The sequence below is a fragment of the Eschscholzia californica genome, unplaced genomic scaffold (assembly GCF_041429995.1).
Source record: "Eschscholzia californica isolate CP2 unplaced genomic scaffold, dmEscCali1.0.p SCAF_1, whole genome shotgun sequence".
Classification (NCBI taxonomy): domain Eukaryota; kingdom Viridiplantae; phylum Streptophyta; class Magnoliopsida; order Ranunculales; family Papaveraceae; genus Eschscholzia; species Eschscholzia californica.
Window position 1 is genome coordinate 29,101,352 of NW_028238198.1, and position 70,674 is coordinate 29,172,025.

General features: G+C 35.0%; 8 protein-coding genes, 1 long non-coding RNA gene and 1 pseudogene across 12 annotated transcripts in view; 5 read left to right on the top strand and 5 right to left on the bottom strand.

The window, feature by feature from the left end:
* LOC147565835 (uncharacterized) overlaps window positions 1–8,950 on the bottom strand; it is a 15,124-nt gene extending 6,174 nt beyond the window's left edge. For all 3 annotated transcript variants that reach the window (XR_015230292.1, XR_015230294.1, XR_015230293.1), the window contains exons 1-3: window positions 8,642–8,950; window positions 8,419–8,508; window positions 1–1,192 (exon numbers count right to left, since the gene is read on the bottom strand). The exon at window positions 1–1,192 is cut by the window's left edge and continues 123 nt beyond it. This is a non-coding gene — a long non-coding RNA (uncharacterized LOC147565835). The remainder of the gene's footprint in view (window positions 1,193–8,418; window positions 8,509–8,641) is intronic.
* Window positions 8,951–17,979: 9,029 nt separating this feature from the next.
* On the bottom strand, window positions 17,980–18,783 carry LOC147565836 (protein FAR1-RELATED SEQUENCE 6-like). The gene has a single exon (XM_086652717.1). It carries the CDS (start codon window positions 18,781–18,783, stop codon window positions 17,980–17,982), a length of 804 nt encoding a protein of 267 aa, XP_086508843.1.
* Window positions 18,784–19,575: 792 nt separating this feature from the next.
* On the top strand, window positions 19,576–22,577 carry LOC147565837 (early-responsive to dehydration stress protein (ERD4)). The gene has a single exon (XM_086652320.1). It carries the CDS (start codon window positions 20,023–20,025, stop codon window positions 22,486–22,488), a length of 2,466 nt encoding a protein of 821 aa, XP_086508446.1. The 5' UTR covers window positions 19,576–20,022; the 3' UTR covers window positions 22,489–22,577.
* Window positions 22,578–28,104: 5,527 nt separating this feature from the next.
* Window positions 28,105–36,167, top strand: LOC147565838 (protein DETOXIFICATION 33-like). The gene is made up of 9 exons (XM_086668073.1): window positions 28,105–28,371; window positions 30,132–30,673; window positions 30,781–30,867; window positions 30,957–31,013; window positions 31,109–31,347; window positions 31,578–31,696; window positions 31,789–31,875; window positions 31,971–32,036; window positions 35,981–36,167. Exons 1-9 carry the CDS (start codon window positions 28,105–28,107, stop codon window positions 36,017–36,019), a joined length of 1,503 nt encoding a protein of 500 aa, XP_086524199.1. The 3' UTR covers window positions 36,020–36,167.
* Window positions 36,168–37,185: 1,018 nt separating this feature from the next.
* LOC147565839 (putative cyclin-A3-1) lies at window positions 37,186–40,226 on the top strand. Its single transcript, XM_086652321.1, has 8 exons — window positions 37,186–37,888; window positions 38,466–38,698; window positions 38,793–38,868; window positions 38,962–39,038; window positions 39,139–39,172; window positions 39,280–39,429; window positions 39,509–39,643; window positions 39,739–40,226. The coding sequence occupies exons 1-8, from the start codon at window positions 37,577–37,579 to the stop codon at window positions 39,808–39,810; spliced, it is 1,089 nt and encodes a 362-aa protein (XP_086508447.1). The 5' UTR covers window positions 37,186–37,576; the 3' UTR covers window positions 39,811–40,226.
* A 465-nt stretch (window positions 40,227–40,691) lies between these two features.
* LOC147565840 (TIP41-like family protein) lies at window positions 40,692–43,851 on the top strand. Its single transcript, XM_086652322.1, has 8 exons — window positions 40,692–41,191; window positions 41,291–41,476; window positions 42,352–42,439; window positions 42,551–42,658; window positions 42,750–42,809; window positions 42,896–42,937; window positions 43,159–43,287; window positions 43,420–43,851. Exons 1-8 carry the CDS (start codon window positions 41,052–41,054, stop codon window positions 43,522–43,524), a joined length of 858 nt encoding a protein of 285 aa, XP_086508448.1. The 5' UTR covers window positions 40,692–41,051; the 3' UTR covers window positions 43,525–43,851.
* A 1,526-nt stretch (window positions 43,852–45,377) lies between these two features.
* LOC147565841 (zinc finger protein 4-like) lies at window positions 45,378–46,106 on the bottom strand. Its single transcript, XM_086652323.1, has one exon. It carries the CDS (start codon window positions 46,104–46,106, stop codon window positions 45,531–45,533), a length of 576 nt encoding a protein of 191 aa, XP_086508449.1. The 3' UTR covers window positions 45,378–45,530.
* Window positions 46,107–49,791: 3,685 nt separating this feature from the next.
* On the bottom strand, window positions 49,792–56,315 carry LOC147565842 (WD40 repeat-containing protein HOS15-like). The gene is made up of 14 exons (XM_086652324.1): window positions 56,099–56,315; window positions 55,129–55,274; window positions 54,664–55,024; window positions 53,876–53,970; window positions 53,727–53,773; window positions 52,955–53,105; window positions 52,720–52,783; window positions 52,364–52,522; window positions 52,130–52,251; window positions 51,310–51,384; window positions 50,948–51,001; window positions 50,782–50,855; window positions 50,348–50,422; window positions 49,792–50,261 (listed from the first exon to the last, which is right to left on the bottom strand). Exons 1-14 carry the CDS (start codon window positions 56,157–56,159, stop codon window positions 50,042–50,044), a joined length of 1,704 nt encoding a protein of 567 aa, XP_086508450.1. The 5' UTR covers window positions 56,160–56,315; the 3' UTR covers window positions 49,792–50,041.
* Window positions 56,316–63,454: 7,139 nt separating this feature from the next.
* LOC147565843 (F-box protein GID2 pseudogene) lies at window positions 63,455–64,347 on the top strand (annotated as a pseudogene). Its single transcript, XR_015230295.1, has one exon. The product of XR_015230295.1 is annotated as an F-box protein GID2 pseudogene (transcript).
* A 2,245-nt stretch (window positions 64,348–66,592) lies between these two features.
* LOC147565844 (gallate 1-beta-glucosyltransferase-like) lies at window positions 66,593–68,489 on the bottom strand. The gene has a single exon (XM_086652325.1). The coding sequence runs from the start codon at window positions 68,393–68,395 to the stop codon at window positions 66,881–66,883; it is 1,515 nt and encodes a 504-aa protein (XP_086508451.1). The 5' UTR covers window positions 68,396–68,489; the 3' UTR covers window positions 66,593–66,880.
* Between the last annotated feature and the right edge of the window lie 2,185 nt (window positions 68,490–70,674).

Sequence of the window (70,674 nt, forward strand, 5' to 3'; positions counted from 1 at the left end):
CCAGTGATGGAAGCATTAGCAGGAGTATCCTGTAAGCAACTATAACTTACCATTACCTTCTGCGAAAAATATTGTTGTTTAAAGCAACCTAGGAAGTAGGATCCATGAGAACAGTAGCTGCGAAAGAACCTACAACGCATCTTTCCCACGAATGGTGCATGACCAAGATGGGAACTACATTATACAAGCAAGCATGGATTATTTGCAATAACAGAGCAAATGGATCCACTTTCCTTATTCTAAATTTGTAAGTATAAGGTGATTCTTGTGTAAACGCCAGTGAACAATTAACCTGAAATAAGATTTTCTCACAAGGGTCACGTAAATATTTGCGTTCACTTACCAACATGAAACTGTATGCCTTAAGTTGGGACATCCTAGACTTTTGGTCGACGTGTCCTTAATGTCAGGTGTACAACTAAAAGCATTATATGGAGAGTGAGAAAAAAATGAAGCTCCCTCGAAATGAGATTGAAGAAAGATAGATTAAGTAAGGAATCAAACTTGGACACATTACAGCTGAGAGCTCTTACCTTTGACAAGGATCACGCATTTAGGTCCTCAAAATTCTAGTAGACAAGTCGAAGGACAATCCAGTTCAATTGTAGTAATCTGGACTAACAATCTAACATAATAACATTTTGCCTTCTCTGGAAAAACGAAAGGCAATCCAGGTAACAGTTCAACAATTGGTTTCTTCCAACTAAAGTACTTGCGAAATGACAGAGAAGTTCACAGCTGTTGCACGACACTTCGCCTTCGAGACTAAATCACTACAATAATTTTTTTGACCTTGTTACAAATATATATAGCTCAAGGACTTGCAGACCCAGCTCTCCGTAGACACCCAATATGCTTTGACAGTTTAACAGCTTCCCACTAAAATACTTCTCCACCAAGTAGAAAGTAACATAACCCAACACTACTACGGCACATAGATGAGTCTCATTTATTGCATTCGGAACATGCATAATATAATTTTACCTTCTTGAGAAAAAAAGAGGACAACTCAAGGACTTGCAGACTCAGCTCTCTTTGCCCTTGTGGACAACCAGTATGCACTTCGACAGTTCAACAATGGGTTACTTACTCCCAGTCTCCCACTGAAGTACTTCTCAAGAGTCGAGATTAGTATAAGGTGACAAAAGAGTTCCAACAGTTCCACGCCACATGATTGAGTCTAGTTTGATGTCTATAAACAAAATTCAACAGAACCGATCAAGTCAATTGTTCCAAAAAATGAAATACAAAAACAATCATGTCTCTTCTTTGAACAAGATAATAGGCAGGAATACAAGAATATGCCAGAGAATATATGAATTATGGGACAGTTATAATGAATATATCGGTCACTGTCACTATATTATATATCTAGACCAAATCATTACCCAAGGACAGAACTAAAAGGGCTAAAGACAAGAAATAAGAAAAGGATAAGCTTAACTTTTGCTTCGTTTAATTTGTGATTGTGGCCATCAACTCGCAAACAATGAAACATACATATAAAGTGGTTTGATTAGAACATGAAAAGCATCACGACCAGAAACGACATATCAAAGGAGATAGTTTGACCTAATCTGGCAGCCACTTGGAATCCATCATCCATGTACAAGCCACATAAGCTATGGCTGAATGACAAAAGAGTTATTTCAGAGTAGATGCAACATTATTCATATCTAGGTTATTGAAACTGGATGCAAGTGACTCCTTACCCATCATATCTAGGTTCTTGAAACTGGATGCAAGTGACTCCTTACCCATCATAAAAATATAATGAAACCCCCATCGTTGACAACTATCTGAACTAAAGCATATGCAAAGAGAGAAGTACCGTTAAATCGTTAATCACAAAAGCATTTGTGATTCAGAAGCAATACACATAAGATACATAGAAACTAATGCTTAGCCTATTGAGATTTTCTCAGGTGTACTTGCATATAATAATACCAAAACGTACCAAAAGGTAAGATCATGCTCCAACAACCACCGGATGGGGTGCTTCTAGTTATCTCCCTTAACACACACACTTAATGAGCTTTCACCAACCTGGAAAAGCTTGATGAACCGAAACAATCAAACGCATCATCAAATAGTGTCTCCAAACTAGAACCTGCGGAACATATAATCAAATCCCCGAGAATAATATGGACAGATCAGACAAGATCAGTTTGATTCAAACGTGAACTGTAGCCCTCTAAGGGTGCCCATCATAAGAGCAGAGTAAATGTTGATCCTCACATCTCACACAGAGATGGCAACATGGGAGCTAACGACAACGATGTTAGTACAGTCTCAACTGCATCCACATGAGGCATACATCCTGAATGTCAGAAGATATGAAAACGGGCATCTAACCAACACAAATTTTTAAATGATTGAGATTACAAAAGCAGGTGGCGCTAGAGGCGAGCCAAATTTGCAATAAGCTACTCAGGGAGAAAGCTAACGCAAGTAGCAAATATCCAATAACAACAGAACCCATCCTTCACAAGCTTAAGTTCCTTGCAGAATTTGAAAGTATCGACCCTCTTTTATAAGATGCTTCTCGTGAATAAAGCAGCACACAGTAACATGCGAAACTTGCAGAGTTCGAGACAAGGAAATAAAGGGAAGCATTTTACCATCTCCTAATTGCCAGGGCAATGCACAAGGCTAGAGAGAGATATCCATGAGAGGCTCCGCAACCGTACCGAATGCATTAATAAATTATTTCACCATTGTCAAGGAGCCGTACTCAATGGCAGAAACTCACTATAGTAGGCAGTGCCAAACTGCCAACAGATTACATTCTTTCTTTTTGACATGAACAATTAGAGTTTCAGTTTCCAAAGCTGTTCAAGTCAAAAGTGATATCTCTCTAGAGTTTAAACCCATATCTCTCTAGACAGCCAATATGCACTTTTATAGTCCACAATGGGTCCCAAATATAGAAAACTTAAAATCCAACACTTGTGTTGGGGCACACATACAAAAACAAAACAAAGAAGAAACACTTCGACAAGCATTGTTAAAGAACCATGACGAAAACTAGTTTCCAAGATATGAATCATTTAAGCCGCCAAGTTATTTATTTTGATTCAGTAAAGCGTTGAAAGACTAATACATTTCCTAGTAGTCGCCCTCATCGTCACGGTTCTAAACATGATGTCATGCAGTCCAAAATCAACGTTAAAAAAAAAGAGCAGAAATGACGTTTACAAATGGATCATGGGAATATGGTTAATACAAGGTTAAGCAAATAGTTTTGAAAGCATAAAGAGTAAGAAAAATATATTCATTTAAGGGTTTTGGTTTACAAAGTTCGAAAATGAATCGTGATGATAAACCAGCTTTCAAGAAGCAAATCGTTTAAGCCGACCAATTGGAAAAGAACCATGACGAAAACTAGTCTCCAAGACATGAATCATTTAAGCCACCAAGTTATTTATTTTGATTCATTAAATCGTTGAAAGACAAGTACACTTTCTAGCATTCACCATCATCGTCAAAGTTCTAAACATGATGTCATGCAGTCCAAAATCAACGTTTAACAACAAAAAAGAGAGAACTGACGTTTGCAGATAAAGTGGGCCACTTCAATATGGTCAATACAAGGTTTAACAAACCATTTTTAAAACATAAAGAGTACGAAAAACAGATGCAGTTAAGGTTATGGGTTAAAACGTTTGAAAATAAATCGTGATGACAAACCAGCTTTCAAGAAACAAATCACTTGAGCCGACAAGTTATTTATATTGATCCATTGTGTTCTTGAAAAACTGGTACATTTCCAAGCAGTCACCATTATCATCACAATTCACAGTTATAATGAAACTTGATAATAGTTTGAAATCGTAGAACTGAAAACATTTGTAAAAAGAATGTAAATGAACATTCTGACAAGCATTGGCAAAGAACCATGACGAAAACTAGTTTCCAAGAAACGAATCATCAAAGCCGCCAAGTTATTTATTTTGATTCATTACATCGTTGAATGACTAGTACATTTCCTAGTAGTCGCCTTCATCGTCACGGTTCTAAACATGATGTCATGCAGTCCAAAATCAACGTTTAACAACAAAAAAGAGCAGAAATGACGTTTGCAAACAAGTGGATCACTCGAATATGGTCAATACAAGGTTTAACAAATCGTTTTAAGAACTTAAAGAGTGCAAAAAACAGATGTATTTAGGGTTTTGGGTTAAAACATCGGAAAATGAATAGTGATGACAAACCAGCTTCCAAGAAACTAATCGTTTAAGCCGCCAAGTTATTTATATTGATAGGATAAGTTCTTAAAACCTGGTACATTTCCTAGCAGTCATCATCATCATCACAATTCATATTTATAAATGAAGAATAGAATTGAAAACAGTTGGAAAAAAGAATGTAAACGATTAAGGACTCCGGCACACACATACACAAGCAAAAAAAGAAAAACATTCCGACAAGCATCAGAAAAGAACCGTGACGAAAACTAGTTTCCAAGACATGAATCATTTAAGCCGCCAAGTTATTTATTTTGATTCATTGGATCGTTGAAAGACTAGTACGTTTCCTAGTATTCACCATTATCGTCAAAGTTCTAAACACGATGTCATGCAGTCCAAAATCATCGTTTAACAACCAAAAAGAGAGAACTGGCTTTTGCAGAAATGACGTTTGCAACCAAAGTGGGCCAGTCGAGTATGGACGATACAAGGTTTACCAAATCGTTTTGAGAACTTAAAGAGTGCGATAAACAGATGCATTTACGGTTTTGGGTTAAAAAGTTTGAAAATGAACCGTGATGACAAACCAGCTTTCAAGAAACGAATCGTTTAAGCCGCCAAGTTATTTATATTGATACGATAAGTTCTTGAAACCCGATACATTTCCGAGCAGTCACCATTATCATCAAAATTCAAAGTTACAAATGGAACTTGATAGTAGTTGGAAATAATAGAACTAAAAACAATTGGAAAAAAGAATGTAAACGATTAAGGACTCTCGCAAACACATACACAAAAGCAAAAAAAATGAAAAACATTTCGACAAGCATCAGAAAAGAACCATGACGAAAACTAGTTTCCAAGTAATGAATCATTTAAGCCGCCAAGTTATTTATTTTGATTCATTAGGTCAATGAAAGACTAGTACATTTCCTAGTATTCATCATCATCGTCAAAGTTCTAAACATGATGTCATGCCGTCCAAACTCAACGTTTAACAACAAAAAAGAGAACTGACGTTTGCAGATAAAGTGGGCCACTTCAATATGGTCAATACAAGGTTTATCAAACCATTTTTAAAATATAGAGAGTACAAAAAACAGAAGCATTTAGAGTTTTGGGTTAAAACGTTTGAAAATAAATCGTGATGACAAACCAGCTTTCAAGAAACAGATCACTTAAGCCGACAAGTTATTTATATTGATCCATTGTGTTCTTGAAAAACTGGTACATTTCCGAGCAGTCACCATTATCATCACAATTCACAGTTATAATGAAACTTAATAGTAGTTTGAAATCGTAGAACTGAAAACATTTGTAAAAAGAATGTAAATGATGAAGTACTCCCGAATACACAAAAAAACGAAAAAGAACATTCTGACAAGCATTGGCAAAGAACCATGACGAAAACTAGTTTCCAAGAAATGAATCATCAAAGCCACCAAGTTATTTATTTTGATTCATTACATCGTTGAATAACTAGTACATTTTCTAGTAGTCGCCTTCATCGTCACGGTTCTAAACATGATGTCAAAGAGTCCAAAATCAACGTTTAACAACAAAAAAGAGCAGAAATGACGTTTGCAAAAATAATGGGTCACTCAAGGTTTAACAAATCGTTTTAAGAACTTAAAGATTGCGAAAAACATATGCATTTATGGTTTTGGGTTAAAACAGTTGAAAATGAATCGTGATGACAAACCAGCTTTCAAGAAACGAATCGTTAAAGCCGCCAAGTTATTTATATTGATACGATAAGTTCTTGAAACCCGGTACATTTCCGAGCAGTCACCATTATCATCACAATTCACAGTTATAAATGAAACTTGATAATAGCTAGAAATCATAGAATTGAAAACAGTTGGCAAAAAGGAATTAAATGATTAAGGACTCCCACACACACATACACAAAAGCAAAACAAAATGAAAAACATTTCGAAAAGCATCAGAAAAGAACCATGACGAAAACTAGTTTCCAAGTAATGAATCATTTAGCCGCCAAGTTATTTATTTTGATTCATTAGGTCATTGAAAGACTAGTACATTTCCTAGTATTCATCATCATCGTCAAAGTTCTAAACATGATGTCATGCAGTCCAAAATCTACGTTTAACAACAAAAAAGAGAAAACTGACGTTTGTAGATAAAGTGGGCCACTTCAATATGGTCAATACAAGGTTTAACAAACCATTTTAAAAACATAGGAAGTACGGAAAACAGATGCATTTAGGGTTTTCGGTTAAAAACGTTTGAAAATGAATCGTGATGACAAACCAGCTTTCAAGAAACAAATCACTTAATCCGCCAAGTTATTTATATTGATCCATCGTGTTCTTGAAAAACTGGCACATTTCCGAACAGTCACCACTATCATCACAATTCACAGTTATAATTAAACTTGATAGTAGTTTGAAATCGGAGAACTAAAAACATTTTGTAAAAAGAATGTAAATGATTATTAAGGACTCCCGAACACAAACATAATTAAACAAAACAAAATAGAAACGTTTTGGCAAGCATTGCAAAGAACCACGAACTAGTTTCCAAGACATGAATCATTTAAGCCGCCAAGTTATTTATTTTGATTTCATTACATCGCTGAAACACTAGTACATTTCCTAGTAGTCGCTCTCATCCTCACGGTTCTAAACATGATGCCATGCAGTCCAAAATCCGGGTTTAACAATAAATAATAGCAAAATTGACGTTTACCTATTGTTCATGCGAATATGATCAATACAAGGTTTAGCAAAGAGTTCTGAAAAAATAAAGAGTAAGAAAAACATATGCATTTAAGGGTTTTGGTTTACAAAGTTTAAAAATGAATCGTTATGATAAACAAGCTTTCAAGAAGCAAATCGTTTAAGTCAACAAATTATTAATATTGAGGCCTTATTTTCTTGAAAAATCGAGACACTTCCGAGTAGTTAGCATTATCATCACAATTCATAGTTATAAATGAAACTTCATAGTAGTTGGGAATCATAGAATTGAAAACATTTGGAAAAAAGAATGTAAATGATTAAGGACTCTCGCACACATACACAAAAACAAAACAAAAAAAAAACTAAAAAGAACATTCTGACAAGCATTAGCAAAAAACCATGACGAAAACTAGTTTCCAAGAAATGAATCATTTAAGTTGCCAAGTTATTTATTTTGATTACGTCGTTGAAAGATTAGTACATTTCCTAGTAGTCGCCCTCATCGTCACGGTTCTAAACTTGATTTCATGCAGTCCAAAATCTGGGTTTAACAATAAACAAGAGCAAAATTGACGTTCACAAATGGATCATGCGAATATGGTCAATAAAAGTTTTAGCAAATAGTTTTGAAAACATAAAGAGTAAGAAAAACATATGCTTTAAGGGTTTTGGTTTAAAAAGTTTGGCAATGGATCGTGATGAAAAACTAGCTTTGAAGAAGCGAATCGTTTAAGCCACCAAGTTATTAATATTAATTCGTTGTGTTCTTGAAAAACGATACATTGCCGAGTAGCTACACTAAAATAAAAAAAGTATACCTTGCAAAATAAAAACAAGAAAATACACTAAAATAAGATAGACATTTTCTTTTGAAGTGTGAAAGGGTTAGTAGAAAGAACCCGAATTGCACATGTTTTTGTGGTGAATGGGAAGTTGAAGAATGCATCAGACACCATTAATACTAACAAATCCAATGTGACAATAGAACCCAAAATTAACCAATCCCAAAGAGAACAAATACATGAAGAATAAGATATACCATTATAAGAAATTTTGGGTTTATAGTCTTCCAATTTGAACCAAAGAAACAATCAATACTTCATCTATCCATTAAATATGAAGCAAACCAGAAAATTAGGTCTATGTTTTCCATCTTAGGGACCAAACTGGAAAGGTGTTTGGAAACTTGAAATTCATATATTCAAATCCTAGATGATAGTCACTTAACAACTATACATCGTCAAAGTTCTTAACATGAAAATCTAGTTTCCAAGACAAAAGGCATCTAAGCCGCCAAAATCCATATTCAAATTATGTCAGTCAAATGCTACGAAGAGAACAATTTACATTCATAGGGGATCAAGGGTATACACAAAATCAAAAAGATTGGGGTTCAGAACATGCATATATATCAGTCTAATTTGAAAGTCTTGAGATTCAAAAATATATCAATCCAGAGATAAAATCTAAAAGAAAAAGATAAGGAAAGGAGATAAACTAGAATAAGAGTATGTAACCCCAACCTGCGATAGGGTGAGCAAACCCTAATTCCGGATTCAAGATCGATTGCATTTATGATCCTTGCGTTGTTACTCAACGTGTTCTCCTGTTGGCTGCATAAACACAAAGAATGATAGTTAGGGTTTACTAAAAGAAGAATAGTTAGTTTTTTCTTTTTGAAAGAAACAGAATACGTAGATAATAATAACAAAAGACGATTTAGGGTTAAAGAACGATGTTACGCACTTCTTGCAAGAATCAATCGGCGATCGGTTAACAAAATCGAGCGTTAAACTGAAAAGATTTAGGGTTTAGTGAAAAATCAAATAAGTGTTTTAGGGTTTAATCGAAGAGTAAACACCGATGAATTAGGGTTCGGTAAAATAATCAAGAACTGGTAAAGAAAGATGGTTTAGAAAGATTGTCCAACATTTGTTCGCGAGCAGAAGCAAGAATTAGGGTTTCATGGAAGAGAGGAAATATCAATGAAGAACCCTTCCCGAAAAATCCCACCCGCCAGAGAATAACGCAGAAACTGAGTTTTCTCATTGTCTGATCACGGTTTATACGCCGGTTATTTAATTAGAATGACTAAAAATACCCCTACTACATAGGGATGTCAACGGGGCGGGTTTGGAACGGGTTACCTCTTTTCCAAGTCCGCCCCGTTAATAAACGGGTTTTACCATTCCCGTCCCAATCGTTAATCGGGGTGGGTATTTAATTACCATACCCGTTCCGATTAGAAATTACTTAACCATAACCGACCCGCCCCGCCCCGTTTAACATGAAACGGTGCGGGGCGGGTCGGATTTAAACATAAATTTCATATTTTTATTTCAAATAAGTTAGATTAATCAAAATAATATAAATATTATAAACAAAATTTTATAACATTTTGGTTTTACCAACTATAAACACTACAACTTATTACATAATATAAAATATAAAATAGTTAAATTGATGATATAAGATAAAAAGTTTTAGAAACCTATTGTATATATAATACATAATATATTTAATCGGGGCGGGGCGGGTTTTAATACCTAATCCCAAACCCGCCCCGAACCCGGTAAATGGTTTTATCTTCATACCATTACCGTCCCATTTAATAAACGGGGCGGTAAAACCCGTTCCATTAGGGGCGGGTTCGGGAAAAAATCCACCGGTTCGGACCAAATTGCCACCCCTACTACTACAAATAACAAAGAAGGGTTAAAATCGGTACATAAATTGCGAAGAAATTCGCTTTTTTTCTTTGGCGAAATTTTACTTTTTTTTTTTTTTTTTTTGTTGAAGGTTGGCGAAATTCACTTTAATTCCATAAATTTATGATTTCCACTCTATAGCCCATATTGGTTGAATCATGAGTTAACCATGTTGTATGAATTTTTGGGCGGCCTACCACCAAATTAGTAAAAAAAAAAAAAAACATAATTATACCACATTTAGCACCAACTTTTAACAAGAAACACCTAAGGGATCTATGGTACTATATTATTATTTTCTTTCACATGTTATTTCGATCACACATACATTACTTTGTCGTAACCTTTAAAAAGTAGAGAGGAATAATAAATTTTAGTATGGACTTGGATATATGTAACAAATTTGTCGTTTCACTCCATATAATGAGTTGCATTACCACTAATAGTTGAGAGAACTCCACTGTTTGAGGCAACGTTATGGGAGTCATAAGTCTAGCAAAATAAAACTGACCAAAAACGGTGTGAATTACTCATATTTAATATTTGTGTCATACACCCCACCCCAATTTGGTCATATGCTCATGCATGTTATCTCGTCTCTAGAGTGATTATTGCATACTCTTACCATGCACATAAATAATACAATTCTTAATAAATATGCCATATTGACAAATAACATAGCGTAACGTACATCTTAATTATTTGTTATTTTTAATTTCTATAGAAGCCATCAATTAGACAAAGACAATATGCCATTAAAAAATGATGAGTTATCTAAGTTAAGAAAAACTCATTGTATATATGCATATGAGTTCCAACAAGGAGAATATGCCATTAACCAACGATAAATTCCAAAACTTACATAAATAACAATATTGATGAGATATGAAAATGTCCCATCTGAATCTCTTAACTCGGGTTAGTTAGTCCAGTTCGAGCAGTTACTTTAATGAATTGTGTGTTTCTCTTGTCCAGGTGTCTTCTATGGAATTAAGCTCGAAAAATAAATAAAAGAGGAGCATTTTGGTCATTTTGGTGGTAAGGGTATTCGGCGAGTTGTGGCCAATATTGGTGCTCGGATGAAAGTAGAGTCCAAGATGAACCCAACGGCGAAAACGAAAGTCAAATCGGAGTCCAGATGAACAAACTAGAGCGAGTCAAAGTTGAGATCAACATCGATTGGCTACATCAACTCGATGACACGTGGCGCGAATCCGGAAGGATGGAATGAAAACTTCGGTACACTAGTGGGATATATGGTTAAATTCGGGATTGAGGAAGAGGACTGATCCGGTACGTTTATGAAACCAAACCTCGGTGTTCCTCACAAGATCCAGCGATTTTTACTGCGACACACCTGCAACAACTGCATCCGACAGCCACTAGACTCCCGTTCGCTGACCCGTGATACACCCTAGCTACTCTTCTTGCAAGGAAGTTGCTCGTGATTGGTCATTTTCCTTTCATTTCTCTCCCTTTCTCTCTCTCACGTTGATTACAGATTTTGGAAGTTTTTTTTATTTGATACAGACCACGTAGAGAGAGAGAGAGAGGAAAACAACAAAAATGATGCTATGCCCGGTTGAATCCCGCACGGATGACTTGGCAGTCCAACCGGGCATGCATCATAAGTTGGCAGGAGCAAAAAGCTAAGAGAATTTGTAGTTTCGTCTTTGATCCCTCCAATCCATGCCTATTCAAAAGACATCATTTTAGTCAACCAAGCTTGCTTTACTCGACCAGGTTAGTTTTCTAGGGCAAAAATCGATTTTGCTGAGAAGGAAGGAATTTGGGAGCAAAAAACTAGGGATCTTCATTCTTCCCTCTTTCGTCAAACTAGGGTAAGTTTCAAATCTCTTCTTCTATCAAATACATCTTCTTACCTACCTATTTCTCTTTGCTAAATCTCTGTACAAATTTGTAATTTTGTCTCTCTCTCTCTACAAATTTGGAGCAAAAAGCTAGGGTTCTTCATTCTTACCTCTTTCATCAGACTAGGTAAGTTTCAAATCTCTTTTTCTATCAAATACATCTCTCTTACCTATTTCTCTTTGCTAAATCTCTATGTCTCTCTCTACTAAACAAGGCAGATTCACAAATGTCAACTGAGGTTTAGTGTTACTGTTAGACTCAAATTCGGCTATTATGCCCATTCGACGGATCTATTATAGGATGTTTTAAACTAATTTTGATACTTATTGGTTAACATTTATCATGATAACCCTTATGGAGAAATCATTCTATTATTGAATGTTGTCATGTCTGCTAACATGAACTATATAGTTTAATCATCTCACCGAGCATTTCGTCAAGGGGAATGTATGGCCCTGGTAGAGAAGAAAGAACCTCTAAGATTCAAATAGAAGAACTCATCTGCTCAAATAGAGACCGAATCACAATTTACTCTACTGTTAAAACGTTAGATGAAACTTGAATTTTGCCATATTTATATGTTATACATGTGCTGAAATTTGATGAAGGTACTCTGTAAGATTTTTCCATATTTGATGAATTTGAGAGAAATTTCCCATATTTATATGTTATATATGTGCTGAAATTTGTACGACTTTGCCATAAATTGATTTATATATGTCTGATTTGATGATTCTGGAAGAAATTTTCCTAATTATATGCTATAAATGTTCTGAAATTTGTGAACTTTGTAAGATTTTGTCATAAATTGATTTATATATGCCTGGTTTGATGAATTTGGGTTTTGTTGCCCTAATTATATGTTATAAAAGTTATGAACTTTTGAAGTTTGTATGATTTTGCAATAAATTGATATCTACATGACTGGTGTGATAAATTTGAGAGAATTTGCCCTCAAATAGGGTCTAATGTCATGCTATATATTGTTTTGTAGGTGATGGCTCGACTAACCGAAACGGAAAGGTAATATTGTGGTTGTGTGTGTTTGTGTTTATTTAGATACTATCTGATGTTATAATAAAGGTCTTTATGTTTTTGGCAATAGAAAATTAATGATATCGGATTCCGTAGAAGAAAAAGAAAAAAAATAATATGTGCTTGCTCGAAGGGTTTTCTTAAGGTGTTGCTTTCCAGAACTGAGCGCAATCCTAATCGGTGGTTTACAAAGTGTCCACAAGCGGTATCATTTTTCTTTTTACTATGTGTTATATACATTATTTGAAATATTTGGAACTATTCAAATGTGTTTACGATCATTCACTATGTGTGTAGAGAGGATTTAATGCCAAGGGATGTGGATTTTGGTGTTGGTTGGATGAACTTCGATTCTGTCCATGTGGCGATGGTCCTGCTAAGCTCGTCATAGCAAAATCTGAAGGTCGAAGGTTCTATTGTTGCCCAAAGTCATCTTATGATGGAAAACGCGGATGTGGTTTTCACATTTTCGAAAAAGATATTTATGATTGTGATGACATACCGGAAGCGTCTACGAGAGAAGACGACGAAATAAGTCGTATTGCTGAAAAATTGATGTCTTTGGAGTTAGAATCTCGTAAAGCTATGGAGAGTTACCAACAATGCGAAGAATTAAAGAAAGATCTTATAAAAAGCGTCGAGTTGAAGTTGAAAAACATTGGAAATGCATTTGGGTTTTGTTGCCCTAATTATATGTTATAAATGTTATGAACTTTTTGAAGTTTGTATGATTTTGCAATAAATTGATATCTACATGACTGGTGTGATAAATTTGAGAGAATTTTCCCTCAAATAGGGTCTAATGTCATGCTATATATTATTTTGTAGGTGATGGCTCGACTAACCGAAACGGAAAGGTAATATTGTGGTTGTGTTTGTTTGTGTTTATTTAGATAGTATCTGATGTTATAATAAAGGTTTCTATGTTTTTGGCAATAGAAAATTAATGATATCGGATTCCGTAGAAGAAAAAGAAAAAAAACATGTGTGCTTGCTCGAAGGGTTTTCTTAAGGTGTTGCTTTCAAGAACTGAGCGCAATCTAATCGGTGGTTTACAAAGTGTCCACAAGCGGTATCATTTTTTTTTTTTACTATGTGTTATATACATTATTTGAAATATTTGGAACTATTCAAATGTGTTTACGATCATTCACTATGTGTGTAGAGAGGATTTAATGCCAAGGGATGTGGATTTTGGTGTTGGTTGGATGAACTTCGATTCTGTCCATGTGGCGATGGTCCTGCTAAGCTCGTCACAGCAAAATCTGAAGGTCGAAGGTTCTATTGTTGCCCAAAGTCATCTTATGATGGAAAACGCGGATGTGGTTTTCACATTTTCGAAAAAGATATTTATGATTGTGATGACATACCGGAAGCGTCTACGAGAGAAGACGACGAAATAAGTCGTATTGCTGAAAAATTGATGTCTTTGGAGTTAGAATCTCGTAAAGCTATGGAGAGTTACCAACAATGCGAAGAATTAAAGAAAGATCTTATAAAAAGCGTCGAGTTGAAGTTGAAAAACATTGGAAATGCATTTGGGTTTTGTTGCCCTAATTATATGTTATAAATGTTATGAACTTTTTGAAGTTTGTATGATTTTGCAATAAATTGATATCTACATGACTGGTGTGATAAATTTGAGAGAATTTTCCCTCAAATAGGGTCTAATGTCATGCTATATATTGTTTTGTAGGTGATGGCTCGACTAACCGAAACGGAAAGGTAATATTGTGGTTGTGTTTGTTTGTGTTTATTTAGATAGTATCTGATGTTATAATAAAGGTTTCTATGTTTTTGGCAATAGAAAATTAATGATATCGGATTCCGTAGAAGAAAAAGAAAAAAAAACATGTGTGCTTGCTCGAAGGGTTTTCTTAAGGTGTTGCTTTCAAGAACTGAGCGCAATCTAATCGGTGGTTTACAAAGTGTCCACAAGCGGTATCATTTTTTTTTTTACTATGTGTTATATACATTATTTGAAATATTTGGAACTATTCAAATGTGTTTACGATCATTCACTATGTGTGTAGAGAGGATTTAATGCCAAGGGATGTGGATTTTGGTGTTGGTTGGATGAACTTCGATTCTGTCCATGTGGTGATGGTCCTGCTAAGCTCGTCACAGCAAAATCTAAAGATCAAAGGTTCTATTGTTGCCCAAAGTCATCTTATGATGGAAAATGCGGATGTGGTTTTCACATTTTCGAATAAGATATTTATGATTGTGATGACATACCGGAAGCGTCTACGAGAGAAGACGACGAAATAAGTCGTATTGCTGAAAAATTGATGTCTTTGGAGTTAGAATCTCGTAAAGCTATGGAGCGTTACCAACAATGCGAAGAATTAAAGAAAGATCTTATAAAAAGCGTCGAGTTGAAGTAGAAAAACACTGGAAAGATTTAGTTAACTATATTGTTATGTATGAAATTTGGTGTTGTTATGTATGAAATTTGGTGTTGTTAAGTATGAAATTTGATTTTGTTATGTATGAAATTTGGTGTTATTATGTATGAAATTTGGTTTTGTTATGTATGAAATTTGGTGTTATTATGTATGAAATTTGGTGTTATTATGTATGAAAGTTGGGTATTCCTCATAATTAAATGCAGCGACAGGTTCAGCTATCTTTACTAGGAGTACAATGTTGGTTGGGTATGTACAAATGGGTCGTGGTTTAGATGCAATAGAACTATTCAAGAAGATGATGAATTCAGAAGTTAAACCTAAATCTGCTACTTTTGCCGGAATTTTCCCTCTGTTTTCAGGTTTGGGAAGTTTAGACCAGGCGAAACAGATTCATGGATTGGTTATAGTAAATGGGTCTGATTATGATAAATTTGTTGGAACAACTCTTGTAGACCAGACTTAATGCACCAAGTATGTCTTCAAAATGCAGACCGAACTTAATGCAACGACACGTTCAACAAGTCCGACCAGAAACAACACCACCTGCACCAAGTATGTCATCATGGCATGAATAAAAAGACAGCAACAACCGTGTCTTCTTAGTTTCATGAACAAAAAAACACAAACAACCTCTTAGTTTCATGAACAAAAAAAAAGCAACACGAACACAAAGGCACGAACAATAAAACAACAACATCAATAAAAAGACGTGAACAAAAAAACATCAACATGAACACAAAGGCATGAAACAACAATCCATAGACTTCCATGTACTGTAATATCAACCATTACAACAACCTTATCCAAAGAAGTTCTGAAACAACAATTCATGAAACCCGAACATAGAATCCAAACATAAAATCAAAACAACATGGTATCTGAAACCAAACATTGAAGTCGACCATAATTAACCATTCATTACGCATCTTGCTTAGTCGTCGGTTGAAAAATCAAAATCATTATATGGCTCGTCGATCAATTGAAAACGTGTCCTTGCTTGATAAAATTGTCGATCCCCCCGCATTAGCTGAGAACGGAACAGTTGAAGCGCTTTCAAATTGAGGCCGATATACTCCCATCAGTAACTCCATGTTAGACTGCATTTGTAATCAGATATGATAATATTAGTAAATTAAAGTACACAAAAATATATTAAGATTTATTAACTTAATAAGAAGAAAGGTAAACAAATTACCATCCTAGATTTCGGTGTATAATATTTGTGTTGGTGACCAGCACCAAGCGAGTTCTCTTGTGTATCCAACACGGGCTGACATGAAGGCATTTTAGATGGTGAAAACTAAAAAATAAACACAAACATAGTATTATTTTTGAAACACTAAATAAGAGTTACCATCTTAGGTTCTGGTGTAAAGTTTGTGTTTTGTTGACTACCACCAAGCGAACTCTCTTGTGTATTCAACACGGGCTGACATGAAGGCATTTTAGACTGTGAAAACTAAAAAATAAATACATAGTATTATTTTTGAAACACTAAATAAGAGTTACCATCTTAGGTTCCGGTGTAGAGTTTGTGTTTTGTTGACTACAACCAAGCGAACTCTTTTGTGTATTTAACCCTCGCTCACATGACGGCATTTAGATGTTGAAACCTAAAACACAAACATAGTATTCAATACTAATTAAGAGTTACACAAAATAAGAAAAGTATAGAATATATTTGAATAAATATAGAAAATATAAACAAATACTACTAACTCTTTTTCTTTTGTATGCTTTCTTTTTAATTCTAACCTCTCTTGGACGACCCTTCGACTTAACTAACACTGGATCACATATATCTTCCCTTGCATTATCATCACAGTCGACCGTATAACCTGTTTGTTGGCTTGGCCCTGAGCTAGTTCTCTTGTCCTCTTTTGAGTTTACCTTCAACTTATACTTCGACATCCATTCTTTTAAATTATTGGTGCTTCTCTCATCCAAGGATGCTTCATCTGCTATTTCGCTGAATAATACAGACAATTCATCATAACGTTTTTGCTCCGGTGTAGTATCTCACCCGCCATAGTTGACACTAACCCGGGTGTGGGATCTTTTCACATCCTTCCTCCATCTCTTTAAAATGTATTTCTCCGGCATTACCTTCACATTGTTTCTACACAACACCATCACTGCATGTCGTCATACATGCCCTTAAACTCAAACAAAAGACAATTGCATTTAATATCACACTCAATAGGATGAAAAAACACCAAATATCTAGCACTATCAAATTCCTTTTTCTCTGAAATTAAATACTCATACATTGTGTCATACTCTTTAACATCTACATAGTCACTAGCAAGCTTCCCAGTAAGTTCTGACCGAAAATCTTGAAACTTAGCTAGTGTGTAAATGTCTCTCATCTGCTTTTCAATCTCGAAAGGAGTCAAACAAGGCAGGTCAAAATTATAAGTCTTGAAGTCTTCTCTTGCCTCTTTTTCAACTTTGTCTCGTAAAGCCACATTGTATTGTTCAACAAAAACCTTCAATGAGGTTTTCGCATTGACATATCCATCAAAGAACGCATTCATACTTTCACTTCGTTGGGTACTAGACATTCCCGCCCAAAAGTAAGGTTTTACAAATATTGGAACTCATCGTTTCCTCTCCCTATACATATCATCCAACCACCGATTATTCCATAAACTGTAATGATCTATCATGTTTTTCTACTTTGACTCGAACTTTTCAATGTTAAATGTGTCGTAAATAATATTATGCAACGCAGTATTTATCTTCTTATAGTCTTTGTAGCTACTTAGTTTCTGCGGTATCTTCTTCATTATATGCCAAAGACACCATCGGTGTCTTGTACTAGGAAAAACTTCTTCAATAGCACACCGCATAGCTTGATCTTGATCTGTGATAATACCATCAGCAGCCTTACCATCCATACATTCAAGCCAAGTCCTAAACAACCAACTAAACGTCTATGTATTTTCATTAGACAATAAACCATAACCCAAAAGGATGGATTGTCCATGATGATTAATGCCAACAAAAAGAGCAAAAGGAAGACCGTACATATTTGTTAAGTAGGTTGTATCAAACGTCACAACGTCGCCAAATTCTTTATATGCCTCCTTACTCCTCCTATCTGCCCAAACACATTACATAAGCATCCATCTTCGTCTAAATCCATATTAAAAACAAAACCATTGGTCTTCTTTTGCATTGTCAAAAAATACTGGTGGATAGCTAAAGCATCCCCTTCTCCAAGACGTATAGATATCTTCTTTTGAATATAATTTCTGCAATCTCTTTCATTGAATGGGACATTCTCATGTCCACCAGCTGCTACAACATGTTGCTTATAATTTCGACTCACTTTAATTCCTGCCATATCACTAATTTCCAGTCGTCTTCCCACATGTGCATTAATCTTTCGATTACATCTAAAGTGGCGAACTTTTCCGGGACTAAGAATATTATTGTGCTCTAAAAGAACACTAATAATTTCGTATTTCCTACTTTCATTCAACTTCGAACAAATTTTGGCTTTACACCCATTTCGACTACTAGGTTGTTGTTCAATAGGATTGCTTCCTACTGATTTAGTTGTCCCACTTTTCGCACATGTCAATGTGATATATCGAACTACTCCTTCTTCTTTTTTAGTTGATCGTTTTCTGATTGAAAAACCTTCTTTTCGAGCATAGGCAAGACAAAGCTCATACATTTCATCTGTATTGCGGAACTCCAAACCAACAGTTGGTACTGTAACTTCGCACAAGTCTTCTTTCTGTTTGCCAATGTCATTCTCGGATGTTTTGTCAAAATGACCCACCTCCTCACTCTCTAAAGAGTTGAACACTTCTGCAACCAAAGATATGTATAAGATATCAAATACATACATCTTAGCAACAAAACCCACAACCTCCGGCAACAAAACCCAAATTCATCAAACCAGACATATATAAATCAATTTATGACAAAATCTTACAAAGTTTACAAATTTCAGAACATTTATAGCATATAATTAGGAATTTGATGAAGTTTGACGGTTTTCATCATATTATTTAGTTTTGCAGTTTTGGGTGCAAATCGTGATCCCATTAATTCGAATTTTAAGGTTTCACGCGACTACCATGAACATATCTTGAGGATCTCTGTCTTAATTTTGGGTTTTTTTCTTTTCTCTTCTATTATTTTAGGCTCAATATAAATAAAAATTCAACCTTTTGTATCATTTCAAACTCACTACGAAACTTAAAGATTATAGTGAGGAAAAGCCCCAAATTTCACTCCAATATCACCTCTTACCTTCTTTTTAGAGAGAGAAAATAGATGAAGAACAAATGAATATTTTTTTGGGGATAAGAGATGGATGTAGAGAGAAAGAGAAAATGACACATTAGGTTAACTTGATTTTGAAAATGAGTGATTGGTTTAGTTAGAGAGAGATTGGTCTAGTAAGAGAGAGCAAGAAAATTCTTCAACAAAAAAAAAAAAAAAAAAAGAGAGAGAGCAAGAAAATGAACAATGTAACAGCTGATTTTCATGGAGATAGAGAGAGAGTTGGAGAAGTGTTTGGTTGTTCCCCATAAAAATGGTTAATTATTTTTCCACCTTAGGTTCTTTTGTTCATATAAGGAATCTAATTGTCCATATATTGGCTACAAAAAAAAAATATTACTATAATAATTAAAAATCTTTTTCAACAAAAAAAAAACTTCGTTTCAACAACAAAAAAAAAAAAAAAACAAAAAAAAAAAAAAATCTTTGGGAGCTCTCCAGACTACAAAAAGAACTCCACTCTCTCTCTCTAACGTTTTCTTTATTGTTTTCTCCTGAAATCTAAACCCCCGATCCAATCTTCACTTCAAATTTCAAGAGAGATTCATCCATCTATCAATCTATCATCACATACATATTTACCTACCTGAAATTAAATCAACAACGAACATAATCCAAAAACGCAATTATGCTTTCTCTAGAATCAAAACCCTAAATTCCTCCACAAATTGTTTGATTTTTTCTTCTTCTGATGAAGAAAATTTCATCTCTTTATCATTATATCTTCCTTAGTAGACGACGAAAACAAACTTCAAAAGAGGGTTTCGTCATTTTATCGGTTTTATAAAAACCTAATTTGATGAATCCCTCTCCATCTTCTTCTTCTCTTTCGTCGATGGATTTCATTCTCTCTCCTCCACCATCTGCGTCGGAGGATGGTGGCGAAACTGCTTGGTATGGAAATATACAGTATCTTCTCAACATCTCAGCTGTTGGTGCTTTATGCTGTGTCTTCATCTTCCTCTTTGTTAAGCTCCGGAGCGATCATCGTCGTATGCCTGGTCCTGCCGGACTCATCGCTAAACTTCTCGCCGTTTGGCACGCTACTGGCCGTGAGATTGGTCGGCACTGCGGTGCCGATGCTGCTCAATTCCTACTTATTGAAGGTGGAAGTTGTACGGTTCTTCTCTCAATCGCTTTTTTTGCTGTGTGTTTTGTTCTTCCTCTTAATCTCTATGCCGGAACTGCTGATATAGCTGATCAATTCTCTAAAACAACTATCAATCATATCCAAAAAGGTTCGCCTTTTCTATGGATTCATTTTCTATTCGTGATAATTGTTGTTTGTTTGGTTCATTTTGGTATTTCCATTATAGAAGAACGTTTGAAAATCACTAGGTTTAGAGATGGTAATGGAAACCCTAGTGATCCTAGTGCAAACTCTTTAGCAATTTTTACAATTATGGTTCAAGGAATTCCAAAGACATTAGCTACTGATAAAACTTTGTTAGAAGGGTATTTCCAACATAAATATCCTGGTAAGATTTATAGGGTTATTGTTCCTATGGATTTGTGTGCTTTGGATGATTTGGTTGAGGATTTGGTGAAAGTTCGGAACGATATTTCTTGGCTAATAGCTCGAATCGACTCTCAAATTGAATCAGATGAGAGTGACATTGGAGAGTTATCTTCAGTTGGGTTCTGGAGTCATATTGTTTCTTTATGGAGAAGAGTAAAAGATTTGTGGTTGGTGGTTATTGCCAAATTAGGGTTAACGGATGAAGATAGATTAAGAAGATTGCAAGAGTTGAGAGCAGATTTGGAAACCGAAATGGCAACTTATAAGGACAATCGAGCACAAGGTGCAGGTATTGCATTTGTGATATTTAAGGACATTTACACAGCTAATAAAGCCGTCCAAGACTTTCGATCTGAGAAGAAGAGACGAACCGGGAGATTCTTCTCTATCATGGAGTTGCAGTTAGGTAGGAGTAAGTGGAAAGTGGAACGAGCTCCACCGGCATCAGACATTTACTGGAATCATTTAGGATCGACAAAACTATCCATGAAACTACGTAGATTTTTCGTGAACACTTGCTTACTGTTGATGCTGTTATTTTGTAGCTCTCCACTTGCAGTGATCAGTGCTCTGAAGAGTGCGGCAAGGATTATTAATGCAGAAGCACTGAATAATGCTCAATCGTGGTTGACTTGGATTGAAAGCTCAAGCTGGGTAGCAACAGTAATCCTCCAATTTCTGCCCAATGTTCTTATATTTGTTAGCATGTATATAGTTATCCCATCTGTTCTTAGCTCTCTCTCCAAGTTTGAACGTCATATAACAGTGTCCGGGGAGCATCGAGCTGCTTTATTGAAGATGGTTTGCTTCTTCTTGGTAAATCTCATCCTCTTACGTGCTTTGGTTGAATCTTCCTTAGAAAGTGCAATTCTGAGTATGGGTAGGTGTTATTTGGATGGAGAAGATTGTAAAAGGATCGAGCAATATATGAGTGCATCATTCTTGTCAAGATCGTGTCTCTCTTCTCTCGCCTTTCTGATTAGTAGCACTTTCTTGGGTATATCATATGATCTGTTAGCTCCCATCCCATGGATCAAGAAGAAGCTACAGAAATTTCGGAAGAATGACATGCTTCAGCTAGTTCCTGAACAGAGTGAAGAATATGCTTTAGAAAGCCAAGACATAGATAACCTCCAAAGCCCTCTCTTATCTGAAAGAGCATTTGATGAGGCTATAAGAGAGAATGGTCTATCTCATGTTCGAGGACTAAACGAAATAGATGTACCAGGTGAAGATCTTTGTGTATATCCAATCAATAGAAGCTCTCCTGTCCCAAAACAAACCTTCGATTTCGCACAATATTATGCATTCAATCTTACTATATTTGCATTGACTCTGATATATTCTTCATTCGCTCCACTTGTGGTTCCTGTCGGTACAATTTATTTCGGGTACAGGTATGTAGTCGACAAGTACAACTTCTTGTTCGTTTACAGAGTCCGTGGGTTTCCTGCTGGAAACGATGGGAAGTTAATGGATACAGTATTATGTATAATGAGGTTCTGTTTAGACTTGTATCTTGTCTCAATGCTCTTGTTCTTCTCAGTTCAAGGAGATTCTACTAAGTTGCAGGCTATATTTACTTTCGGGGTCTTATTATTGTACAAGTTGCTCCCTTCGAAGAATGATGGTTTCCAACCATCTCTATTGGGTAGTATACAGACTGTTGATGCTGTTGTTAATGGACCTCTTGATTATGAGGTATTTTCTCAGCCGAATTTTGATTGGGATACTTATCAATTGTGATTAAAACCCTAATACTGAATTCAAACAGTTGATAGTTTGTTTCCCACTGGTTGTGTTAGGAATGAAAAGTTCTTGGTATTGTATAGTTATTTCTAGATTTTCTTGATCTTGCTTCTTTTGATTTTTTAGTTCATTGATTTTCCACAACTTGTATTATGATCTGCTAGCTCTACCTATAGTAAAAAAAAAAAAATATTAGTCTCCTCTGGAACTTGTCGAACATTTTAGTTTTAAAGCCCTAAACCCTAATACAATATATGGGTCAGGATCATCAATGGAGCTAACCACTTCCATTTTTTAACCAGTTACATTCCAAATGCCACCTAAATTACTAGTCTATGGAGGTACCTATCTGTAATATACGTGCACATTTCTCATATAAAGGGTGTACATGAGGCGAGTACCCTACTTGCCGATAGACCCGTCTGACAGTTGAACGCGTGAGTCGTCCGTCTCTATACCACGTGAGAGTTTGTATATACAATTTTTTTTGGATTTTGACTCGTGTAACCTCTGATATGTCCAAAAAAATTCAACAAATGAGAGGTCTCTTTTTCACATGCCATTATTAGTTTTTCCTCTTAATTATAATTGACCAATAGCTACTCAATTAACATTCCAACTAATAGTCTAGATCTTTAAAAGGCATCATTTGAGAAAAAAATTAATAGAAGTGGTTGTTGCATACAAAGATGCCATTCTTTTTTCCACCATGGAGAAAGATAGATTACAACATGGTCGAATGAGTCTTCATGAGGACTTTTAGTTGCCAACCAATACTTGGGGGCGGTAATTATAAGGCCCAAAATGGGGAAGTTAAAGAGAATCAGACCCAATATTAAATAATAATGAAGAAAAAACCCAGTAGGTAAAAATACAATTTTACCCTTTAAAATGAAATTTTCCGACTAAATCAACGTCAAAAACAATTTTGAACATTTCTAAACAATTTTTGGTTTGCTCTCAACAATTTTGTAAATTTCTGAACAATTCTTAGTTTTTCTCAACAATTTGTAAATTTCTGAACAAATTCATTTTTGCTTAGACATTGTTTTGCCAAAATATTTCACATAAACAAACTGACACAAACATTTTGGCTACAACATTTTTCGATTTGTCTTGTGAAAAAATAAATGGTTTCTGCATTTTTTGTTTTGCTTTCGACATAAATATTAAGACTAAAGCATTTTTTTATTTGTCCTTTACAAAAATTAAAATGTTATGCATATTATCCTTTGTATTTAACAAATCCGTTAACGAACAAATAATATTTTGACTAATACATTATATATGTTGTTAAGAACATAATTATATGTCGCCAACATTTTATAATATGTCGGGACATTATTATAGATATTGTCAACATTTTATAACAACACAATGATATATGTTGTCACCATATAAGGGTAAAAATGTAATTATGAAAAAAAAATATGTTGTCTTGTTAACAACATAATTACATATGTTGTCAACATTTTGAAAAATGTTCCAAAAATGGGTTTTTTTGACATTATTATTTTTGAGTGGGGTTTTTTCCTATTAGGGTCTAGATTTTTGGGTTTTTCACTCATTCTTTGTTTTAGTTTTTTAGTTGGTGTCTTGGTGAACACTGAAACTATGATTTCTGTAGGGTAGATATTCTTAGGGAGGGGCTAAATACACCCATGGAAATTGTTATTAGTTCCGGATACGACTTGGGTTAGGCACTCAGGTGTTTGGCGCCCCTTTGACTACCCTCTTCTTTTCCTTCTTTTTCGTGTCTTTTTCTTTTCTTTCTTCTTCTTGGTTTCTTCTTCGTATCACCATCATCATCATCATCGTCAGCACGCCAAAGAACCACCGTGGAACACTGATGAAGATCTAAAATAGAAAGTCCCAATACAAACAACTTCAAGACATCAAACACTAAAAGACAAATTATATTTAGATATAATGTAGACCAATCAAATTAAATCTAACATTGAACAATCAAATTAGGTTAGAATTTATCTTGAAGCAACGTTTAAGCGAGATAACAACTAGAAGTTCTCCCTTCAAAACACCATCGAATTAGTCCAAGTCCGAGCCTTTGTTTTGGCTTTCGAACGGGTCGATCTGTGTGCTCTATATCGGGTGCCAATAGATGTTTGGGGGTCAAAAGAGATTGACATTAGTCAATCTACTCCCTCTGGTGATAACAACTTTTAGAGTGTTGTTGGCCGCCCCCGTTTTTATTGCGAAATATGAAAATTTTGTTATTCAGATATGCCTTTTGTTTGTTTTGAACTGTACGATTTAATTTTTTTGAGTTATTTCTTATTTGGCCCCCTACTTTGTGACCAGCTTCTTTTATAGCCCCTTGTTTTCCGTAAATTCAAATGTCGCCCCCTTATTTAATGTAAATGTCATAAGTACCCTTCCTATAAATATTTTTTCAAAAATAAAATTAAATAGATAACATAAAGTAGGGGGTCACCTCACCTCTCTCTCTTTTTCCACCTCACATTTCTCTCTTTTTCCACCTCACCTTTCTCTCTCTCTCTCTCCACCTCTCATCTCTATCTCTTTCGCCGTCTTCTCCGACAAGGTTGTCGTTCGAAAAAATTTCCGGCCGGCGATCTTGAAAGAAAAAAAAAAATTTTCTCTCCTCTCTCTCTAAAACTCCGGCGAAGGGGTTTCCCTTCACCGGAGGTATTCAAACCAGATCGGTCTGTTCATGAACAAACCTAAGGGAAACCCCTCCGGCGGAGTGTTTAGAGAGAGAGATGAGAGATTTTTTTTAATGGTGGAAGGTCGTCAGTCGGAAAATTTTTCGTTCGGCAACTTTCGTCGGAGAAGAGAGAGGTGACACTACAAAAATTGGTACTTTGGACGACGGTGGTAACCGACGGTTTTTTAAAAACCGTTGGGAATAAAGACTATTACCGACGGGATTTTCATAACTGTCGGTAATTTCTACCATCACCGACGCTTTAAAAGAAAAGCTGTCGGTACAGGAAAAATTGATAGGGTTACTTTCGGGAAAAAAAATTTAGACCGAGAAAAATTTCGACCTAATACCCCACTTTCGTTTCTATTTAGTTTTCCAGTTTCTTTAGTTTTCTATCGAATCTTATTCTCTCAAACTGCAAATCACTGAGAAAGAGAGAGAGGTGAGGTGGAGAGATGGAGGTGAAGAGATGTTTCTTAATATTTTTATTTTAAACATATAAATTTATAGGAAGGGTAGTTAAGAAATTTATCTTAAAAAAAGGGTCAAATTTGAATTTACAAGAAATAGGAGGTCAAGAAGGAAGTTAGTCACAAAGTAGGGGGCCAAATTGGACTTAACTCTTTTTCCTATTAAATTTAAGGGTTCGATAGAGTTATTTCAGATATCCCCATTTTAGGAACAAAAAAATTCAGTGCATCTCTAATGGTACACTCAAACTCAAATGGACACTATTACAAATCATGTTTAATGGACACTCTATTAGACCTCAATAATGATGTTGAGGTAGTTATTTTAGAGATGTACAAAAAAAATACTCTATATTTGGAGTGTTTTCTCAAGTGTCCTTTAAATGTGTTTAAATCAATAAAAAGCTTTATTTTATGAATATTTTCTTCTATTAAATTTAGGAGCGACATGTGTTACGAATAAAATTATTTTAAAGGTGTCATTTAAATCCACAAAGCCTAGAGTGTATCTAATTTGCCACTATTTTTTTTGTTAAAAGTTATAATTTGTCACTTAAGAAATAATCTGAGTAATTGACACTTCGCAGTTAGAAATATGTGTAAAAGTGTTTTTTAAAAATCTATTTGAGTTGTTTACTCTGTTTAGTAAGCTACTAGGTTTCTTCCCCGTCCTACGGACGGGGAAGATCCCCATTGGCTAACGCCTTTGAAGAAGAGAAAAATAAATTTAAATTACAACATAAATTACATTAACTTTCCTTAATTTGTAAATCATATTCCAAAATAGAGATAACCGTGTGTTTAAAGGGGAGAGAGGAAAAATTGTATTATGGAAGAAATATCACTAACAGAAAAGATTTAATAAAAAACAATTGGGAAATTTAATTTCAATTTTAAGTGAAGTAGTTAGGAGAGAATTTAGGAAGATATGGAAGAGTGCGTTAGTTATTTAGATATAAGATGTAATCCGTGGGATAAAAAAAATAGGGAGAGAAATATGTGGGTAGTTATTCTAACCAACTTTGACTGATTTACATAGATACCCTTCTTTTTTTAGTGTATTTACATAAAAAGATTTTATATTATCCGTCGGATGTGTTCCCAACTAAATCTCTAAAATAAAATGGACGGCCAGACTTATCTCCTGGATAACCGACTGATCTGTTTTAATATAATAGATATAAAAAGCTCTTCTGTTTAGTAAGCTATATAAAAATCAGTTTCAAAAAAAAAAGCTATATAAAAATCTATTTGAGCTGTTTATTCTGTTTATCCTTAAATACTTGGGTGCGACGTTTGGTAACAAAAAAGAAATGAAATTTTCATGTTGTGTTTATTAAGATAATATACTTACTTCAATATATTATAGGTCCACGGGTTTTAGGCTCAAAATAAAATTCGAAAAGGGATTAAGGCTCAATCTTCCCAGAAAATAGGATTTCAATCTTTTTCCCTTTTGGAAGAAACATTGTTGATACATAATGTGTTATGCATGACACATATAAAAAAATGAAATAAAGTATGAAACTTTAACAATAAATAACACCTTATTTATGAAATAAAACAAGAATCAATAAACAGAAAAACGTTGTAACTTTGACATCTAGACATACTTTAACTATACTAAATGTGTTTTGTTGTAGAAATATAAGTAATTGATACTAAATAACGTGTATATTGCGAAATAAATAGTAAATTTGAAATCAATCGAAAAAATCTGAGAAAAAAAAGAAAGAGAATTTTAGGGATTGATTTTCAAAAGTGGGGTTTTTCTTAAATAAAAGGTTATAATGAGTATTATGATTAAAAAGAAATGATAGAGATCTGTTTTTTCTATAAAGATGGGTCAATTTGGACTTAACATCCACTATAATTATTATTTTGACTTAAAATCCTATATTAATATAAGAGTGGACTAAATGTATGTTTAGGTGTAGAGTTTTTTACTAGAAATCCAAAAATTAATATATTATTAGCAATATATAAATAATAAATGTTAAAATAATATGACAAGACTAATTTTTCATACACATAGAGATCAAAATTTGGAAAATTAGAACTTTATATGTAGTGGTGTGGTGATGATGATTTTAGTATTGATGATGATAGTAATATGTTAAGAATTATGACGTTGTGTTAGTAGTGAGAATGAACTTTTCTTAAAGATGTAGTTTGAAGGAATTGCTAACAACTAACAAGTGGATCCGAGTTTTGATTAGTAGTTTTGGTAATTGAACACCAAGTCACTAACTGACCCAATATAAAGAATTTTCCTATTTTGTACTTCAAGAAAAATACATACTACATAATAAATTCTTTCCATTTTAAGTCTTAACCAATCATTATGTGGTCAAAATGAGTCCAAATGCATGTATAAGGTCGATGAAAACCATATATAATAGTCTCCTCTATAAGAGAGTCTCTGTGAGAGAGTTAGAGAGAGCAAGTGAAAAAAAGATGGGGAGAAGTGAACTGCAAGATCAACTACTCATAGCAAGAGAACCAGATATCGACGAGATAAGAAACTGTCGTCAATTTTATAAAGAATCAGTAACAGAGAGCAAAAAAATGTGGTATTTGGCAGGTCCAGCCATTTTCACCACTGTTGCTCAATACTCTCTAGGAGCAACCACTCTAATGTTCGTAGGCCGCCTAAACACACTTGAGTTGGATGCTGCCTCGATAGTAAATATAGTTATTGGGGGCTTAGCTTTTGGAATCATGGTACGTAGTGTGTGACCCCTGTCAATATTGTTAACTTGATTAATTTTACGTAGTGTTGAAATAATATTAAGTCAATATGAATATTACTAACTCTGAAGAAATTTGAACGGGTGATACCGAAGAAATATATACGAACCTAACCTATTTCTATTATTTAATTACTAGTATTATTTTATAACAAAAGTGTATGTGCTCTGTCAATATTTTGTATATCATTCAAGTTTTGACAAAAAGAATGTAATATAGTGATATTCTCTCTAAGGATTTGGAACTACAAAATGTTTGTTTAGTCTCCTACTTGGTTAAGCTTAAGCAACCTAATATCTTGTACCACTTAGCCATCTGTTTCAGCAATAAGCAGCAAATGTACACAAATAAACCATGGAGTGTGAAGACATCAAGTGAGAGAATTTTGCTTGGGAGAGCGTCGCAAGCCTGAGCTACCCAAACTTAATAAGTGTCCAGACCTTTTGGATGGGTTTGTAGCGCCTTCGTCAAGAACAAACCTTCGTACTTTATTGGGTTTCGGCATGGGTGTCAAAAGCAAGAAAAATATCGATAACTATTAAGGTTCGGGACGTCACAATTGGTATCAGAACCGATAACCACTCGTCTCCAAGGGTGGGGATTGTAATAGTTCCACATCGGGAGAGTTTCGAGCCAGGGCGGCCCTGAGGGGCAAGCAGGCGAAGCCTCGCTTCGGGCCCAGGGTCTCACATGATGATAATAAAGAAAGAATTAAGGGGACCCCGATTTATTTCATCTTTATAAACCACTATAACAAAATAGAATAAGTAGTCTCTTGTAGCTCAATTTTTTTTTTTTGTTGAACTTCTTGTAGCTCAATTGGTAGAAAGTATGATAGAGAGTCTAAACAACCCAGGTTTTATCTCAAGCATAAACATTTTTTCCTTATTAAATTGTAATTTATTTTAAATTACTTTACTTGATACTTTTACCACCACCACGATTACTCTTCTAGCATTGTACCTCTGCTACAACCACAATTATTAAACCTCTATCATTAATTGTACCTTCACCGCCACCATCACCACCACTTTAAACCTCAACACCACAACCACCACCACCGATAAACCTCTACACTACAATCACCATCAAACAACAACCAACACTATCACCAAAAACATAAAAAAAGAGAAGGTTGAATTTTTTTTGAACTATTTTCTCTATGAATCATTTTCTAATATTTTTTCGGTAAAAAAAGAAGAAGAAACAGAACAAGCTACTGACTCGCGGAGTTCCGAATTCGCTGAACCACTTGATTGAGAAGTCGATTAAGGACCGGTGAGGGTTCTCCCCGAACCTAAGACGATACCTCACATCACGTGCAAAAAAATGTCTAAAATTTCAATATACAATTTTTTTTCCATGTGAAACGTGTGTGGGCCACATTTTTAAAACTCGCTTCGAGCCTCCAAAATCTCAGGACCGGCCCTATTTCGAGCCCAATATAGGTGTATGCTCAAGCTTAGTAAGTATCGAGCCGTTTTGGTGGGCTTGTGAAGCCTTCACCAAAAACAAAACTTAATTCGTAGGGCCTTGGTGTCAAATGCTACAATAATGTCGATAACTGCTAAAGTCTGGGGCGTTACAATGTAGGTTGCCTTTCTCTCTAACACGAGAAGCAAATCGAAAAGTCTAAGCATATAATATGAAATATTGGCCAAGTATTATGTGGTTTATTTCCTATATATGTGTGTATGTGCTGAGAATCCTAACATTTGATACGAAAACTTCAGCTTGGAATGGGTAGTGCATTGGAAACATTATGTGGACAAGCATTTGGAGCAAAACGATTACATATGTTAGGCTTATACATGCAACGCTCGTGGATAATCCTAAACTTGACGTGTGTAATCCTCCTTCCCGTCTACATTTTCGCTACACCGATCTTGAAATTCTTCGGACATGAAGAAGAAATAGCAGAGCTAGCAGGGAAGTTTGCTTTATACATGATTCCTCAATCATTCGCTTATGCAATGAATTTCCCATTAATGAAATTTTTACAAGCACAGAGTAAAGTCATGGCAATGGCTTTGATATCTGGAGTAGTTCTTTGTTTCCATATATTCTTAAGTTGGCTTCTTATTGTTCAATTCAAGCTTGGATTGCCTGGTGCAGCTATCTCACTCAATTTATCCTGGTGGATTTTAGTTTCGAGTCAATTTGCTTATGTTGTAATGGGCAACTGTCCTGGTGCTTGGACTGGTTTTAGTCCGAAAGCACTCCATGATTTGGGTGCGTTCGCTCGCCTCTCCATTGGTTCAGCCATGATGTTATGGTACAACTTCTCTCTCTCTCTCTCTCACACACAATCTTCATGAATGAGGATGTTGAACTGGAAAATGCAAACAACTAGGTCTAAGGTATGTAATTTGAACAATACAGCCTTGAAGTCTGGAACCTCATGTTCCTGATTCTGTTGGCGGGTCGACTGAGGAACGCTGAAGTAGCCGTTGCTGCAATTTCCATCTGGTAAGATTAATTAAAACTTTCACATATTCAATCACTTGGTTAAGTGAAAGTTTTTTTTCCTGAAAAATGTCAATTTTTGTCCATGGCAGCCATAACATAAATGGTTGGGAGTTGATGATATTCATAGGATTCAATGCTGCAATCAGGTACCACACACCCATATACGTATATATACTTCCTTGCTAGTTTCTTGACTAAACTTTGATCTTTACTCAAGACTTTTGATGTGAAATATGTATAGTGTGAGGATTTCAAATGAACTTGGAGCAGGAAGGCCAAGAGCAGCCAAGTTCTCTATAATAGTGGTGCTTATATCTGCAACATTGGTTGGTGTAGCATTCATGGTTCTTGTCTTCGCCCTGAGAAACGTTTACGCTCTTCCATTTACCAACAATCTTGCGGTGGCAAATATCGTGTCGGATCTTGCTGTCATCTTCTCTATCACGTTATTACTCAACAGTGTCTATCCAGTTCTAACAGGTTAGAATCTTAACTACATTTTGATCAAAAGCTAGTTTCTGTCAGAATAGTTCCACATGGACGAAAAGAAGCTTTTTGACTAAGTAACATCTCGGGCTTCTCTACCCTAGTAGCCATTTGGGTTCTTGAGTTAGAAGTTCACAATTATGATAGTTTCGGCTCCTTGAAAAATTAATTTTGATTTTATCGGTTTAGGGTTCAAGATTTAGGGTTTGGTTTTGGATTTGCAGGTGTAGCTGTAGGAGCTGGATGGCAGTGGTTAGTGGCGTACATTAATGTCGGATGTTATTACATCGTCGGTCTACCACTAGGAATCTTGCTTGGTATCAAAATGGATATGGGTGTCAAGGTTAATAATCGATTTAGTCCCCTGTTCTCTATCTTATCGAGATCCATATAGCAATTCAAGTATTTATATAATGGGTACATTTCGAATGATAGGGAGTATGGACTGGTATGCTTTCTGGAATAGCTTTGCAAACTTTGGTTCTTGCTGGTATTACACTTGGAACAAACTGGGACAAAGAGGTAGAACTACTTTCTCTTCCTTTGAAGAACCTCTTCATTCTTTTGCTCAAATTTATCGATTGATTGAGAAGACAAAAGCCTTTCATTTTGAACAGGTTAAGATGGCGAAATCTCGTTTAGATGTATGGGGAGGATCAATAGACCTTAAAGTAGAAACAGAGGTTGTTAATTTCAACACAAGTGATGTTTATCCGTGTATTTAATTTTTTCAACTCGTAATATATGATATATTGTATATATCCTGAGTGATTTTGGGCATCTCTCGCCCCAATAGCTAACTTGGTAACTGAGGTTTCCCTCGCACTTCAAATATGACTATCTGCCTTTTTTTACAATCAATGTGGTATTATTTAATAGGATACGTTACATAAGGAGGATCGAAAATAGGAGATCCAGCGGTCAAGATAAGTTGCAGAAATAATATACGTGTATGTACGTGACGGATCGAGAAGACGAGATCCGACGATCAAGAAGAATTCAGAATATTGAAGATATATTGAAGATATGTGAAGATTTAGTTTCTTATATTCAGAATATAATATCTCTTGTAACTATCTAATGGTAATATTAGATAGATTTTGTATTATTTCCTAGTTTAGTAATTAGAAACTAGGAAACCCTAAACCCTAAGTTATCTATAAATAGGAGAGGGTTCTAGGATTCAAAATCATCGGGTTATGTCTGACCAATGTAACCGATCAAACCCACATACAATTGTATGTGGTGAATTATAATAAAGAAGTTGTTCTCCGTGGATGTAGGTCTTGAGTATTCGACCGAACCACGTTAAATTATCGTGTCTTTTACTTCATGTCCATACCTCCGATTATAATATAATCGTGAATTTAACATGGTATCATGAGCAGGTTATGTGTTCATGCTTTACGCTTCCGCAAATTTCCAACTTTTTTTTAGTTGTGATTACATTATTATTCGATCGCTTTGTCGATCTGTTTAACTTTTCCAAGATTATTCTTGTGATTATGCTTCACCGTCATGACGGGAAAATCAAGTGATTAAAAAATATATATATATATATATATATATATATATATATATTTTGTAGGAGAATAGGAAAGAAGATACTTATTTGATTTATTGGAGTTTGCTAAAGTTCATCAAAGTAGCATCAACGGTTTCTTCTTCAACAAAGGTATGTTTCACTTTTATTCTCGAATTTTTTCGAATTTTTCTTAGTATTTTTTTAACTAAAATAGGTATGAAATTGAAAAAGATATCCTGGAACCAAAACAGACCAGATCTGGGTCTATTCCCGTTCCAGCCGACCACTGGAACCTACTTTATTCCGTTTTTTTCGATCCGGAACCAAAAAAAAAAAAAAAGAACTCATTTCTTTCCACCCCGTGCCAAACAGACCTTTACACGCTGACCTTAGTCAGCGATGGTTGACCCGCACTTTGACCCGAGATTTTTAACACGCTGACCTTAGTCAGCGAGCTTTGACTCGTGAAATCTTCATTGCTGCCTTCTTCTTCTTCCCCGCGTGATAAACCCTAGGGTTTTCTTCCCTCCCGCCGAGAACAACCACCGCCTCTTGTCGCCGACAGAAAACTAGGGTTTGATTCACTCGATTTTTCCGGCGTATTTTCGTACCAATCGTTGCTTCCATCGATTTGGACCAACCACCAATGATTACTTTTACATTTGGTGAAGAATAAGAGTGTTTTCTCATCGGTTTTATATCACCACCGATCACTCTCTCTCTCTAGATTTCTTTGTCGGCTGCGATGAATAAGCCTTAACCGACCATTTCACCTCTTATCAACCGATTATCTATGATTGATTTCCAAATCCGAAACTTATTACTTCTAGAGCTTTCTCTCTCTAGACATATACCACCATTGATGAACCTTGACATTGGCTCAAATTGGTTGGATTTAAATCTATTCTAGCAACCTACTATCGATTAGATATGGTTTTTTTTCAATTACCTTCTGATTTGGGAAACCCGATTTTGAGAAATTTCTCAATTTGGGTAAACCCTAATAGAGAAGTTCCTAAATTTCCCCAAATTAAGTATTTGTGACAGTTTCTCATCCCACTATTTTGTGACAGATTGCTTTGCCACAGTTTATCTGTCGGAAATTTATATTGTGACAGACTTCTAATGTCACTTATATCCAACTATTCATAGTTGTGACACAATTTTCTACTGTCACTAATGTTACAGTTTTGCGACGAATTAGTTATTTCCACAATTTGTCGCAACCACACACAGTTTTGTGTGACAAACTTTTATCACAATTTCATTGTTGGAAAATTATTTTGTGACCGACTTCTAGTGTCACCTATATCCAACTATTTCTAGTTGTGACACAACCTTTTTGTCACCTTTCACTTCAATTTGTGACACTAAAATAGATTATTTTATCTATTTTTTTCCGGATATACCCGTGATATTTCTAAAGTCATACTGTGTTTATGACGATTTTATTTCTCTACCAAAATTTTGGACTTTCCCTTCAATGGAGAAAGAATTCCTATTTTGGAATTTAATTCCGGAACTCAACCCGCGAAATTTTCATAATCATATATTTCTAATGATTATTTTCTTTCTTCCAATTCTATTTTGGAATTTTCCTACCAAATTATATTTTGGAATATTTTTTCACTTAATAGAATATCTCTTCCACGAATAGAATATCTCTATTTTCCATTCCGGAATTATATTCGCAATCTTGCCTTTTTTGGCAATGAATTTCATGTCGACAATCGTTTTGGTTGTTCCTTCTCCAATATTTTTTGGTATTCCGACAATGATTTCTTGTCGATTTTAAACAAAACAACATTATTTTGTTGTCACTCCTAAAGTTCATACTTGACTTTTTTATACGACAAGATATTGATCATCACAACCTTTTAGTTGTTGACATTTTCTTCATACAATGACCAACTTTACATACATGAGAAAAATACATGTAGTTTCGTTGTCATTGATTTTCGCTCAATTTTTTGACCGCAACTACCAACTTTTTGGTTGTGACTTAATCATCGTTCAATCATCTTCTAACGCATCCACAATCCAAGAGTTGCAAGAAAACGAATACGACGAATCAAGAAGTATTTCATTTTTCTCTCTCCAAGTCGGACACTTCAAAATTTACGTGCTCCAACTTGCGGGGGGGTAATAGGATACGTTACATAAGGAGGATCGAAAATAGGAGATCCGGCGGTCAAGATAAGTTGCAGAAATAATATACGTGTATGTACGTGACGGATCGAGAAGACGAGATCCGACGATCAAGAAGAATTCAGAATATTGAAGATATATTGAAGATATATTGAAGATATATTGAAGATATGTGAAGATTTAGTTTCTTATATTCAGAATATCTCTTGTAACTATCTAATGGTAATATTAGATAGATTTTGTATTATTTCCTAGTTTAGTAATTAGAAACTAGGAAACCCTAAACCCTAAGTTATCTATAAATAGGAGAGGGTTCTAGGATTCAAAATCATTGAGTTATGTCTGACCAATGTAACCGATCAAACCCACATACAATTGTATGTGGTGAATTATACTCCCTCCGTCCCATATTGAATGACCTAATTTCTATTTTGGGTTGTCCCATTTTAGTGTCCTGTTTCTAAAAATAAAGAAAATAACTTTTTGCTCTTTCCAACAATACCCATTACTATAAATTCAATGACAACTTTATTTAAAAGTAAATTCAACTTTTTCATTGTAAATTACAAAAGTTAATGAGGTTAAAATTGGAAAAACCATGTTATTTTTTAAAGTCAAACTCCAATTAATGACGTTCCCTTAAAAAGTTTGGTTTTCAAAATAGGTCATTCTTTTTTGGACTGAGGGAGTAATAAAGAAGTTGTTCTCCGTGGATGTAGGTCTTGAGTATTCGACCGAACCACTTTAAATTATCGTGTCTTTTACTTCATGTCCATACCTCCGATTATAATATAATCGTGAATTTAACATTATCGTAACAGTAAATATTGACACACGTTTTAGTGTCCAAGTTTGCATGGCCTTTCATCTTTACCTTAGCAGAACAGATAATTAACTTCAAATTCCGATACATCTAAGTATCTAACTAAGCTTCATTTGTGGTTGTGATGACAGAATGTAGATTCTCCCAGGCTAGGAGAGATTGTGGTTTAAGGAGGAAAGAATGTGCCTTGTTCTACAGACAGCTTAAGAAAATCAAACAGTAAGAAGAAGGCATGAAAACAAAGTAGATGTTGTTAGTCATGGATGTGTTTAATTTACATGATCTTTTAGAATAAATGAACTAGTTATTTTCTTTCTTCAAATCAACTTTTATTGATAAATTAATCCATCACCCTTTGGTGTAATAGTTAGATACCCTTCTTAAACCCACGAGGTCTTAGGATCGAATTTTGGTAGAAACAGTTTATCACTAAGATTTATCATATAATTAAGATAATAAATAAGTGTAAGAATAGACGGGCTTTCAGGGCCTTTAGGATGACCTTTATGTGCCTTCAAATGGTTTTTAGGGCTCAAAATATATAAATGATTGCGGTTATAGTACTAATTCAATTAATGATGCGTTCCATATTATATTCATAATGTATCAATGCAATATAATTGTAATGACTGTTTGAAGTCTAATGTCACAAGATTATATATTAAAAGGGCCAAACACAAAGCACGTCAGACAACCATAACAACGATTTTGTGTGGAACATCAATAGCGACTTTTTGGTTTCTTTTTCGCCATTCTACATATTATTCACGTTCTTTTTTCAATTTGTCTTTAATGTACAATAAAAATAAAATGTGTTTATCGATGTCATAAATTTTTGAAAAAACACTACAAACATTCTCTTTCAACAAAAAGACACTACAGAGAGTCTCGAAGTAGATAGTACTACCCTTGGGGCAAGACTCCAAATGTCAATGTATTTTTCTCTTAGACCTTAAGTTACATAATTGGTTTCATTTGTTTTTTGAAATAACATGATTACATTTATGACATATATATCAAATGATAAAATATGCTCGTAACTCTATAGACTATTATTTGTACACTTAATAATTCAGGTTCAGTAAATCATGGATGCCGCTTCTGATATGAATCGAACTTAAAACATCTCCAATTTTGGAGTAAATGCACTATCAATTAGGGTAACCTATCAAAGATTGATTCTCCATTCAACCAACTAGATAGTAGTAATATATTAAATCTTCTCATAAGCATCTCACATTCTCACTAACAATTGTTGGTCATATCCCCAATCAAAACCATCCTCACCGTTAAAAACTTGACCTTTTTCCCTTTTAGATCATTGACTACAAAGACTAAAGGCGCGTTACTTTGCCTCCAAGAACACGAAAACCAGGCCCGGGAAAACCCTTTTTGTGTTTGGGGTTTTTATCTTGATTCTAGAGAGAGAAAGAGAGGTTACCCACAACAACAAAAAACCCCCAAAATGAAACACAATTGTAGAATCTGAAACACCAAAAATCGATTGAAATCCCGCCCAAAGTTGAAAAGATTTTGAAACGTATAAAAATAGCGGCATTTGCTGCTTTGACTGAGCTTTTTTTCTTACTCATCATATACTCTGTTTTCTCTCTCTCTCTCTCTCTCTATCAAAGGGTTTTGTAGTTACTCGGCGGGTATTTCTTTGCCTTTCTCTCTCTAGTTCTGAAACAAAGAGAAAGAGAGAGAGAAAGAAGACGAGGGTAATAATGGGCGGTGAGCAAGAGAATGTTGTGCGCATCACCCGTGCTACGAAGAAAAGGGCTGCTACTTCCATGGAGTCTGATCAATCTTGTCAACCTCCTGCAAATAAAAAAAGGGTTGTTTTAGGGGAGTTAACGAATTTGACAAATGTTGTGTCAAATACAAATTTAGGGTTTGTTGGATCTCAGAAAAGTAAGGGTAGTAGTAGGTTTAAGAAGAAAGAAAAGAAAGTAGTGGAAGTTGATGTTACTTCAGATGATCCCCAAATGTGTTCTTCTTATTGTTTTGATATCTATGAATATCTTCACAACATGGAGGTATGTTTTATTTCGAACTTCATTTATTGTTCTTTGATTTATCATTTGCTAGGTTTTGATCATTTTCTAATTTATTAAGACACTGGGTTTTGCTTAATTTCTGATTTGGGGTTTGGATTTTCTAGGGTTAGTTGCTTGATGATAGGTTTAGGGTTTAAGATGAAATGTGGGTTAATTAAGTTTTGTTACTATCTTCTGTTTTATAATGTGGGTATCTCTTTATTCTCCATGATTCAACTTGGAAGAAAGAAATCATCTTCTTCTTCATCTGCTTGTACTTGTTCATTTTTTATCCTAGGGTTAGCTATCCAATTAGGGTTATCGACTTAGATAAAATGAGGGTAAATGAGGTTCATTACTAGGGTTTCTGATTTATAATCTGGGTATCTGTTTAATCTCCATGACTCATTTTGGAAGGAAAAGAAATCATCATCTTCTTCCTTTGCTTGTACTTATGATTTTTTTTAATCTAGGGTTAGTTGTTCAACTAGGGAGAGTTATGAGTTTAGAATGAAACGAGGGTATATGAGGTTCATTACTATATTCTAATTTATAATGTGGGCATCTCAACTTTTAGATGGAGAAGAAGAGAAGACCAATGTCTGATTATATAGAGAAGATTCAAAAGGACATTACTTCAAACATGAGAGGAATTTTGGTGGATTGGTTAGTCGAGGTAGCAGATGAATACAAGCTAGTTGCTGATACCCTATTTCTTACAATATCATACATTGATAGATTTCTTTCTTCGAATAATCTTAACCGACAGAAACTTCAATTACTTGGTGTTTCTTGTATGCTGATTGCTTCGTAAGTACCTAAATTATCTTCGATCATACTTCGTATATCTTCTGCTTTGAATAAGGACTAAAGTTGACTATTCCTTAATTGATTTGTGATGCAGAAAGTATGAAGAAATTAGTCCTCCCCGTGTTGATGATTTTTGTTATATAACAGATAACACATATACCAAAGAAGAGGTAATCTTTGTTTCCTGCGTTTTGGAAGGGATCTTCTTTTCCATATCAATTCCTTGATGGTCTTATAAAAATGTTTTTATCATGACAAAACAGGTGTTGAAAATGGAGACAGATATTCTAAATGCTCTGAATTTCGAATTGGGCAATCCTACAGCAAAGACTTTTCTTCGGTAAGAATCATCGTTGGTTTGAACCTTCCACGGGACTAATTTGTTGTTTTAACGTTTAGTAGGACTAATTTGTTGTTTGTGTATACTTGTGTCATTTCAGGAGATTTACCAGAATTTCTCATGAGAATCCTCGGGTAAGCAGACTGAATCACTAAGATAGTATTTAACTATATTCATTGACTCAATGGAATTTTTTCATTTTGATCTGTTTACTGATTAATAGCTTCTCTTTTTTGTACAGCATCCCAATTTGCAATTGGAGTTTTTGGGTTCTTACCTCTCAGAGCTAAGTCTATTGGAATATTCTTGCATTCGTTTCGTTCCGTCATTAGTTGCGGCTTCAGCAGCATTTCTTACCAAGTTCACAATAAATCCAAATTCGCGACCTTGGGTATGATCAAATTTCCTTCGTTTCTTAGAGATTTGATCTTAAAATGTCACTGAAAACTAAAATTTATGTGGAATTACAGAACTCAATTCTTCAACAGTGTTCGGGTTATAAACCATCCGACCTAAAAGACTGTGTCTTGGCTATTCACGAGATACAAATGAGTAAAAAATGGGGATCTCTAGTAGCAATTAGAGATAAGTACAAACAACATAAGGTGAGTTTCCTGTTTTTCCCTTTGACAATCTATGTTGTTTTCAAATACGATAGGCAAAACATTTCGATTCTGATTCTATCACCATTATGAAACAGTTCAAGTGTGTCTCGACATTGACACCTCTTTCAGAAATTCCGACAGAGTACTTCGAAGACTTCAAAGTTTAAGAATAATCAGTGGGTTCTTGAAGAAATGTATAAAGCAGATAACTGAGTTAGGTTCTGACTACAATTTTTTTCTTCCATGAAACCTCTGGTTTTGCTGGAAGGTTAGCTTAAGCGAAAGATGGTGAAATCAATATACTGGTTTTGGTGAGAGATTGAGATATCGGCATCGTGAAGGAAGAGATGGTTCATGATTCTCATTTCAGATGAACTCGTATGTTCATCTCTGACTAAAATTTTGTTCTGACTGCATATATTAAATAATATGGTCTTGTTTTTCTATTAGGAAATAGGAAAACGATTGTAGTTATGAAGTTCGCTATTTTGTTTCAGATCACAATGTAACTAAATCTCCTAGTTGTGTAAGTTGCTGTTAGTTTTGGTTCATTCAAATTTAATGAATTCTCTCTTTAACTTTAGTTTCTCTGCTCCAAAAGCCTTCATGTAGAGCTGTTCAAGAACATTATATAAATGAACTTGTTTACTTGGAGAAAATTAATCATCCAAATTTGAAAGTAGTTCAGGCGAAGAACTTCCTTTGATTGGAAGAGGGAGAAACAACTTGAGCAGAAAGAGCAAGAGAGAGACAATAGTGGTGATGGTAAGAGGTGGGGAGGAAGAGGAAGATGTGATTTTTTTTCTAAGGGTTTCCGACCATGGTAGTTTGTCGTTGATCTTTGCTTGTGTGAAGAGAAGTGGTAGTGCGGGCGTGAGGGAAAAAAGATTTTTCCACCCAAATTTTGTATTCCGAAAACTATTTTGTTTTCCTAAATCATCTGCCAAATGTGTATAAAATTTCTCAAATAAACATTCTCCGTCTCAGACATGAGTTAAGCGCCCTGTTAAAATACCTAAATTTCCTTGGGAGCATCTATAGGCCCATCTTTTTTTTTTTTTCTCATGGTGCATCCTCACCCTTAGCGCCCCTACGGACTGAGGCTGTCCGAGTGAAATGGTCTGGTCCTAATCTGTGTTGGGTTTGAACAACAGGCTAGGCCCAATCTGAGTGCCCCTTGACTGCTTCGTCTGTGTTTGTCGGACTGATCAATCTGAGACCAACGGGAAGTGGCTAGAGAAGGGTGGACCAAGAGCAACAAGGAAGTTAGGCGCCTATACGCACCCAATTTCCTTTACATGATAGTATTTGAAGTTATATCGGAACTCCGGCTAACTCCATCTTCATATTAATCAAACGGTCTCGGTAAGTTGAGAGCTACGACTTTTTTGCAATCGGAAAAAAAAAAATGGAGAAAGAGAGCGAAGAACTTGTACTGAAATCGGCAGGGGCGGAGCTTCTTCCCGTCGGTAGGACCGGACTTCGGATCCATGGTTGGGAAATCGAGTCCAAAAATCTTCACATTCTCAACTCTCTCACATACGAACAGTTCTCTCTCTCTCTCTCTCTCTCTCTCTCTCTATTTATCTATTTTAATGTTTCTTGATCGAATATGTTAATCTAGGGTTTTTTTAATGGATGTTACAGATGGGGAGAAAAACTTCAAACATCGCATTTACCAGAGATGGTATTTGGAGAAAGTAGTTTAGTTCTTTGGCACTTGAAAAGTGGTATTAAAATTCATTTTAATACATTTGATGCTTTAGTTGGATGGAAGAAAGAAGCTTTACCACCTGTTGAAGTTCCTGCTGCTGCTCAATGGAAATTCAGAAGGTAATCAAATGATCCATCTTTACTTTATCTTCTTCCTCTTTTTGCTTTAGTTATCTCACCCTAGTGTATTTATTTTGAGAATCTAGGTTATGGGTTTTTTTCTCTCTTTGCTAATTGATGAAGGGATTGAGTTTTTGTGGTAATTTATATAGTAGCTGCCCATGAGAAATGAAGTTTGATCAGTAAAGTTATGAACTTTATAATAGGAAGTTACTTATCACAGAGTGGTTGTATTCAATGGGATGAGGAGTTTATTCCCGTTGCCGAAGATTAATAGACAATTTCAGCCAAGAAATATATTGTTGTGTGAATAAAATGTTGATCTATGCGACTATGCCCTTTAAGATATCTTAGTATATAACAGATGTAGACATATAGTCACTTGAGAGTGATGACTACATAGTCTTTAATTATGATCTTTTTGGAAGACTAGCTATTTGTTTACTAGTGTATTCTTCTAATCTTCTTCCCTATCTCTGCCGACGATATTTATACACTCAGTCATGATGTTACTAACTTACAACTTAACTAAAATTTTGAGATGTAGCTACGTCAGGTGATAAATTGAGGAAATGCGACATAAATGGTTTAGCTTGTTAGTTGCAAATCCCAGAATAGTAGTATTAAGAATAATTGTATAGATTCCTGGGGGTTATTAAGGTGTGGCGTAAAGGTTGAGTTGAATGGTAATCTAGCCTATCTAGAAGATTCCCAATATTAGAGTCGTGGATGACGATATATGTATTAGAATTCAACCTTCTGGAAATGTTTGAACTGTTGTTAAGTCATTTTCTTCGATCAATTTGGTCTAATGGATGTGCGATTTCCGTTGGCTTGTGGGTATCACAATCTCATATTCATTTGTGGAATTGTAGCAAACCCTTCCAGCAGGTTATACTTGATTATGACTACACATTTACTACTCCATACGGTGGAAGTGAAACAGTTGAGAGAAGTATAGAGGTATGTCTCTTTAATTCATTATTTCGATTACCCTTTTGAAGTTGCAACATTACTGATTTTACATAAGTCTGGATGAATATACATTGTGATTTTGTTTGTTCTTTTGGTTAGCATGGAAAAGGAAACATCTCCGATCGCAGTACAAAATGGGAGGATAGTGAGGAGAAAATTGACGTTGCAGCACTTACATCAAAGGAACCTATTCTCTTCTATGATGAGGTAGACCCTTCACTAAAGAGAAATTCATTTTTGTTTGCATTGGATCCTAATCCATCTTTTGATTTTCTGTTGCATGAATTCAAATCAAAAGGTTGTTTTGTATGAAGATGAGTTGGCTGACAATGGAGTTTCCCTCTTAACTGTGAAAGTGGTAAGTCTTAAACTTCAGAATTCTATCCTTTCGGCACTTTATCTAGATTCCCAGACAGTGGATTAACCTATTATGTTATATTGCAGAGAGTAATGCCAAGTTGTTGGTTTCTTCTACTGCGTTTCTGGGTGAGTTAGTTTCCTTGCTTCAGTATTCACATTTTCAATATTTATTTCTTGCATTCAGAGGATGTGTAGGCAACAAGTTTTTAGCAACCCAATGCGCTATAAACTTATATCCATCTAACCTAAAGCTAGGTTGTAGAGATGGAAAGAAACTCTCTTCAAAGGACAAACGTGAGAATCTTGGTAATTGATGTCCTTGTTACTGATCAGTTTTCTGTTCACAGCTTAGAGTTGACGGAGTACTCATGAGATTAAGGGACACTAGAATGTATTGCTCATTTCAAAACAACGGTAACCCCTTCATTCTTCGAGAGACCTGCTGGAGAGAAGCCACATTTCAATACCTATCTTCCGTAAGTTCACAAACTTATTAATTTTTATGCAAGTTTTACGCTCTCATGATTTTCTTTTATTTTTCCCGACCACCCTTTGATCAGTTTTTTCTCACCATAATTGATGCACTACTGCTTTTTTAATTGGGGCAGAGAGGATTTCCTTCCGATTCTGCATCATACAATGATCCAAATCTCATCAGTGAGCGGCTCCCTATTGTCATGCATAAGACACAGAAGCTGAAACTCCCCCACTAATCAGCAAAGACATCCTTAGATCTACTCGTCATGTAAGAAGTACTTTATTTTTATGCAGGAGATCAGTTTGTGGGATGTTTGTCGTGAATTCGTTATTAGAGATTAAAACTTCCCATAAGGTATATCCGTGTTTCAGTGTTTGTAAAATTTTTGAAATGAGAAGTTCGGGTTTTAGGGCTATATTTCATTTCTGATGCAAAGTCGACTTCGTCACTGAATAACTTTACAGAAAGGAACCAGAACCAGGGGTTGTAATAGTTTATGTAAAAACATTTCTATAGAAATTTGAACGTCAATGCTTTGTTTAAGGTATTAACAGCTTTTTCATGGATCTTCTTAATGTGAATAGTTCCACATGGTCAAATGCGGTCTCATTGACAAGTAAATCTTACATAGGATCTCTGTGCTCATTGCCAATTGGTGTTGAGTGAGATGTCCAAAAACTTAAATGATACTAGAGCTAGCATGGGATAGGCCCAATGGTCACAAGTGTGCCACGTCACCCGACATAATGATTTCTCTTAGGCTCAAATACTTGGGTAGAATAACTCACCGGTCCATGATTTGGACATGTAGATGAAGAGCTAACATCTGCTTAGATATCCTGGATGGTTTCAAGGTTTCTAGAGGTGAATGACAGCCACCATAATTTGCAGAGTAATATCACTCTTCCGTTATTCCCTTTTATTCTAATGAGAAACACTTTCACGTTTACAGCATGAATATATAACTGATACGTCTAACCAGCGAGAGTAGCTAAGAACTGTTTCTAATATTGGAAGTGAACGTACGGAACCTATACCATGTTTCAATCTTTTAAGCTTGTATAAGTAGTAAATTAATCAGTCAAGATACTCTCATTGTTTTACGACCCATCAATGCTTTCGAAAGATGATGAATTTCGGCAATGCGCTTTTCATGGACAATGACCATAGCGGCATAGCCTACCACCATTGGCACCACCTTAAGAGTCTAACCTTCTGTGTCTGAATTAAGACGTTTGAATCTTAGCGTCTAATGGCCCAAGTAAATCCTAACAGAGTTCTGTAGGTGCCCTACTCTAGGCCGCATCCTGAAGCATTGGTTTCGAGAGTGTAGGGAATTGAGGTCTTTGAGATTTGAGGTGAGTTTTCTTGTTTGAGGAAATACTGCTCTGCCCAAACTATACAATCTTCGTCGTAATGGATCACCGTTTAGTTCAGCCTTATACCTCGAGGTCATACTTCACTACTGGCCTTGAGTAGTCTTGGTCTATGTTATATTGTTGTTTAATTCTTTCTCTTCCCTATTGTTTGCTTCCTATTTTTGTGTAAGCGTCCTTCATCGTTTGACGTTATTAAGCTATTGCAGCGACAATGTTTAAGGACTTTAGCCTTAGAAACCACCTTAATTTGTGTAAATGTCGTAACTTCTGAGGGATGAAGTTCCTTGGACAGTTGAGGCAGTAAAATTTCTTTAGGTATAATTATTTGTATGGTGTCTTTTTTATCGCCCTGCCATAGTTTAAGTTCCAGTAAAGAACTTTTTTTCAGTGCTTACCATCTCTACTGCTAGGTGTATATTGACCTGCAACGAAATGTTATCATGTTTTGGGTTGATGGCAGTGCTTGCACGAAGAGAACTACAGTTAAATTTGAATCGTAAAAACCTTACGGTAATAGGTTCCAAGGTCATCGTTTTAGAAATATAGGTCTCTCTATTAGGTTTTTGATGCTGTAAACTTGGTGGCATACCATTTCCCGAAATCATCAAGGAACTTGAACATTGAATTCTGTAGAGAAACGAAATAAGTCTGTCAGTTTTTTTACTACAGGATGCATAGATAGTTGGAATTCTTATCATCTCCTAAGTAGTATTGTGAAATAAAGATAATTTTCCTTAATTTTGTGAACCTTGGATTTAGGTCCCTATTGCTTTTGCTCATAGTTGAATAAATGGAAACATACAGTAGTCATTGCCATTAAATGAGAAGAAATTTACACGATAATAACTATTAGATAAGTTGATCAGAGTCGAAGATTCAAGTCAAGCTTAAGTAGATCAGATGATCGATCATCTAGTTGTGGCGCTACATGAAAACTTCCAGGCCACATCATATCAATTGCTTCACCTAGTGTTAGGGGAACCTGTGACACCCCAAATTCAGCGTTAGCATCGTTGAATCTTGCTACCATATCATTCCCATCTCTACTTGGTTTCTGCACAAGCGAGTGAGCTCGAACTCCCAGTGTCCGGATAACCGGTGAGTTTAGAGGCAAACCCATCATGGCCATCATTCTCTGTGATTGGTACTTCCTAACTGCTCCTCTTTCTCTTTTGTGTGCATTTTGATGACCTCCTAATGCCTGTGAACTATAAAACTTCCTCATGCAGAAGTTGCATGAGAAAACCTTTTCGCAGGATGATTTTGGTGATGGCTCAGTATCAGCAGCTGTTGATGGTTCATTAGTTCCTAATTTCAGATTCAACCACTCTCCAGAGTTATCGTTACCAATCTCAGGTTCGTTATTCTTGCTCAACTTTGATCTGTCATAAAGGTAGTTTACAGGCATCTGAGTTAACTCTTCTTGCTGGAAGTTCATCTTTATTTGCTCTCAATTCAGACTAGTTAGTAATGTATATAATAAGAAAATGAAGGGATAGAGACTTCTTGGGTTGGTGTTTGTTGGTCTTAAAATAGAGCTATAAAACAATAAGTAGAAGAAGAAGAAGAAGGAATAAATGGTAGATGAGATGTGTCATAGGAAGTGGCCATGGATCTTTTTAAAATTTTATCTCATCTCTATCAAGTGGACCCATTTAGTGATGCTTAGTGTTTCAGGGCAATGCTCAGATCATCCTTTACTGTAGTTCATGTCAAGCTAAGGATTCTCTTTAGCTTCTTCTTATCTTTTTCTCTCTCCTCTCCTCAGTAAACAATAGTATAGAATTTCATCAACAGTCAAATATCCTAATCTTATATTCTTGTCCAATTGTTCCCATATTGAAATTCCTTCTCTCAATAAGAAGTAATGAGTTTGTTTGATAACCTAGAGGCTACTGCTTTTTTCACCCCAACTATATATCAAACCCTCCTTTTCTTCTACTTTTTACATCAAACTCAACTCTTTCATTGATGACCCACCTCTTTTAACATAGAAACCTAACTTTTTGATCTAGAGTTGAAACCTGACACAGCTAAATGGAGCAAAAAAAAACTTGTACTTCTGTTAGGTAAGAAAATAACTGAGGTAGTTCAAGAATAAAATCATGGCTGAACTTTTATGCTTCTCTTATCAATAAATTATGCATTCTGTAATTTTTCTTCTTGTAGTTTATGAAAAAGGGTAGTCTACTTAAATCTTCGTTTAGGCGTCTGAATTTGATCTAGAGACACGTACAGTCTATTCGAACCCTCACTAAGAGCACTGAAAGAAATTTATCTAGCCGACAATTTTTTTTTTTTATCGTAGGACCTCGTTATACCTTTATTATACTTTTTTTTTCCGTTAGTTCTCTACCACTTGGAGTTGCTTCAAATAGAGTATACTTTACTTCGAAAAGATAATATCTTTATGTTCTTTAGAAGAGAAAGGGACTTATGAAATAAGTGGGTGATTGATAAGAAGCTTCACTATAGATATACTGAAAGCGAATGAAAATTAATAGTATAATTTTTATTATTATCTTTTGATATTACATATATTTGTGGTAGGGACTATAGATAGATAGAACTATCAATACCAATAATGGAGGTTAGAAGTGATTTGTTATTTTATTAGGGTTTTTGTTTGTATGAGTCTTCAAATAGAAAAGAGTATCTAATTTTCATGAGAGTCTCTTCTTGGGCTTTTCCACTAGAGGAATGGGCATTGTGTATATGTACAGTAGGATAATTGCATTAATACCACTTGTTTTTTTATGCTTAGAATCTTTTTGTTTTTACAAAAAAATCTAACGAGTCAGGAAGAGCTCAGTTCCCCCATGTTTTCTTTTTCTCTCTCTACAATAGTAGTATTATTTTAGTAGAATAAAATATTTATGGTGTTGGATTGTTGAGTCAAGATCTTGAATAAGAGACTTGTCTCTTACTTTGGCTTCTCAATCACATTAGGTATAGTGCTTGTTGGGTCTGAGAATACTGGATAAGCACTGGGTAACTTTCTTTCACATAGTGGAATAGAAGTTGTATAAAAAAGGCTGTGCCGCGGCCCGGACCCGAACCAGGCCTGGCCTGTTTAAGGTGATGAATAGTTAGTAGATTTCTTCAAGAGAAATGATAGAAGACGCTACAAAAGTAGACTTATTCCAGACCTAAATAATAATCAACCGTCTACCGAGAGTGGAAAAATCCATCAAGAGAGAATTAACTTGAAAATTGAAACCGTTGATTTCATGTAGGTCTGGAGTCAGATTTGACTTGTAGCCTCTTTAGCATTATTATCTCTGATGCGCCTAGAAATTGTGTTCATGTGATGTTGGTTCCAGGTAGGGGTGGGAATCGATCCGGACGGGCGGGAAATGGACACTAACTCAATCGGTTCGGGCGGAACATGCATAAGTCCTAAGTGTCCACTCAGACATCCGGGCAAAATAGGAGGACATTTCGGGTTTTTGTCCATTAAAGTGCCCGTCCGTAACCGTTTTGATAGTCGGAAAAACCGGGTATCGGTCGGCTGGACACCGGTCACTAATGAACAAATAAAAAAAAGTTGTTCGAAATTAAAATTGTTTAGTAGCTAATTACAAGTTTCTAATTAAACTTTCACTTTACAATTCCAAAAAGTAAATGAACACAAATTAAAAGATAATCATCGAGATTTCTCATGGATTACGATCAGTGTCTTGTGGATTCTTGGAGTTACTGATGAGATATTGAGATTTTGGAGGAGAACGAGACTAGAGAAGTAGAGAGGCAAATACAAGATTAAGAAAAGTAATTTCTAGGGTATATATTTTTACTCTTGAAACTAACGGTTGTAGCTAACTCTACAAATCGAAAGGCTTAAAATCAATTATATAGGCGAACTGGTATAACGGGTAGGATAAACGGACGGGTATGGATGGGATAGGTCGGGCGGACTACATAAGCGGGCGGACTCGGTCGAATCACCAGGCATGTGCTCGCGTCCGTCCGCTTAAGCTCTTTTGGTCGGGCGGGTACGGACCGATTCGGGCATCGGACGGTCACGGACCCTTCGGACTCGGACGATCGTGTGCGGGTTTCGGGTTTCCGGACCAAAATCCAACCCCTAGTTCGAGGGTTCACTTCTTTGGTCTGAGTGATAAACCATCCAGAACTAGGGTAAAGTTCCTGTTCCTAATCTGTTTGGATGTCCGAAGGGTAGTACCCTCACCCTGTTATGGGCTAGTGATTTGATTCCAAGATTACTGATTTTATTTGTTTGGATGTCCCTGTTCCTAATCTGTCATGGCAGTCAGACAGTGCTATGCCCATGAAGGTTCCTCTTTTTCTCTTGGGAACTACCCTTAAACCAGACCTCACTCCGAAACTAAATCAAAGGCGATGCCAAGCGTAATACCGCCGAAGCAACCAAAGTTCCTCTTCTTTTTAACTCGACGTCTTATGTTTTAGATGGCAATTCGGGGATCATACTATTTTTGTTCATTTGAATCAGATTCAGACGAATTTTAGTGCAATCTAAACTTACTTAGAGAGGTCATACAACGCAAAAGCATAGAAAACAAGTTCCATGCATATACTAATGGGCAGAAGGCTCACTATAAATGTCTTGTCTTGTACTAAAAATAAATTATGATGAAAAGAAACCAAGTTGAATGAAGGCTATCTACTCTTGTCAGGTAGGGGCTTGCCTTTTATCAACCTAGGGTTTTAAAGTTGTTTTATGAAGTAATTAGATGAGGAAAAAGCAAAGGTAGACAAAAGAATCTCTAAAGTAATAAAGCTTTTATAAACAAAGTAAGTTGGGATTGCTTTTTCATAATATTCTTTGATTTTTTTTTTCCTAATAGGTTGATGGGTAAGTAAGATAAAGAGAGAAAGAAAGGAACTAGTTTCATCATATCAATGTTCATGAAAGTGAAAAGAATCATTACTCGTATTGCCATCATTATCATATAGGAAGTCATGCAATCATACTTCGACTATCTGAAATTCAGTTGTACATGTAGCACTTCTCAATCCAGAAGACAAGAAACTAATGTTACCCGGCTTTACTTTGTCATGTAAATAGACAGTTCGATCGAGAATCAGATAGTCTAGCTCGAAGTCATGGCGTAATATAAGCCGATCCATTACCAGTTCTATTTTAAAATATAATCTTTTGAATTCTAGTTAACATGAACACAATTTTGACTGTCAGTTAATATTGTCCTAGAATATTTTTAGTTCCAGTGTCTGATTATAGTTAATATTTAAAAAAAAAAAAACTATAGTTAATATATGTACAAATATCTGGTTCAAAACTATATGACTTTCAGGACAGACGAGCATAAATTACCCACGATCAAGATCAACGCTACTTAATTCATATCGTCTTGATGAGAGAAGTTACATTTACATTCTGAAATCCAAGACAGAAACAGTATTGTTGGCAAAACAAGCAGCAATCTTGTCTCCTTCCTTGTTCCAGCAAACTTCAAATATACCTCCTTTCCCAGTATAAGTTTTCACCAACTTTCCCTCTTTCACAGACCATATGTGCATGCTTCTGTCTAGTGATCCGCTAGCCAGATACTCTCCGTTCGGACTAAATGCAACCGAGTAAACTGGCTCGCTGCGAAGTTATTTTCAAATATATAGAAGATTATTTTCATTTTCAGCCTAGTATTTGGATAAACTTTGGATGCTTATGTTTCATACCTGTGGCCGTTGAGGCTGTAGATACGGCTTCCTAATTCCGCATTCCATAGCTTTACCGTCGCGTCGAAGGATGCACTATACAAATCCAAAAATTTCCTTATTCTAAATATTGCAAAATATTGTCTTTGACATAATTGAATGTGAACTTGGTTCCTATTTGTTCCAGTTTTAACTACATGGAAGAGAGTAACAAGGTGATTTCGGAAAGGATCAGTTATACTGGACTTAAAATCTATCTAAGAACTGTTTGGTTATTCCATAAACTTGTAATCTAAAAACTGAACACTAAATGTAAAATACCAAATTTTCATTTCTACTAGATATCAGTTCTCTGTGTACTTGTCCGGAACAAGAAAAAAGAGGAAGACTCGGGGCCTTAGATGAGACGTGTTAGTTTAAACACAACAATCTAATTATAGTAAAGACTTACTTACCTTGCCAGCACTAATTGCTGATTAGGGTTGTTTGAGCCTGGGCCAGTCGGACTCCATCTGATAGTGTATATTTCCTGTGCAATTTAGTAGATAGTATATGTTTGTTAACAAAATATAAAACGTCAAATAAAGATAATAACAGTTCAAGAGAAAATAACAAGAAAACCTTGGCATGTTCCTTAATGTCGTGCACATAGTTTTCATGCTTCATGCTCCAAATCTGTAACCGAGTTTCATTTAAGTGAAATTAAGTACACAAAGCAATAGCGAAGTTCTGTCACAGAGAATAAAACTAAAAGCCAATTGAAACAAAATTTCTATTCTTAAAAAATTCAACATTGCGTTTATTTGGAATTTCAACATATAAACAAAACCTGCTCTGACAAATGACTGCATCAAAATCATCGAAACAAGTGTAGCTTTTCCTAAATGGGAGCTTAAACAGAGATTCATCCACCCATATGCATTTAACATGTCGCAGTTGCTTTTTAGTAATGGGTCATTGAAAGGAGAAGTGTAAATAATCACCTTTGCGGTGCCATCATCAGAGCAAGAAGCCAACAACAAAGCAGTTGGATCCCATTTGATAGCATTAACTTCACCCTGGACAAACAAAGATATGAGCATGAGTGGCATCAATGCCAATATCAAGATTGTATTTCCAAAGCATTACTTACTACTACTGCCATCCTCTTCCAACATCTCATTTATCTTTCTTGCCGAAAAAGACGAGTAAAATAAATAAATAAAATTGTTTAACTTCAAGTGTGAACTCAACTGGTAAAGGCTTATCTTGACTTCTCTTAGTAACTACAGTTTTGGCTAATTTCATGAACGATGCAATGCCAACTCCAAGAACATGATTTTGAAGACAATTCTTGTCTCGTCGGGCTAAACACGGCCACAAGATGATTTTGAGGAGGCCTTGTCTATAAAAAAAATGTCTCAATTGGAGTACCAATGAACAAAAGCAAAGGAATAAAAACAGTGACCTGGCCTTTCTCGGGTGATTACCTGACCCATGTTTAATTGATGTCCTGATAAAAATAACCAAGTCAAGACTCAACAAGGTACTACAAACACATCCAGGAACTTATGTTCATTTAACTGATGTCCTAAGCACAGTTAAGACTCAACTAAGTCCTGAAGATGCTATTTCAGCAACTTGTTTCGTAGACTTGCTTCATTGAGTTAATAACTTGCTTAAGTTATTCAAACTTCACCACGGAATAGAAAGAATTTGGAGAGTAATATATCCATTCAATCAACTAAGTGTTTCACAGACTAGATTTAATGTAAAATGATCAAAATGACGACAAAAAAGTAATAGGTAATAGCAAGAATAAACCTGATGCGCAGAAAAAGTTCTAAGAGGACGACTCTCTCCAATCTTGCAAACATAAATCATGCCATCAGTTGCACAAGTGGCAAAGGAAGAATTGTTTCGCCAATCAACATCAAGTGCAGGAGCTGAAAGATAATAATATACACCATGTTTTCTCGTCAGTGGTAATTGGAAATTTTCAATCAGTATCTGGAATTAAATGAACAGAAAATTCTAGAGAATGAGATTGTAATATACCTGTGTGAAACTCAAATTGTTGTTTCCATTCCCCTTTCTTTACATCCCACACTATAGCAGTAGTATCTACACTGCCACTAAGAAGATAATCACCTCTTCTGTTCCACTTTAGAGAAAAGATGGGGCCCTTATGTTTGGTTAAAGTATTTATTAGTCCCCCTGGTGGCAAGTAAACCCAAAAAAAGATGAGCACATCCAAATTTCAGTAAGCTTAGGAAAGTAAATTCTCAAAACAATACAAATAAGGGAAGTCATAAAGGAATAAAGTTGCAGTCAACTTATATCTTATTGCTGCAACTCCCACGTTTTTCTACAACAGTTTGAAAGAGAAATAAGCAAATGCTAAAACACATTACCATCTCTACTCCACACTCTTGCATGCCCATCATAAGAACCCGTTGCAAGTAAAGTTCCATCTCCCTATAACAAACAAGGAGAAATAAGAATATAATTAATTAAAAATAAGTAAATAGCGGCACTACGAATATAAAATGTAGCTATATTTGTAGCAACCTAAGCCAGTGAGATGCAAACATTTTATGTTCAGCAAGAGCATAATCCGAAAGAACGTTCATATTTTGAGACACTCACATTCCAATCGAGTGTTGTGACATCCCTGCTTTTTTCATTGGTTCTACCCTTAAAATGTTTCAATACCAATACGTTTGGAGGACCATTCTGCATATTTGCCCTACACATTCCGTCGGGAATTGCCCAAATCCGAGCTGTTGAATCTCCAGACCTAGAAAATTGTCAAGGTTCCGAGGTTTTAATAAAGCCGAAAACGAAGCATAGTTGGAAAAAGTGCTAAGTCAAAATAAGTTGAAGAAAGATGAGAAATCACATCCAAACTCATCTAATCATATCATGCCCCGCTATAGTAACATCCATGTTGTATCTTTATATGGAAATGATAGTCTCGTGGAAGTTGAAATAAATTCAACTTGAAAAGTGTACCATGAATAAGACACTTAACCGGTTAGTTCACACAAACTTAAAGAAACAATGGAAATAGCTCTATCGCTTAGCTTCGATATTATCCTGACCAGAACTCTAAACTCAGCGAAGTGTTATATAGTCATAGAATATGGTATCTGCCGTAAAAAAAACTATTAAAAAAAAGGAGAGAGAGAAACAGATAAAAAGATGTTGATTATCCAAATTCAAAATATTACAAAAAAATGTCCACTGCACTCAAAGATCCGACTGAAGTTAAAATACAAAGGTTCCTTACTCCGAAGGCTGCAACAGGAGGATCGTTAGATAATCAATAGGTATTAGGGAGGAGAATTCGTTCTTTATTGCGAATAAATAGAGAGATGCAAAGGCCATTATCTGCAATATATTCTATACATCTACTCACCCAGATGCTAGAAGTGATCCGGTTGGACTCCATGCACAAGCAAAAACCTGTACGTCATGGCAAGTTATGACCAGTAATAACAACAGCGACAAATAGCAGAACAAAGACCAGCATATATAAGAAACTATGATGAAAGGGTAAAGCTAAACCTCAGAAGCATGCCCTTCCAAAATTGTTACATCACTAGCAGGAATTTCACAAGGCAGAGATGGTGATATTGTTGATATATCCATTGGTTCTGGTCCTATTAAATACAAAAGAAAAGATAAGGTAACAGAAATGTCCAAAAGAACTGCCGACTAAAACTTCACACTTAAGAGGGTTAAGTATTGTATGTCAATATCAAACTGGCGGAATATATAACAAACTGCTAATCGATCAAGAGGGCAAGTGGCGTCAAAATTAAGTGCTCCCAAGATTCACTTGACTTCTTTGATAGACTTCCTGTTTCATTTCCGTAACTTCAAAACTAAATCTTGAAAAGTTATAAATTTCAACAGTGCCAGTTGCCGCCGCACTTTTATTTGCTTCAAATATGAACATTAACATATGTAAATTTTTCTCCTCGGTACATAATGGTTGAGATATGGGACTACTCGCCTAATCTATAAAATTGCATAGAGATGACTTATTTCAAATTAACTAAACCCATTGTGAAGTCCAGAGACGTATTATTTGCAGTTCGTTGAAATTGATACTTGCATGTGTATCCAGGCTACAGAAGTTCCATTTACATTAACAACATGAGCAGAAAAAAGAAATTCAACCCATATATCACCATAAAGACACCAATTAGTTAGTGAATTGTATATGGTCCCGATAGGAGTTTAGCTGAACAACCACTATTTACTTTTATAAAAAGGCAGTATACCTAACTAATCCAGTGGAGTAAAGATTAGTTCATCAGCAAAAATAGGAGGCAGTTGAGTTCATATACCTTCAGAAACTCCACTAACTTCATGCTTCACTTTATGTTTCGCCTCATGATCTCTTACTGGTTCTCGATCAATGTGCTTCTCCAGTTGTTTTTCTTTCTCTTTCTCCCTATCCTTTTCCACCCTATTTCTATTTTTATCTCTTTCTTGTTGTTCTTTTTCTCGCCTTTCCTCCTCCCTTACTTTCCTAATCTGTTGTTCATGTCCCCGACCAAGTTCCTTGTCTTTCTCCAGCTCCTTCTCTCTCTCCTTTTGAAGTTTTTCTTTCTTTTCTTTTATGATTTGCCGCAGTTCATTGACATCTTTCGTAATAAGGTCCAAAGGTTGCAGAAAGGAGAAATCGTCATCCGTATCTGCATCACCCTAAGAAATTTTAAACGAACGCCCATCAGCATAGATTACGGAGTATAAATATCAGTAGATGACAAAAGAAACAAAAATAGAAGAAAATTAGTGAGCAGACTCACGTTACACAGATTTGCTTCCAGCTCCAGGTACTGAAGGCCTTTTTGTACAAATGTAACAAGAGCAGCTGGTGGAACTAAATTTCCATCAATAGGACTTTTGTTAATGCCTGCCTCATATCCTAAAGTAAATGCGGAATGCGTAAAACCTGAAACACAGTTGAACTCTTTTTAAATACGTGGAGGAATAAGAGTAACCCTTTGGTTAAGATGACTTCTGATCAGACAGTTGGATAGAGATATAGAGACGCCACGCAACAATAAGGAACGAGACAATAAGTACTAGCTTCCTTCTACAAAATTTATGAACGAGTAAAACGAAATATTGCATTCCGGATCAACCTGCCATAAAATTCAATAGGACATTGATGAGCTAACCAAGTTAGTAATTTTGACGGGTTTTTTTCCATGTTATAAGACTAATCTAGTCATGAAACCTTAATCGCGTAAACCTTCCTTTGAAAACCCGCGCGCGAAAACCTTACTAAGGAACTAAAATCCTAAACAAAAAATTGTTGGATCCTTTTGACAAAACAAAATCTGGCGTGGATAAATGAGATTGAAGGCCAAACTCAAGAAATGGACATGGAAACACATTGAACCAATGAATCCATTAATTCAGTCATTGAGAATTTCTAATATCTTCAAACTACAAATATTTATCAACATGCAGATGATGCGGTATGATCAAAACACAGGGTATGAAAGCAGATCAAATTTTCTAGAAACAATCTACAAATTTAAGTAACAAATAGATCAAAATCCCATCTAAAACGTACTATATAGTTTGAAATCGTCAATAGTCTTGACGGAACTAGTAAAACATAAACCCTAACTAGTAACTACGAAACTAACATGAAAATAGCATAGAAGCTCTGAGAATTTGGGGAGAGAAAATCTCTACCTCTAAAATTACTCGAACTAGGGCATCATAGTCAGAAGATAACAGAGAGATTTTAAAGTGAAACCCTACCTGATTCATGAAGATAGCGGAAAACAAGATAATTGAGTTCGACGGAGGTAATGGCCACCATTTTTGCCAACTCCCAGACAGAGAAGAGTTTTTGTAACTGCAAAAGTGGTGCTGGATGTTTTCGGCTGTCGGGGAGAAGAGTTTCATCTCGAGAGGGAAACCATTTTGGAAAAAGTAGTTCTAGATGTCCCGAAAATTGACCGATATTACGCCCGAAGATTTAGTGTATTCTAAAATTATGTTACATCATAATTTACAGTGTTGGGCTAGAGTAAGAGGGTGTTTGATTTTTGCACTTATTAAGTGATTTTCACTTATTAAGTGCGGGCCGACAATTTTAGGTCGTTTGTTTTTTCACTTAATAAGTGAAAATCACTTCTAAGTGGTGGCAAAGTAAGTGCAAAATAGTAAGCTCCAAATTGGAGCTTATTTTTCTGCACTTACTTTGTAAGTGCTAAAAATGACATTTCTATCCTTCTCTTAATATTGTAATTACCAATATAATTTTAACTATGAAGAAAATCTTAAACAATTGATAAATACAAAATCTTTTTATGACTTCCGCTATCTTCACTCATCCTTCACCTAAGTTTTCCTCCTACATTTTTCTAACATCTCTTCCTTCACTAATCATGGAACACCCAAACTCCATGATACAACTAAGTTCTTTCACCTTCATAATTCTTAATTATTTAAGATTAATATTTTTGACATAGCATTCGTAAACCGCAATTCTCTTTTACCTAAACTAACGAACTTATTACGAATTAGTATGAAATGCTAATGTGTAAATACACTAAGGTTAAAACAGACAATTTTTCATTTTTATAACATTTAGGTTTAATATAAAAATTATAATCAAGCACTTAGAACCGATGAAAAACAAACGCCATAGCACTTACATTTGATATCACTTAGTAAGTGATTATCACTTAGTAAGTGGTTGCACTTGTAAGTGCTAAAAAATCAAACACCCTCTAAGGCTGGGAAAACGGTCCGGAAACCCGAGACCCAACCCTAACCGCCCTGATTGTTACGACCCGACGACCGACTAAAGCCCGGCTCAAGCTTACCTGGCTCGTGCTATCGAGTTAAATCGGTCGGGACTTAGGTAAGACCTCCTACAGCTAGAGTATGAGTTGTCGCATTACATAAACTATTACAGACACGAAATTGGATGTTGGTAGGAGATGTCGGCCATGTCGCCTATGACAAAATCTCCTCTCCAAGTTGTCGGTACCTCTATGGTTTCTCTTCGTTTGCACCATTTAGACGGTTCACCACCTAATGCGGATCTCCTTCAATGTTAATACTTATTTGTGGGAAAAGTGTGTTCCAATTGAATACCGAGTAAGAAAGCTTGGGCCTCACTTTTCTTAGCCGGTTGCCGAAATTGGTTAACTGGTGTCTCGTATGACAACACTTTGCGACTGTTGTGCATGTAGCCTTCGATGTTGTAAAGACTTCATTGACATTAATCTTGATGTGCTGGGTTTGGGGTTCCTGCTAGACGAAATTGTTCCTTGGGTAGGATGAATAGGGTGTACAACGCCGAGAGAGATTGAAGAGATATCCTTAATATGCTCGTAATAGTAGGATCGGAATGGAGACCCTTGAAAATGTACCTGATTTCAATTTTTCTTGGCCTATTGGGAGATGGGTTGTGGTTCTAATTTCTAATCTCTTGTACCAGTCGTATCCTTCTGTCACTAAAGATGATTGTGACCCACACACAATCAGAGATAGTCCCCCAAAATTAGACTTTTTAAAGCCCCCAAACGATCAAGGGACACCTTTTGGTATAAAAGGAAAAATGGATCCAAACCACATTGTTTGAAGACAGAGCTCTTTCAAGAATTCCTCATTTTGTTGTTAGACTTTGAATTAATATCTCAACAAAATATTTTGTTTTGAGCCTGAAAGAATTGACATACTCTATATCTTAAAAAAGAATATACTATTTGATTTGTAAGGGTTTGACTCTTCTAAGCTTTGAACAACCCTTTCCAAATTCACCAAACCTTAAAAGATTGAGATTTGAAACTTTTGAGTTTTTTTTTTTCTTTCCTCCAAAATCAACAATTTTTTGTGTTTCTTCATCATGAGAATGCTAATACTTTGTCCTAGATAGAAATGTTTATATGAGATTTATTTATTTAAGCATCCATTACATATAAAACTAGCAAATTCAAATTTACAATTTTATGAGTCAAAGTAAAAAAAAACTATCACCAGCCCTTCATAGCTCATCTTTCATGCAAACATTATGCAGGTTTGATTTATTCAAACAATACTTCTGTCTTCTTAATTTTTGATCTATAGATTCTTTAGTAGTACAATAGTTTAAGTTTTAGCAAAATTGTTTATTAACTAATAACTATTTAATTGTATCTAATCTATAGGTGATGAGTTGTTAAACACATTAAGATTAGTAATTAATTGTAATTTGGAAGACAACCACCTTTTTTATTTAGATTTGAATTAATACTAGTCAATAGGAGCTATGAGCTTTCTTTGAATTTTCACCTAGATGGCTAGATATAGTCTTGTGGGCTGATGCTTATTTAATATTTTCTTTATTTATTGGTAAGATAAAAATAACGTAGCGATTCTTTCAAACGTCTGACACTTAAAGATATATTTACGTCAAACATACAACTTTTTTGCCTATATAATATCATTCGTGTTATTGACTCACCTTCTCTATATCATCTGATAACTAATTCACCTGACATCGAATTCAACACGTGAGACCAAAGATTCGATAGGTTTGCAATAGAATTGTTGCTTTCACTCATCTGAAAGGAGATATATGTAAATCGAGCTTTTGCCTTCTTGGTTATAACGTTTCGTTGAGTTTGAACGTCAAGAACAAAACAAGCTCATTTTAAATATTAGGTTGTTTTTTTAGTAGGTCTAAGTTTGAATCTAGATTTTGTTCGGTACAATATAAGTTTATGGATTTTGTTATTTTCTCTTTAGTACAATCGAATTCAAAATAAATATTAGTTCTGAATTCAAACTTATTTTTTGAGTTGAAAAATACACGGGAGTGTTATGTGCACAAAAGATTTTGACTTAATTTGTAAATTTATGATTCACTTTCATTGAAAGTCAGTGTGTCACCAATTAAGTCAAAATCTTTTATACGGCAACATCTCCCAAAAAACATATTAGGTTTGAATAACATTACTTGAGACCCAAGTGAATGAGCTAGAGAGTTAGAGACTCATTATTTTAACAAAAACAAAAACCTACCAAAAAGAAAAAGGGAAGAAAGGTTCAATTCCATCTATTTATGTACTTCTTGACTTCTCCCCATGTCCTCAATCTCATGCTCTTTCTAAGTCCAATCCGTGTGCACCTCGCATTCAAACCTCAAACAAACTCCTAGCTTCTCTCTCTCTCTCTCTCTCTCTCTCTCTCTCTCTCTCTCTCTCTCTCTCTCTCTCTCTCTCTCTCTAAAATAACCAAGTCAACCCCCTTCTACCCACTCCCTAACATTTACATATAAAAGCTCTTCAAAGGCTATTACCTTTACTATCACCACCATTGCCAAGACTCTCATCTTTCAACTTTTTCACACTTCCATATATTCTTCTTCTTCATTAAGAACAAAACACATACAAAAAAGATGCAGAACCCTTTCAATATCTTTGTTCTCAATTCAATGATCTTCATCTTTATCTTCCTCATCATGACAGTCGTCGAAGGTTCAAGACCCCTACATGAAAACCCTTCTCCTTCACCATTGTTAGAAGCATATTTCTTAACAAGACGAGCATATTCTGGTCCTAGCCGTCGTGGAGCAGGTCATTGATAACTCAAATGGACCTTCTCATTAGCTCGATCGGATTCTATTAGACTTTTTTGTTGAAGTGTTTTTGTACTAGACCAAAATAATGTCTAGTGAAGTTCTCTTCAACTTGGCAACCATGAAAGGATCTACCTTTATTGGAGCAAAGGCGAAGGGTTTATAGGTGGTTTTGGCGAAGAATTATACTAACATGATAGTCCGATTTCCTTATTTTTCCCGACAGAAGATTATAAGGCAATCGGTTCTATTCAAAAGATTTAGTAATATTGACTCTATCTTTATTTCTTTTTTCGTCAGGCCGAACTAAGTTCCGTTGGACACCTTAGAGGATTTGTAATTGATTAATGTAGATATCTCAATGGAATTCATGATTTTTATTGGTTATTTCCACCCATAGTTTTTTGTACGTTACGAAGTTAGTATCCACAATTGTATTATTACAGTTTTAAGCATGTTACACTGATACTATTCGCAGTCATATAATAAATCTGAGATAAAAAAATATCGCATGAGCTTTTAAGTCGTAAATTGAGTAATTTGTACCAACTAACATTTCGCAATTTATTACTAGTCAATGCCCCCCCGCCGTATCTATTCTTTTACACCCTTATAGTCCACTTCCAAGTACATGGGTGGAAAGCAACATTGTCTAGTGCTGACAGCTAAAATCTCCAAATAACCAGCATCAAGAGCTCTATGGATTCCAAAACCTGCTCCTTGTTTTCTTTACTTTAACTTGAATTTATATATAAACAAACTCGTATATTTTAATCACGTAAACATTATATAGGTTGTTATTATCTGGTTGTGTGTTGACTAATAAGATTTGAATCTCATACAAATATATTCATTTCAATTGAAATCTAGTTAATCACATAGGAAGAATGTTAATATGAAGATTTAAACATATATAGTTCATAAAAATATATAGTTCATTGAAATTTAAAAGGGGTTTTAGGTTTGGATTTTTTAATGGAGCTAAGAGGACATAATTCTCAAAAGGAGGATTTCTTTTTAAATATACAAGATAAGACAAACACAGGGGGCTTGGAGTATTTTCCAAGACAGCATGTTGTTCATGGATTTCCAAATCTTAGTTGTAAAAAAGAACATTAGGATAGAATCTAGGGCACTCCACTAGTATTGTCTCGGTTAAAATAATCCTTTGATCACCTAGCTCGATCAGTTTGATACGTGTGAAAATCCCATAGAGAGTGATTTTCTACTATTAGAGCATCTCCAATGCAAGATTCAATCTTAAAATCTTAAGTGTCACCTAGGACTTTAGAGTATTTTTTGAGACCAGTGCAAAACTCAATTGAGATCTTAAGATGACGTGGAATCATTAAATTTTAAGATGTCTCAACTAGAAACTCTATTTTTGAGATCTCTTTTGAGAGTCATAAGTGTCCTAGTCATCAAATTTAATTTTTGGACCAATAGAAATTCTTTCTTTCTCAACCATTTTTTCCTATTAAATGTATGTGTGACATGTGTATCTATTCGAGTTTGTTAGAATGTTGCAAACAATGATACATGTTATGTATCCATGCACCTATCAACAAAAAAATCACAGCGAACACAATCATGCATACAAATATCATCATCTTAAGCTATTCCACCACGAATTAGGTACGAAAGAAAATAATGCTAAAAGAGTTGTGTTTATCTAAATTATTTAGAATGGGCTAGGCAGACCCAATTGTAGTCCAGCCTAAGCAATATCCCAGGCTTGGATTTGTATTTTCTCACACTAAAACAACCTTCATATTTTGATCATTTTTTTCTGTAATAATTGTTAGGGGCAGGGGGGTGTGTTAATAAGTGTAGGAGAAGCCTTACCGCTTGAGCTAGCTTTTGGGGTGAGAGAGACCCAAGGCCAATTACTTCTCTTTCTTACAAGAGATAACCCTTTTACTATCTTTCTCCTCATGTGGAAAGTTGCAGTCTCATCTATATCGTATTATTTTCGGAAAAGATGAGATTGTTGGGGAAGAAGTGGTTCTCTGTTGGCGAGTCGCGCTCTTCCTTTATTTGTGTGTCTCTTTCTTTTCCTCTTCTCCCTCAAGCCACTATTTACTTTCTCTCTAAAACTCATAATGATCATGAATAAGTAGTGAGAGTAATGATGAGTAACTGTGCTTCGACCTAATTTCTTTTCAAAATTGAAATTTTATTTAGATCTTCTAGTTTATAGATCAATCACTTGTTTCCACATTTTTTTTTGCTGAAACACTTGTTTCCACATTTGTTCATCAAAATAAATTTCCCATTGTATTATATGTTCAATTTATAGTAACTTTCAGTTTACCCTGATTAGCTAAAATTCCTAATTTCGCCCTTCTGTGTTAGCTTTTAAGAAAAAAAAAATTATAAACTAATGATTAAAATTTTAAAATGGCTCCTAAACATTGAAGACTATATCCGTTCGTACTTCATACTTAAATATGTAACAACTTATATTTTTCAGAAGATTAAATATCAGTTAGAGTTGTCATTTGAAAAATTAATAATAATCAAGAATTTTGATGGGGGAAAAGAAAAGCTCTTCAATTCATTAAAATCTTTGTCAACATTTTGTAGTTGGATAATGTTGCGATAAACTCCAAAATCCTAGAAGTCTCAGGTTCGATTTTTAGATGATGTGGATTTCATGGTTCATTGAACCTGGGTTGTTAGACTCTAGGCCATAGTTTAGTTGACTTATAGGCATGTTCTTGTTAGAATTTGAATTAAGTGGTTATCGTGTTTATGACATCTTTGATGTACCAATGCCATTGTAATTACTATCGTAGATCGTAGTCGATTTTTGGAAAATAAAATTAATCAAACTCATTTTTTCATTAAAGGTTTTAAAATGTCATTTGAAGTTATCCATTTTCTAATCTCGAAGTATTTCCATATAGTTTTAGTAAATACGACTGCAAGCATAGTGGTCAGCCCTATAGATGTTGGAAAAAGACAAAAATACAGATAAATTCAACGTGAATCCCCTATCCAACCTTTGGATTCACGCCACTTTCTCTCTGGTTGAAAACGAGGTGAATCCAAGTTGTTGATGGGGATTCATCACAAATTTCCATTGAATTTATCGGCTTCCTTATCACGGTTGATAGATGTTAGGCACGGAATGGAGCTCTTCTTAGCGTCTTCATCCCTAATCATTGATAGATGTTAGGCACGGAACGGAGCTCTTCTTAGCGTCTTCATCCCTAATCATTGATAGATGTTAGGCACGGAATTGAGTAGTACTTCTTAGTGCGTTCATCCCTAATCGATCTACAGCATGCCACCTCTCCTAAACTTGTTGGATCGGCTTCGGTCACGGTATTACCATAATATTATTATGGCCAGTAAAGGAACTCTCTGGACCTATCCGTAGTCCATAGATAATGGATCAGGTAAACGGCTTGTGAAACGGATCAACAATAACCGACCCGATTCGGATCCTCACTGTCATCATAGGCAAATTGGTCATTTAGAAAAGAAAGAAAGAGCATCTTGTAAAAATCATCACATGGAAAAAGAGAGTAAAGAAAGCATCACGACTTCTTTTCTTCCCCTAAAAACTTAAACTTTACCTACCACAACCTCATCCATCATCTCATCTCAACAATTTTCTTGAGAGAGAGAGAGAGAGAGAAATTCAACTGATCAAGAAATGAAACGACGAGTCCTAATAGAAGAAGAAGAAGAAGAAGGTGAATCAGATTCAACTGATGAGAAATTGAAGAAGAAGAATAAGATCTTCAACGAAGAAGAAGAAGAAGATAAAAATGAAGGATTTTCAAGTTTAAGTGACGATCTATTATTCGAAGTATTAAAATTTGTTGATGCTAAATCACTTGCTACATCAGCTTGTGTGAATCAGAAACTGAATAAATTAGCTCAAGATGAAAGATTATGGGAATTAATTTGTACACATCATTGGGCTAATGTTGGTTGTGGGACTAAACAACTTCGATCTGTTGTTCTTGCTCTTGGTGGGTTTCGTCGTCTTCATTCTCTTTATATCCGACCACTTTTAAAATCCCCTTCTTCATCTTCTTTAACATCTTCATTTCCCACATCAGTAATTTCATCATCATCATCATCAAGGACGACGATGATCAAGAAGACACCAAATTGGGGAAAAGATGAAGTTCATCTTTCTCTTTCTTTACTTTCAATTCGTTATTACGAGATGATGAATCTCACCAATACTAAAGGATCATCAACAACAACAACATCAGATTCATCATCATCATCCTCATCAGCAGCAGCAGCAGCCGCAGCAGATGAATTAAGAAAGGGAAAGATGAAAGATTGATTTCTTTTTCTTTTTTTAATTTATTTCGTATTTCGGTTTATTTTTCCATAAAATTGATTGTTTGAGTTTCTATTAATGGATATGAGTATGAATCAATGAATTAATTTGATGGTTATATGTAAATTGAAATTTTTATTTGATTATTGGGTGTTATTATCGTTTTCTTCCTTTTGGCACAAATTTGAAACTAGGGTTTCTTTGGTTTAATGTAACTTACACATCATGCTTGTTCTTCTTTAATGGCTTAGGGGATGGATATGATACCCCAATTGGAGAGGGAGAGTGTTCAACCACTACATCTAAAAAGTCGGCTCCAAAAAGTGGCGGACTTAGCTAGTCTAGGGTATTTTTATGATTTCATTTGAATCAAATTCTACAACATTGATTTATTATACGATTAGTGTGTTTTGATTTGTTTGAATGGTAAACGAGTTAGATTTATACAATATAAAAGAACACCACCTTGGATGCTCCCATTCTGGCATCTGAAACCTTATGCTTCTTACCTATTCTTCTAAGCCCTATGTACAATTTTTCGCATAGTTATTAGTGTCTAGATGTTTCATAACATATTGTAACCTGGTTTATTTATAGAGAACTTCAAAAAAAAAAAAAAAAAACATATACATTGGAAGGTCTTTACTGAAGACAGTCCATTGTGAGTTCAAATTAGATCGGATTTACCCATTTGCTTGAGTTTGTTCACTTGGAATTTTGTTTCACATAAATAAACACATGCCCTTAGTCACAAGAAGAATATAAAATTTGTTATATGAATTTTGCAACAAAGAGTTGTAGAAAGTCGATCGACATGCCTATAGGTGGTGCCACTTGACATCCATCAAGAGTAGAAGATTGTTGGTTGTTTTATGTGAATTATCCCAACTCACAAAGTTACTTGAATTTCGGCACATCTAATCAGTTGTAATTTCGACATCCATCAAGAGTAGTACTAGGTTTCTGTCGCGTCTTTCGCACCAAAGACTCTATCCAAGTGAAGTAGATATGAAAGCTGTGTAGAAATTTGAACTCCATTGAGGCAATGACTTTCACTTCTATTGGTGACGCCTATAGAATTTCATAAGGCCATTAAAATAACCAAGCCCAACTTGTAATCATCTTTAACTAGTATTCTTCCATTTGAAAGTGAGGTCCCATACTCCCATATTCCTTTTAAAGGTCCTAAATACTTTTTGACAATTATTGACATTTGCTAACAACTACATAGTTTTCATGTTTGTCATTTTTCTTTGGGGTTGGATATTCTTTCCTATAATGTAACTTTTCCAACTATCGTTATCGATAATATCCCCTCAATCCAGCAACAGTAAAGGTTAATCGTAAACATGAAAGGAAAAGAATCCTTCTGAAAATTGACCATTTACCAATAATTCCATATACACATCGGCTTCACATTAGTTGTGTTCTTGAGGAAAAACTAGAAAACTATATATGTATTGTGTATACCTTAACTTGTGATGAAGGATGGGCTTGATTTCCACTTTTAAGGGTATGGCCCATCCCAATTTGTCACTAGCACAAAGTCAAGTCTCTTGGAACTTGGAAGTTCCTGGCAGTGTCCTCTATTTTTTTTTTTCAACAACAAAAAAAAAAGAAGCTAAAATTCCATTTTTTTTTCCTTAGAAACCTATTTCAGTTTTTACATTTAATCTATTTTTTGTAATGTATTCATGTTTTACAAAAAAAAAATATATATATATATTTTTATCTAACGGGCAAATAACGACCTTAACCCTCATCATGTGGTTATTAAAAGCTTCAAACTCAAGCTAGTGTGTTTCTAAATGGTTGAACTTCTAAGTCTTCAATTCATTTTTTGTTGAATTGAAATCAATATATTGAATCAATATGAGGGTTTTTATTAGATTTTGCAACCAGCCAATATGAAAATAATAAAAACCCCACCAATGTGTTTAGAGGTCTTGGATTTTCTCACTCCATATTTCAAAGGGTAAAGTTTTCCCAATTTCACACTTACTAATGAGAGGTGCTAAACTCTAGAACCACTTGTAAGAAATATACTAACCTAAATAACATTTCATGATAATAGCAATTTAACATTAATAAGTTGGTTTATGTTGTAATGAGGAACTTAAACATATTCAATTGATTTTAAATTCCAATTACAAGTAAAAAAGAAGTGTTTTTACCTATGGGTTTAGCAAAATTACTTCCTCTACCAACTCTATTGCAGATTCATTATTATTGTACATATTATGTTACATTAAACATTAAATTGGTTCAATATTATTCATCTTATTCTCATGGCCCAATAATATAATAACATGAAAACAAATTATTCTTTAGCAAAAGTTTGTGTTGTCAAGTCACTTTCCCATTTTGACTATGTGAGAAAGATCTCTGGCCACATTTCATTGTATTAGTTTCAAAACCACACATACAACCAAACAAACAAAAGAGAAAATTCAAACCTAAAAAGAAAAACTGATTAAACGAGTTCGAGCTTAAACCATAAAATTTAATACCGAACTAATGATCACAAATCTCCACGTAGTATAATTGAATGCCTATACAATCTTTTATATCTCGTGGAAATTTTAGGTCAATTAGTTCATACCAAACTATAATATTTGAACTCGAACACAATAAACACATAGATTTGGTGTCTCTTCAATCACATCACTTCACTAATAATTCTACGATTTTCCAACCCTAGATCTGGTTTTATATCGGATCCGGTTTTCAAAACAGTGTCACTGACGGTAGCAAACCTTCGAATATCATCAACAAAAGACTGAATATTACGGTAAGAAGAACCACCCTCAAGAACCGCTTCCTCCGACGCTTTCTTCCATTTCAAAGCATTTTTCTTTATCTCCTCTGCCTTGTCCCCTTTTGTCACTTCAAAAATACATCTCTCAACTTCTTCCCTTGTCAACATTTCCTCATCTTCAATTTTTGCTCTCCTCATTTGAACTCCAACTCCATAAACATCAACCATGAATTTAGCATTTGTTACTTGATCTCCCCATTGTGGAAATGCAATTACTGGAATCCCACAACCCAAACTTTCCATTGATGAATTCCATCCACAATGAGTAACAAAACAAGCTAAAGATGGATGAGCTAAAACTTTTTCTTGTGGACTCCATTTAACAACTAATCCTTTCCCTTTAGTTTCTTCAATAAACCCATCGGGTAATTTGGATCCGTTTCCCATATGTTTATTATGTGGTGGTTTTACTACCCATAAAAATGGTAATCCGGATTTAATCAAACCCATACTTAATTCCTCCATTTCCTTGCTGTTTATAGCTACTATACTACCAAAAGATATATAAATAACCGAACCCGGATCTTGAGTATCTAACCATTCAAGACAATTCTCTTCAACTTTCACTATATCTCCTCTAACTTCATCGTCGGGCGATTTAAACAAAGGCCCAACGGGTACTATAGGGGCGGAAATATTACCCATTGCTTCAACTATATCACTTTCAAGTTCTTCAAATGAATCGACTAAAACACGAAAGGGTTTTTGTAAGTTCTTGAATTGGTTCAAGATTACTTGTTTTAACGAGTCGAAAGGATTTATAGTTAAAAAACTCGGTATATCATCGAAATGTAGAGATGGTAAACCAGGAAGATTGAGAATTATATCTTTTTGTTGAGGAGTTGGGAATGGGACAAGTTTGTTATAATAATGATGATAAATTGAGTAAACAGCACAAGATTGAACCCATAAAATAGCAGAAGGTATATCAAGTTTGTAGGCAACTTCAGTGACCCATGGAACAAATGGGTTATTAATAATACAAGAAACGGGTCGACCCATTTCAGCTTGATGATGAATGAGTTGAGTTAATGATTCACGACCTACTGTGTCAAGTTGATTCATCCAAGCATCAAGATCATCTCGTTTCGGTTCGTCGAGTTCCCAACCATCGTCGAAAAATTCGAATCTCAATTGATTTTTTTCATTATCTTCACCAAAATTTGTTGAAGTAATATCAGTTTTATTTGATGCTTTCAATTTCAATCCAATATCTTGGGAAGTTGAAAAAGTGACTAATAGACCTTTTGAAACAAGAATTTTGCCTAACCTTAATAATGGGTTGATATGACCTTGGCCAGGAAAGGAAACCATTAGAACATGAGGGGGAGAAGATTTCTTGGTGGTAATCTCCATTGATGGATGATGATACCTTATCTCTCTCTCTCTCTCTCTCTCTAACAATGAACACACAACTAATGAGAAGTACCACTAGAAGTTCTAGAGTGGATAGTACAACAATTCCCATTTTGAGTCATATTTATAGACTTTTTTGGTTTCCATAAATTGTTTAATTAATGTGTTCTAGTAATTATTATTAGATAGTCAATTTGTATTAAATTAACTTACGTACAGTTTAGTACTACTATATTTGTTTTTTCCCTTTTTTTAAGGGTGGGAAAAAATAAAAATAAAACTTACCGAGAAGGAATAACATTTTATCCCTGTAAATTTGTTATGAATGAAATATGATTTCGGGGTTTCAAAAAATAAAAATAAAAAAAATAAAGCAACGAGACAATTTATCGTTCACTTGTTTATCTATTAATAAAAAGGGTCCACGGGTCTCAGGTCCAAAATAAAATTCAAAAAAGAATTAAGATCCAATCTTCGCAAAAAAAATGATTTTAGTCATTTTTCCTTTTAAAAGAAACATTGTTGATGTATGAGTGTATGACACATATAAAAATAATTGAAATAAAGTATAAAACTTTAACAATAAATAACACGTTAATTACTTATGAAACAAAACAAGAATCAATAAACAGAAAAACACTGTAACTTTGACATCTAGACATACTTTAACTATTCTAAATGTGTTTTGTTGTAGAAATATACGTAATTTATACCAATTTACTACCTACCTCTTTTCTTCAATCTTAATACCTAACCTAGTTAAAAAAAATGTCTACATTCTTCTGTAATAGTATTCTGATGCAGAGAGATTCTCTGAAGATAGTCCAAATACCTTGGATATCTTAAGATCTAGTGTTGTAGTAGTATAATATTTTTGTTAGTAGAAAATTATTATTTTAGTAGTTTTATATTTTTAGAGAACTATTATTTTACATATTTAGAAGTTGTTTATTAGAGTTGACTAGGTTAAGAAAACCCTAATGCTATATAAAGAGGTTTCAGTAGTTGTTTAGTTTATCAAGTTGATCAATAAAATTCAGTATTTTAGTTTAATCTTCTTAGTTTCTGTTAAGTAGTCTTTAGACGAAGATCTAAGGTTTTTTCTAAGTTTTAAAATTTTTAGTCGAAGATCTAATTCTTTTACGGAGTTTTCCGCTGCGTCATATTCATAATACAAAAAAAAGTTATTTATATAATTTATCTACATGTAATATTTTATATCAAAAAAGATATTAGTTTTGTGGTTTTTGGTTAGGCAGTAAAGTGTGGTCACGTACAAATGACTGTCGTTTTTTTCCTTATTGTTTGTGTTTAATTTTCTTCCGTATTTTGTTTATTTATCTTTGGTTGCTTGTTTCCGAATATTTTATTTTTTTGCCGATTGTCATCATAATTTGTCTAAGTTTTAATTAAGATACTAAGATCTTTTTCTTTTTACTAAATATTTTTCTTTGTTATGCACCGTATGGCGTGGGACATCATGAATAGTACAAACCACATCATAAGCTAGATAACTAGTATCATGAGTCCTTATGGTCATATAAAGGCCTTGTAAGGCAATTATGGGAGGCGTGAAAGTCACGTCTACTTTATTTGTACCCTTTAACACAAGTCACTAAGCGATGAATTTCAAAACTAGTCATACAAATCGATTTTTTTTGTTATTGTTTGAACTTATGGTCAGTTTTGCCGAATGAAAAATCTATCTCCATCCTTAATTTAACATACATTGAGAATACTCTATACTGTATAATGTGTTTGTATTGCTAAATTTCTTTTGTTGATTATTGTGATTGTGATTCTTTTATGTTTGTTATATAATTTTGCTCCCTTGTATTGAAATTCTAGATCTGCCATTATAGATACCCCTGTAACCTAAAAATGAACTACCAATAGAGTTGAAATGGGACGTATGCAAGTATGGAACTATTTTACTACAAAGTGTTAATTGGGTATTAATGTAGATGTTTATTAGACACTAGTTTTTTTCTTTCTTTCAGGTTTTAGAAAGAAAAACTCTAAGAACTCATTTTTTTTTGCTTTTTTTTTTTTTGTTGAAAATACTTTTCCAATAATAATTTTAAGCTTGTTATGTGCTTCCAATAATAATTTTTCCAATAATAATTTTAAGCTTGTTATGTGCTTCCCTGGTTCGACTTGCCCCGTTTTAGTCAGCTTGTGGGCCAGACTGCTGGAACTGGGTTTGGCAGTTTTGGTCTTGGCCTTGGTCGGACCAAGATGAATATAGATCCTGGCTGGACCGGCCTGGGCCACCCCGC

Coding starts and splice junctions, on each gene's coding strand:
- LOC147565836 (XM_086652717.1), bottom strand. CDS start 18,783: ATGTATGTATTTGATATCTTATACATATCTTTGGTTGCAGAAGTGTTC.
- LOC147565837 (XM_086652320.1), top strand. CDS start 20,023: ATGAATCCCTCTCCATCTTCTTCTTCTCTTTCGTCGATGGATTTCATT.
- LOC147565839 (XM_086652321.1), top strand. CDS start 37,577: ATGGGCGGTGAGCAAGAGAATGTTGTGCGCATCACCCGTGCTACGAAG. Junction 38,699..38,792: donor TCTTGTATGCTGATTGCTTC/GTAAGTACCTAA, acceptor TTTGTGATGCAG/AAAGTATGAAGAAATTAGTC. Junction 39,173..39,279: donor TTTCTCATGAGAATCCTCGG/GTAAGCAGACTG, acceptor TTTTTTGTACAG/CATCCCAATTTGCAATTGGA.
- LOC147565844 (XM_086652325.1), bottom strand. CDS start 68,395: ATGGAGATTACCACCAAGAAATCTTCTCCCCCTCATGTTCTAATGGTT.
- LOC147565841 (XM_086652323.1), bottom strand. CDS start 46,106: ATGAACTTCCAGCAAGAAGAGTTAACTCAGATGCCTGTAAACTACCTT.
- LOC147565842 (XM_086652324.1), bottom strand. CDS start 56,159: ATGGTGGCCATTACCTCCGTCGAACTCAATTATCTTGTTTTCCGCTAT. Junction 51,385..52,129: donor GAACTTTTTCTGCGCATCAG/GTTTATTCTTGC, acceptor TTGTTTGTCCAG/GGTGAAGTTAATGCTATCAA. Junction 50,262..50,347: donor TACAGCCTCAACGGCCACAG/GTATGAAACATA, acceptor ATAACTTCGCAG/CGAGCCAGTTTACTCGGTTG.
- LOC147565840 (XM_086652322.1), top strand. CDS start 41,052: ATGGAGAAAGAGAGCGAAGAACTTGTACTGAAATCGGCAGGGGCGGAG. Junction 42,938..43,158: donor TTCTTCTACTGCGTTTCTGG/GTGAGTTAGTTT, acceptor TTCTGTTCACAG/CTTAGAGTTGACGGAGTACT. Junction 43,288..43,419: donor CATTTCAATACCTATCTTCC/GTAAGTTCACAA, acceptor TAATTGGGGCAG/AGAGGATTTCCTTCCGATTC.
- LOC147565838 (XM_086668073.1), top strand. CDS start 28,105: ATGGGGAGAAGTGAACTGCAAGATCAACTACTCATAGCAAGAGAACCA. Junction 30,674..30,780: donor GGTTCAGCCATGATGTTATG/GTACAACTTCTC, acceptor TGAACAATACAG/CCTTGAAGTCTGGAACCTCA. Junction 31,014..31,108: donor GGATTCAATGCTGCAATCAG/GTACCACACACC, acceptor AAATATGTATAG/TGTGAGGATTTCAAATGAAC.